The following is a 72089-nucleotide window of genomic DNA, read 5'->3' as shown; positions in this document are numbered from 1 at the left end:
ATTTTGTTATCTTGTACATTTTGTTTAGTATATATTGTATATTTTTTAGTGTTGTACATTGGTTGGCATTCATTGTACAGGGAAACATGTTTTCTACTGTGCATATGATAATAAACACTTTGAATCTTGAATCTTGAATCTTGAATGTTGTCATACTTTGTCGTGTGGCAACACAATTATCTTGTCTCTTATATTGTGTCTTAGAAGATAGAGAATGATCTTCATGCATGGTCAAGTCATTTAGGGGTTAAAGCAGGAAATACTGCATATGTACCACTTTACATTCATTCACTTTTGCTTTTTCCAGGGTCAAAGCACAGAACATTCTTTAATTCCCGAGAGTCGGTGATGATGTCAATATGCCATGTAATAATTTCTCAAATCCAAGTTGTGGAGGACTGCTCCTCGACTACTTGGCAGATTTATAAATAGTGCTACTATTGGAGAAGTTAGAAGGGGGGAGAGGGTTAAAAACAGAGCCAAGAGAACGACAACCTGACAATGGAACTGTTGACAATGTGACAATGGAACTGTTGATGCTACCTCCTATCTGTTTCTTTTCACCAGAAAGAATGTCAAGCATCAAATGTGGCCCTACACACATATTCAACATTTTAATTCATGCAATTTGAAAACTATTACATTAAGTCACTTTGAGAGACACAAACATGAATTTCTCCTCTGTCTTTCACAGTCACCTCGTCAATCCCAGAGACAGAACTACAGGCTGATAGAACCATGACTTTAAGATACTCTCTGGTCACTGATGAGGGACCTGGACTGTGTAACATTGTAGAGTCACGCTAAGCCGTGTGGATGAGACAGGAGCTGAGCTGCAGGAAGACTGCAGATACCAAGTCACACAGTTGTCTTGCTGTGACAACACTCTGACTGTGACCCTGCAGAAGGAAGACATCAACAGGAAGTAGACATGCCAGCTGACCAATGAGGGAGAAGTAAAGACCTCTGTTGACTTCCGCTCCACATTCTCAACTAGGAAATGTAAGTGTATCTTCCAGTTCACTGATAAGTAGAAACATTTACCATCTCAATATATAAACTGTAGCGGTATACTGACCCTGAATGAATTGTACATTTGATAATGTTGACAGGACAACTGTGATGCCATATACGACTCCTCCAGGTGTAGTGTTTGTTTTGGTATTTAGCACACTCTAGTGGTTGTTTGGTGAAACAAACCTGGATTTTGAAGAGATCAATTCTAGAACATGGTAACCATTACTCTGTGAGAGTCGATTGTGTTTAATCACTGTTTGTCTCATTGCTCAGGTCTCCATGTTGTTAAGTTGCCCATACGCAAAGTGCTCTTTGTGGCACTGACCTTTCTGGTTGTCATAGTAGCTGTTTACACAACAAGGAAGAACCGCCAAAAACCAGGTGAGTGTCATTGGCCCAATTCCATTGAGGTCCCTTCCACCTGTCTCAATAATATAGTATAATTAGGGTATCGTAGTCCTGTGACATATTTCCATCATTCTTTTCTCCACACAGAGGAGACTTTTCTCAGGCACGGAGCTCCAGGTGTTGGAATGACACGTCACCTCTTGTTCCTCATCACTTCCTTTCCTGGTCTAAGACTTTCACAGCTTCTGTAGTCAAACTGATGTTGTGAAATATTGTATGTGTTAAAAGATGCAGCATTTTTTAGTTTCCTTTCCTTTAGGTTTTCCTTTCCTTCATGATTTTAAAACATTTGCAAAAACAAATGTAATACAATGATCTGTAAGAATGAAAAATGCAGTATGAAAATAAAATCACATACTTAATGACAAGAAGAGAATGAAATCTGAGTCGGCCGTCTTTATTTTCCAATATCTATAGGATGTTATTAACCGATGCAGAGAAATACACTGACTAGCTTAATTAGTTTGTTATAAAAAAAAATATATCATATCACATCTCAATGTTTTGGGCTTTAGGCTCATCTTTATAACAAAATAGACGTTTTAAGTTCTGTTAAAACCCCAACATTCCGGACACCACCACTAATGAGTCTTTATATATTTACATTTTCCACCCACTTTCAGGTGATCTATCATACATGACATATTTGGATCACATACTGTACATATTGCATCTTTTCTCAAAGCTAGAGTCCACATGATTTTCGTTAGATTGAACATGTAGAGAGCTGTCAGACCCCACAAAGTTTGGAACTTTCCCCCATTTTACTACTGACATAGAAGTACCACCTCCAGGTCTGTTATAGAGCCAGTCAGTCAAGTCAAGGAGCCACACAACAGAGGTTGGTTGAATTATATTTTAGTACAGCACAGTGGGGAGCTCAACATTCACCAACATTATAGAACAATGAAGACAAGACAGATAATACCTACAGTACAATACAACAGTATGTACTATGTGATGCAGTTAGATGTGCAAGGGTGACTATTCACAGGTGTTCATAATTAACCTGAAAGACAGTGTTGGTTGTCTCCTGCTTCATGACGAGCTGCTCTCTTATCCTGTCATAGTCAGTCTTACCTGTGTTGATAAAGGTTAGCATCATCAGCAGTCCTAACAGAGTAGTATGATAGAGCCCAGTCTTTGTCCTGTCACTCTTGCCTGTAGCAGTTTCCTGCTTCACCTGGCGTGTTGCTTTACTAGTCCTACTGAAATCCTCTGCTCCGATTTCATACAATAAAGTGTGACGGGGTGATAACAGGAGTAGTAGCACACCAAGCCCCTTCGCTAGAAATGTACATGTTGACAGATTTCAAATGATCTGACAAAGTAATGATTTAAAAAGTAAATCTGTATTAGCTGCTGTTCAGCTCCTGGTGCATTCTGCTTGTTTAGTCAGAAAATGACCAGCTGGCGATTGATATGAGTAATATTAATTTCTACGTGTTTAAAGGACTGGCTTGTCAATTATAACAATTCATATTTAGCAATTCAACAACATTGAAACAATTCAACATGAATCCAACCAGTGTGGGGGGACCTGTTTTTCCACACAGCTAATGAGGAAGTTTCTTATATAGATTTTTATAGTTTTCCACAAAGGCTGTCAACTAGTCTAGAGGCAGAAGTGGATTCATTGTGCCCCGAGTGCTTTTCACTGATTCCTGACCTCTAACATTAGCATGAATCATGTATTGATGATGATAATGGGTTACATGCTCGAAAGGTTGGGTGACACATATCTGAAAGGTCTGGGTCTCTGTCTATAGACCAGGAATATCTGCTTGGGAGGTCTAACATTAAAAGCAAGAGGACCCTAACCCTAACCCTAACCCTAACCTTTTTTGATGATGATTTACATGTTCATGTTTCATAATGGAAATAGAGCTTTACTTATTCCCACTGTTGTTCCCATACCAACAAATCTTCACCAATTCTCTTCTGGGCAAGTTATTATAAGCTTTTCTCTGAGAAAGAAAATAGGTGATAGAAAACGCTTTACCTACAATCACCACTAGGGGGATTATAGACCAAGGAAGTCACAGATAACTTCAGAGCTCAGGTACTGTACAGCTTGAGTAACACAATCTAGGATCAGATTGCCCTATTCCCAGTCCTACCAGGAGGAGAATGGTCAGAGAATGGTTCTACCGACTCCATCAAGGTATCAGGAGGACAAATCACACATGCTACACACAAACAATTAAAGCAAAGGATTTAATGCAGGATTTAAAGGTTATAATGCAGAAACCAAACAATGTTTTTGGCATGAATGCCATTTTAGAATGGCATTTTTGATAGAACTTATATTCTAGCTTGTATCTAACAGCTGAGCTAAAATGATGTGTGAAATAGATGATGAATGTTATTTATCACATTTCATCTTTGAGTGTGTGTGTGTGTGTGTGTGTGTGTGTGTGTGAGAGAGAGAGAGAGAGAGAGAGAGAGAGAGAGCTTGCGTGTGGTAAGTATGCGTATATGTGACAGCAACAACTGTAATAAATATGACAATGTATCTGAAAATCCCTTGTACTACCTTTGCTTCTCACCATAAACCATTCCATACAGCATTTGACACAATAAGATTAGTTAACAGTAGTATAACTTATCAATCAGTGATAAAACAAAGAGTCCAAGCGTGGGGTTTTGATGGTGTTGACCAGATGACTTTGATCCAGTAGGTTTTCTGAAGTGTGAATGAGTGAAGGTGAGTTCTGTCATCCTTAGCAACGGAGGAGTGAATGGTGTCCTCATGACTAGTTCTTGGGTCTCTGGGGTTTGTTGATTGTGGCGTAGCAGTTGCTGGGGTCGGCAGGATCCTTCTCTGGCTGTCTCCCTCTAGAGGCGGGCATAAGCGTGCTATAGGTCACCGCATCATCACCCTGGGCCTGCAAACACACACAGTCGCAAGAACAAAGAAAAGGCTAAAACAGAGTCAGGTGGAAGTCAACACTTTTGCTGTATATGCAGTGGCTTCACTTACATAGCCTTGTGGAGTGGCGTTGGGGTTGGAGTGGTTGATGGAGGCATAAGTGACACGATCATCAGGTTGATCCTACACAGTAGACACCCAACAAAATTATTATAGAAGCATGTTTCATAATTGAAACTAACAGGTATCTTAATTTGATTTACACATTGATGCTCTGACCTTGTTTTCATTGGCTCGTGGGTTGGGGTGGTTTCCTGTGGCGTTGGGAACACTGACTGCTGTTAGACCCTGCACAAATGACAATATTGATGAGTAAATAAGAATTAGAGATCTTATCTTAAAACCTTTAGTTTTTATACAAAAGCAAAAATTAGCACATTACTCTATGTTGCCAATTTGTAGGTTTTAGAGCCACTTTACATCAATGAGTTATTTCTACTCACAATGTTGACATCAGTTGATGTTTGCCTCCCTGAAAAACAATCATTATTACATTCAATTGAAACTCAAATAACAAACCAAAGCAAATGGGGAAAAAAAAAGTTCTGTATTATTGTATGATCTTGTTAGGGTACCTTTGTATCACTGCAATATAACAGGGTCCTACTAATCACCCCCCAAAAAAACAGTCAACTACAAAGAGGTACCAAAGAAAAAACAAAAGTGCCCAAAATACCCAAAAGTACCCAAAAGTACCCAAAACAATCCAAAAGTACTCTAGTCATTTTAGTTCCTTACTTGCTCTCCTTTTGCATACTACAATGACAACAGCACCAAGGCACACCACTGCTCCCACAGACGCTGCTACAGCCACAGAGAGAGTGTTGACATCTGAGAGAGGCCAGGGAGGTGAAGCAGAGCTGTTCACTGACATGTGATTTACAGTTGTAGAAAGATGTCTGTATGCACTATGACTATAACAAAGTCTTTGTGAGGTATGTATGTACCAGTGGACGCTAGGTGTGGGACATCGAAGGACAGGCTCATTGAAATGCCTGGAATGGATTCCTTATTCCATTCCATTCATTACAATGAGTCTGCCCTCTGATTTACCTTCACCACCCTCCACTGGTATGTACAACAAGAACATTTTAATAATGGCTAAAGCTAACACCTTCTCATTTTAGATCAAGGTAGTACGTTAAACTTGGTGTTCAAACTGTTGCTGCATCACTCATACAACATAACTATGAATGGGAAACCATTGGCCGAATGCTGTTGAATCAGGTGGTATGATTGGCCTTGCAGGGGATGTATTCTCTGGATATGAATAGAAAGCTAATTGTTAAACATTATGAACACTTTGGATTGGTGGTTATACTGACAGACAAGGGCAGTATGTACTACATTGCTCACACAACCTACAACAGGCAATGGAAATAGAGTAGTGTGAAATACTTGAAGTATAGTTGAAGTATTTCAAGGTGAAGTACCTGCTGGTGAATTAGGTGTGATTGGCCTTGCAGTGGTAGTGGATCTACTCCCTGGATATCAATAAAAAGCAAATCATTAAATACCACCTATAAATATCGGATGAACACATTGGAATGGTGGTGATACTGACCCCAAGTGAACATATACGTGTAGCCAGTAACACTCTGACAGTGCAGCACTCAATACAGTAGCTGCCCTATACTGGGTGAAGAGTTAAAGACCTTCACTGAGAGCCTAAAACAAAGAACATCCACTATCACTTGGTGGGAAATGTCCCTTCATTAGGTTTCTCATGGGTTATGCCTGTGTATGGTGTGTGGATTTCGACCTAATTTTGAGATATCATATATGGTTGTTGACAACCATCACACACACCACAACACATATTTTCTTGAAAATAAATAGTCTGTTATGTTGACCAACAAGGCAGCACATACTGCATCGCTCATACTGTACAATTTACAACAAGAAACTGAAATAATGCGATATTGTGAAAACTTCTGTGATACCTGAAGTTGTGGTTAAGTCAACTGAAATTTTAGATGATGTACCCCCTGGACCTAACACAAAGAGTACATAGAATATTAACTATTTAAATATTTCATTTGGGTATACGATATGGAGTTCACTAGGAGGGACACCAATCACTCTCCTCTCACTCTTCCCAGGATGATCACCATATACTAGATCAGCAGCTCATAATTTAAATCACCACTGACACCCCATTTCTCACCGATTACATTAAAGGTTAGATGACCAGTAGTCTGTTTGTAGTTGGTTTCTAGACTCACAACTCATGTGTCATGAGCCCTGACTGCACCTCGGAAGATCTTGCCTTCTGACCTATGTGTAGTTCACTAGAGGGACAACAATCACCCGCCTCTCACTCATCTCAAGATGATCACCATATACTAAATCAGCAGCTCACCGTTTTAATCACCATTGACACCACATATATTTCTTATCAATGACATTAAAGGCAGGATGGTCAGCAGTCTGTCAATGCAGGGAGATTAACAAAGGTTTCGTACTGTACCTGAGAATGTGGAGGTGAAGTGAAGGACGGTCTTCACTGTTCCGTCCTTAGTCAGCTGGCATTTCCACTTCCTGTCTTTGTCCTTCATCTGGAGTGTCACAGTCAGAGTGATGTGGCAGGCAGATATCTGTTCTAACGTGTATCTGAGGTCTTTCTTCAGCTTAGCGGCTTTCTCATCCAGCCAACTCAGACTGACTCCACTATGTGTGGTTGTAGTACACTTCTGAGGTCCCTCATCAGTGAACAGAAAGCAACTTAATGTCATGATGCCATTAACCTTTAAATCTGTCACTGGTGTGGATGAGGAGACTGTGAAAGAGGAGATTTATCATTGAGAATCTATGCAGTGAATAGTTAGGTGTATTCTTTTTACTGAGCTCACTGAGTTGAAATAGTTGGTTAGAACATTAATCACTGGTTAGAACAGACAGATAAACAGCAGCATCTTTTCTATGTTCTGATTTATGTATATCCTGTATTGTCGAGAGGTGTAGAGTCAAGCATCCTGAATAGCGAGGTGAATTCTTTTTACTGGTTTCACAGAGTTGAAAATGAAATACTTACTTTTTAAAAGAGACAAGTAAACTCTAGCATCGTTTCCCTGTTTGGGTCCTCCCTTAATAGGGTATTGTTGACAGGTGTATATTCCAGCATCCTCAGCTGAGACATTACAGACACTCAGAGAGCAGTTAGACTCCAATCTCAGTCTCCCTGCTCTCTCTGACGTGTCTTTAATGATCCCATGACCGACCTCTTCAACAGTCTTCCTAGATCCAGGACTGTTGTAGGTCCATGTAGTTGAGGAGCAGTCTCCTGGATTAAGCACATTGTTACACGGCAGACTGACACTATCTCCCACTCTGGAGTATATAACGAGACGATCTTCACTGACACCTGGGAAGAATACGATATCAGATGGTTGTTCAGTGTTAATACATTTGATATTGTGTTTATATTGAGACAATAAATGAACAAGCTGTGTGGTTCTGAAGGAGGTGTGTGCTGCAAAGCCTGAGGAACGAGGGATAATCCACACTGAAGCTGGTCTCTCTCATGATCACTTTGTGGACCGGACCTACTGTACTTGCTGCTACTGTGTGGTAGTGTAGTTCCCAATGAAGTAACTCAAACACACATTCTGTATGTATACTTTCACCATTAATCATGGCCAACTTGGATAACAGAGGCACAACAAAAATGGCATCTTGCCTTAATTGGGCTACATCCCAATGTTTCTCAAACTGATGGTTTTGTGAAATAGATGTGATAATCAAACAGGTATATCTTTGTATAATGCTAGTACATTAAGTGTGTCTATATTGTCTTACCTGTTGATGTTAGGTGGAAAATAATGGTAAAAAATAATCGCAAATCAACCTGATTGACCTCAGCCATTGTTTTCTCTCTCCTCTGCCAGAGTTTCTCTGCAATACAAGTCTCTCACCACAGAGAGTGCCTATATATCCACTTCTGTAGCAGAATTTCCTTGTAGTGGCAATGTTTTCTCAAACTCATAATAGACATGTTCACAAAGCAGAAGTGACTTGGTGAGAATGCTTTATCTCAGCACTTCTTGTGTCATAGAGAAATGTATTGTAGACCCCAAACCACATGGCCTCTCCGTCAGTGTGAACCTTAACCCTAACCCTAACTCACAGGGAGGTTGAGGTGTTGTGGGCGAGAACTTGAGAGAGGCAGAGCTGTTGACTAACATGTGTTCTACAGTTGTAGAAAAGATGTCAGTAAACTCTACGGCTCTAGTAAAGTTCTTGTCATGTACAGTTAGTCTGCACCTCGTATAAACATGTTCAGTTAGTCTGCACCTCGTATAAACATGTTCAGTTAGTTTGCACCTCTTATAAACATGTTCAGTTAGTCTGCACCTCGTATAAACATGTTCAGTTAGTCTGCACCTCGTATAAACATGTTCAGTTAGTCTGCACCTCTTATAAACATGTTCAGTTAGTCTAAACCTCGTATAAACATGTTCAGTTAGTCTGCACCTCGTATAAACATGTTCAGTTAGTCTGCACGTCGTATAAACATGTTCAGTTAGTCTGCACCTCGTATAAACATGTTCAGTTAGTCTGCACCTTGTATAAACATGTTCAGTTAGTCTGCACCTCGTATAAACATGTTCAGTTAGTCTGCACCTCGTATAAACATGTTCAGTTAGTCTGCATGTCGTATAAACATGTTCAGTTAGTCTGCACCTCGTATAAACATGTTCAGTGTGCGTCTTCACTCCTACCAAGTTACAGATATGTGCAAAGAGTTATAAAAAAGAACGTGTTGAACAAATATGTGACTGAAGCTCGTCATCTTTTTACATCAAGGTAAAATGATTTTTTGGGGGAGTATTTTATCTCGTATTGAAAAATAAATGATAAATTGCACCATTGTGCAAAACGCTTAGTGGATCAGGCCCTTGGTGTTCAAGCTTGTTGCTGCACCAATCATACAACATAACTAAAAGGAAGGCCTGTATAGTTGATGCTAAAATAGTTTGTGGTGAATCAGGTGGTATGATTGGCCTTGCAGTGGTAGAGGATGTACTCTATAGATGTATTGTTAAGGTTTGGTTAATAGATAACTTTCAGTTTTGTGGCTATAAGCCCTCAAAATGATTATATTATATACAATTGTAAAACAGCCTATTTATCAAAGTATTTCCTAAATTAGCTGTAATTTAAGTTTAACTGCAACTTTTTGCAGTTAAACTTTTGTCCCAAAGTTGTTCTGCAGCTCAAACTACTTCCCTTATGAGGGTGTGAGACATGGGGCAAAAAGTCATGAGTTCTCATTTAAACAGACCAGTTTAACTCACCATGTCTAATGAGAGCACAAGTCATTTCACACCTTCCAAAAAAGAACGTTAGCTTTTGTTAAGGTGTGAGTGTGACTGACTGTTGTGACATGTACAGTAGTACACCCAACTCAACATCTCAGAGACATGGTGCAGGACCACTGATAATGTGGCAACAGAGACAACTTTTGACTGCTAGATGTTGGTTCATGTGCTCCCTGCATTTCACACTTATAACTTGTTGAGTTCTTTTTTTTATGCTTTACATATTCTTTCCAGGGCATGTTTTTGATCTGGACATGCAGCAAAGTCCAATGATCACAACAGAACAAAAAAGATCTAAATGAAAATTGTAGGTATTACATTCTCTGAAAGCTACTTACCACTTTAGGCCTTAATGAACAATATGAATAAATTACCTCTGAATTATTTAGAAAAATAAACATTAAAAATGATGGCAGTTCATAAGTCAAGAGTGTCCAAGAAAATGTCACAAAAAATGTTTAATGTCAAGCTAAGTCAAAGTGTATTGGTCATATGCACAGGATACAGTTGTAAATTGTACAATGAAATGCTTGCCTTGCCAGCTTCCTCTCAACAGTGCAAATATTAAGATGTCATCTAACCGTAACCCTAACCCTAATAAAAATAAAAATAAATACAACAATAAGTTGTGTATTTTCTGTTAGCGTCGTAGCACTTGTCAGAGGTTAGTTCATTAGTGGTCCTCCAAGTCTTGTCTTTGTAAGATTCTCTAGCATCCTGTTTTCTTTGGTTGACTAGTGTTTATTTTTTTTCTAAAGTGATGTCCTGTCTACCTTGTGGATTATTCAAGTAAAGTGACCTTTGCCTTTCAACTACATTTTCTCGTCTGGTCTCCTCTCTGCTCCTGGGTCCTATATCACACAACCTCACATACAGTATATCTGCTATCTTAACACATACGCTGTAGAGGTGGTTACTGTCCCTGAAAGTAATGTGAATTATTTTTAGATAACGTTGAGGGACAACTGTGATGCCATATACTCCTCCAGGTGCAGTTGCCAAGCTTTTGTTGAACATTTTTCTCAGCTCATGCTTCAAGTGTTTGACAGAAACATGTTGATCTTCAGCACTCTCAACTACAGCCAAGATAAATGGATAAATAATGCTGTGTTGTATTATCAGTGAAACATCCCTTTAAGCCTTAAACATTAAAACCTGTTTAAGGTGAGACTGAAGCTTTCTGTTGTAAAGCAATGTTGAATTTTAGAGAGGTGAATATAACTGTAACTCATTTCCGTGGGTTATTCTGCATCTCAGACCACTTCCCCTTTGTGGGTGTGTGTACAGGGACATGTTGTTGGAGGTCATGACATATTTATATTCAGAGCATACAACTTCTCAATTTCTCTTAAGGCATTTCACACCTAAAAGATAAAGACCTTAAAAAGTATTCTGTTACTATATGGTCACAGTTACCTGGTGGGACACCATGTTTTGGGCAGCAGGTCACTCTGTAATGTGTGTGGGTCATGATCTGAAGTTAACAAAAAAAAAAAAGATTGGTATATTGTGGCTTTGGGCCAGTCTTGAATTAGAAACTTTAGAAAACGACAATGATAACCAATGGGATTATTATAGTACTGCTTCAGGGTTTTGAATCTCAAAACACAACAAAACTCATCAGTGGACGGTGTGGAAAGGGAATGCTAGGAGATTTGTTGTCAACTTTGACCTTTTTAAACATGTCGGCTAGAATGTTACTGTTATCTATTGCCAGGGAGAGAGAGAGTTGTGACAAAGGTTGAGTGGACTGGCCAATGGTCTTCTGAGAAAAAGCATGTGTTGAAAAAGCTCTTATTAACCAGAACTTACAAACCACTAAATGGGCCTTGAAGGAGAGGATATCAGAAAGATGCTGCAGAAACTCTACTGCAGTCACAGAACGCAGAGAGAGAGAGAGAGAGAGAGAGAGAGACAGAGAGAGAGAGTGAGAGAGAGAGAGAGAGAGAGAGAGAGAGAGAGAGAGAGAGAGAGAGAGAGAGAGAGGTCATAACAGAAAGAGATAAGTCTTCTGATGGAGATGAACCTGGTCTATAAACTGAGACCCAGACCCTTCAGATATGTGATGTCACCCAAACTTTAATACATGTAACCCATTGTCATCATCAATACATGATTTAAACTACTATTAATTACTATTAGAGGTCAGGAAACAACCTTACAGTGAAAAGCACTCAGGACACAATGAATCCATTTACTGTTCCGAACTTCTGCCTCTAGACTTAGTTGATGGCCTTTGTGGAAAACGACCAAAAAAACGTTCTCATTACCTGTGTGGGAAAACAGGTCTATGTTTCTGGTCATCTTAGAGCATGCAATGTGAGAAGCTTTTTTTGTCTTCTATTCTGAATAAATTCCACCCATTGACCACCACCACTACCACACTGTCAGTGTGAAATGAGTCATGCACAGTTGCATCAACAACAAGAACTGCTGGTTATTATGTGGTTAGTGGACCTAGACGTTTCACACACATGTCACACAAAACACTCACGATTCTCAGCAACTGGAAAAAATTAGCTGGTTGTGTCTCTTTCTTTTGCACATAAGACCATGCTTGAATAGTCATTGGTTGGAGTTTTGGTTTGAATAACCAAATACAAGTTGTGATAATTGGGCTGTGAAGATACTAGTCTTGCACTTGTAGAAATTAGCAACACTCACATCAATGAGAAACCAAAACACTCGCTGGTCATCTTTTATCTAGGGGCGGCAGGTAGCCTGGAGGTTAAAGAGGCCGGCCAGCAAGTTCGATCCCCGCTCCAGTAGGGATCTGGATGTGAGCTGGTGACTGGAGGGTTGCTGGCATCATATCCAGGTCCCTACCACTGCCGTTTAACTTAACCCCGAATTGCTCCAGGGGCGCTGACTTGGCTGACCCTGTGCCCAGAGCCCAGCGCTCTGTTCTCCCTGGGGGGGTGTGCACGTGTGTTGTCTCGGAGGGGGGGTGTGCAGTGCGTGTGTGTTGTCTCGGGGGGGGGGGGGGTGTGTGCAAAAAGACCCATTCCAACAATTGATGTGAATTGATTGCATGGCAAATAAACAGTCTTTCTTTCTTTTCTTTATCTAAACAAACAGAATCCACAATGAGCTGCACATAAGACCATGCTTGAATGGTCATTGGTTGGAGTTTTGGTTTGAATAACCAAATACAAGTTGTGATAATTGGGCTGTGAAGATACTAGTCTCGCACTTGTAGAAATTAGCAACACTCACATCAATGAAAAACCAAAACACTAGCTGGTCATCTTTTATCTAAACAAACAGAATCCACAATGAGCTGTAGCTGATAATGACATTTCCAAGTTCCTAAAAAAATGTTCACTACTTTCTCAGCCTATTCTAAATCTATCAACATGTGCAGAGGTAGTAAAGGGGCTTGATGTGCTACTGCTACTGTTACCACCCACTTACACTTAATTAATTAACGAGAGGTGACATTTCAATATTACTAGTACACACTAAACAACACACTAGGTGCAGGAGGAACTTGCGAGAGGTGACAGTGACAGGACAATGACTGGGGTCCATCATACTGTTGGTATGTTGTCATACTTTGTTGTGTGGCAACACAATTATCTTGTCTCTTATATTGTGTCTTAAAAGCTAGAGAATGATCTTCATGCATGGTCAAGTCATTTAGGGGTTAAAGCACGAGGGACCTGGACTGTGTAACATTGTAGAGTCACGCTAAGCCGTGTGGATGAGACAGGAGCTGAGCTGCAGGAAGACTGCAGATACCAAGTCACACAGTTGTCTTGCTGTGACAACACTCTGACTGTGACCCTGCAGAAGGAAGACATCAACAGGAAGTAGACATGCCAGCTGACCAATGAGGGAGAAGTAAAGACCTCCGTTGACTTCCGCTCCACATTCTCAGGTAGGAAATGTAAGTGTATCTTCCAGTTCACTGATAAGTAGAAACATTTGCCATCTCAATATATAAACTGTAGCGGTATACTGACCCTGAATGAATTGTACATTTGATAATGTTGACAGGACAACTGTGATGCCATATACGACTCCTCCAGGTGTAGTGTTTGTTTTGGTATTTAGCACACTCTAGTGGTTGTTTGGTGAAACAAACCTGGATTTTGAAGAGATCAATTCTAGAACATGGTAACCATTACTCTGTGAGAGTCGATTGTGTTTAATCACTGTTTGTCTCATTGCCCAGGTCTCCATGTTGTTAAGTTGCCCATACGCAAAGTGCTCTTTGTGCCACTGACCTTTCTGGTTGTCATAGTAGCTGTTTACACAACAAGGAAGAACCGCCAAAAACCAGGTGAGTGTCATTGGCCCAATTCCATTGAGGTCCCTTCCACCCGTCTCAATAATATAGTATAATTAGGGTATCGTAGTCCTGTGACATATTTCCATCATTCTTTTGTCCACACAGAGGAGACTTTTCTCAGGCACGGAGCTTCAGGTGTTGGAATGACACGTCACCTCTTGTTCCTCATCACTTCCTTTCCTGGTCTAAAACTTTCACAGCTTCTGTAGTCAAACTGATGTTGTGAAATATTGTATGTGTTAAAAGATGCAGCATTTTTTAGTTTCCTTTCCTTTAGGTTTTCCTTTCCTTCATGATTTTAAAACATTTGCAAAAACAAATGTAATACAATGATCTGTAAGAATGAAAAAGGCAGTATGAAAATAAAATCACATACTTAATGACAAGAAGAGAATGAAATCTGAGTCAGCCATCTTTATTTTCCAATATCTATAGGATGTTATTAACCGATGCAGAGAAATACACTGACTAGCTTAATTAGTTTGTTATAAAAAAATATATATCATATCACATCTCAATGTTTTGGGCTTTCCTTTTCCAATCTCATCTTTATAACAAAATAGACGTTTTAAGTTCTGTTAAAACCCCAACATTCCGGACACCACCACTAATGAGTCTTTTATATTTACATTTTCCACCCACTTTCAGGTGATCTATCATACATGACATATTTGGATCACATACTGTACATATTGCATCTTTTCTCAAAGCTAGAGTCCACATGATTTTCAAATCAACCAACTTTAGCCTCCGACAGAGAAGGGAGAAGTCAAGCTTTGGGTTCAACCTCCGTCACTGCTACATTCCATTTTCTTTCTTTGTCTAATCTTCCAGTCCTTGGCTTCTCCATATCAGTAAAAATGTTAATATCATAAGGCAGGAAAAAAAGGTTGCTTTTAAACATCGTACAAAATAAACCCCCAGAATAAATGATATTTACAACTGCAGTTTCACACTGCATATTTATAGATATACATATGTAGATTGAATGATCAGTCAGCCTATGTGAAACCTTCACCACCACCACAATAATGTGGCTCAGTAACATGTCTAGAGCAGTGGTTCCCAAACGTTTTAGAGTTATGACCCATCTGGCTGTCTTGAGACTGATCACACACAATACAAAATTATGGTGACATACAGTTTGGGGGAGGGGGGGGCATTCTTTAGCCACAAGTGTGGTGGCCGGGCGGCACTGATTCACAGTCCTTGGGCCCCTCCTCCAACCCCCGTGCGTACAAGAGCACCAGTGTGACGGTGGCGAAGGTGGCAGCATTCACAGGGAAGGCCCTGAGCAGGGTGGAAGTGAGGCCCCGTGTGAACACCCTCAGACCCTCCTTCCTCACACTCTGCCGCACGCAGTCAGCAATGCTGCTATACTGGTACACACCACCCACACCGTCCGCTTGGAGGCGGGACTTGATCACGTCCACGGGATAGGTGGACAGCCAGCATGCAATGCCTGACATCTAGATAATACCTACAGTACAATACAACAGTATATACAATGTGATGCAGTTAGATGTGAAAGAGTGACTATTCACAGGTGTTCATAATTAACCTGAAAGACAGTGTTGGTTGTCTCCTGCTTCATGACTAGCTGCTCTCTTATCCTGTCATAGTCAGTCTTACCTGTGTTGATAAAGGTTAGCATCATCAGCAGTCCTAACAGAGTAGTATGATAGAGCCCAGTCTTTGTCCTGTCACTCTTGCCTGTAGCAGTTTCCTGCTTCACCTGGCGTGTTGCTTTACTAGTCCTACTGAAATCCTCTGCTCCGATTTCATACAATAAAGTGTGACAGGGTGATAACAGGAGTAGTAGCACAATAAGCCCCTTCACTAGAAATGTGCATGTTGACAGATTTCAAATGGTCTGACAAAGTAGTGATTTTATGTTTTCCCACACAGCTAATGAGGAAGTTTCTTATATATATTTTTATAGTTTTCCACAAAGGCTGTCAACTAGTCTAGAGGCAGAAGTTCAGAATGAATCAATGGATTCATTGTGCCCCGAGTGCATTTCACTGATTCCTGACCTCTAACATTAGCATGAATCATGTATTGATGATGAAAGGTTGGGTGACACATATCTGAAAGGTCTGGGTCTCTGTCTATAGACCAGGAATATCTGCTTGGGAGGTCTAACATTAAAAGCAGGAGGACCCTCAACCTTTTTTGATGATGATTTACATCATATTTCATAATGGAAATAGAGCTTTACTTATTCCCACTGTTGTTCCTATACCAACAAATCTTCATCAATTCTGTTCTGGGCAAGTTATTATCAGCTTTTCTCTGAGAAAGAAGGTAGGTGATAGAAAACGCTTTACCTACAATCACCACCAGGGGGATTATAGTCCAAGGAAGTCACAGATAACTTCAGAGCTCAGGTACTGTACAGCTTGAGTAACACAATCTAGGATCAGATTGCCCTATTCCCAGTCCTACCAGGAGGAGAATGGTCAGAGAATGGTTCTACCGACTCCATCAAGGTATCAGGAAGACAAATCACACATGCTACACACAAACAATTAAAGCAAAGGATTTAATGCAGGATTTAAAGGTTATAATGCAGAAACCAAACAATGTTTTTTGCATAAATGCCATTTTAGAATGGCATTTCTGATAGAACTTATATTCTAGCTTGTATCTAACAGCTGAGCTAAAATGATGTGTGAAATAGATGATGAATGTTATTTATCACATTTCATCTTTGAGTGTGTGTGTGTGTGTGTGTGTGTGTGTGTGTGTGTGTGTGTGTGTGTGTGTGTGTGTGTGAGAGAGAGAGAGAGAGCTTGCGTGTGGTAAGTATGCGTATATGCGACAGCAACAACTGTAATAAATATGACAATGTATCTGAAAATCCCTTGTACTACCTTTGCTTCTCACCATAAACCACTCCATACAGCATTTGACACAATAAGATTAGTTAACAGTAGTATAACTTATCAATCAGTGATAAAACAAAGAGTCCAAGCGTGGGGTTTTGATGGTGTTGACCAGATGACTTTGATCCAGTAGGTTTTCTGAAGTGTGAATGAGTGAAGGTGAGTTCTGTCATCCTTAGCAATGGAGGAGTGAATGGTGTCCTCATGACTAGTTCTTGGGTCTCTGGGGTTTGTTGATTGTGGCGTAGCAGTTGCTGGGGTCGGCAGGGTCCTTCTCTGGCTGTCTCCCTCTAGAGGCGGGCATAAGCGTGGTATAGGTCACCGCATCATCACCCTGGACCTGCAAACACACACAGTCGCAAGAACAAAGAAAAGGCTAAAACAGAGTCAGGTGGAAGTCAACAGTTTTGCTGTATATGCAGTGGCGTCACTTACATAGCCTTGTGGAGTGGCCTTGGGGTTGGAGTGGTTGATGGAGGCATAAGTGACACCATCATCAGGTTGATCCTGCACAGTAGACACACAACAAAATTATTATAGAAGCATGTTTCATACTGGAAACTAACAGGTATCTTAATTTGATTTACACATTGATGCTCTGACCTTGTTTTCATTGGCTCGTGGGTTGGGGTGGTTTCCTGAGGCATTGGGAACACTGACTGCTGTTAGACCCTGCACAAATGACAATATTGATGAGTAAACAAGAATTAGAGATCTTATCTTAAAACCTTTAGTTTTTATACAAAAGCAAAAATTAGCACATTACTCTATGTTGCCAATTTGTAGGTTTTAGAGCCACTTTACATCAATGAGTTATTTCTACTCACAATGTTGACATCAGTTGATGTTTGCCTCTCTGAAAAACAATCATTGTTACATTCAATTGAAACTCAAATAACAAACCAAAGCAAATGGAAAAAAAAAAGGTTCTGTATTACTGTATGATCTTGTTAGGGTACCTTTGTATCACTGCAATATAACAGGGTCCTACTAATCACCCCCCAAAAAAACAGTCAACTACAAAGAGGTACCAAAGAAAAAACAAAAGTGCCCAAAATACCCAAAAGTACCCAAAAGTACCCAAAACAATCCAAAAGTACTCTAGTCATTTTAGTTCCTTACTTGCTCTCCTTTTGCATACTACAATGACAACAGCACCAAGGCACACCACTGCTCCCACAGACGCTGCTACAGCCACAGAGAGAGTGTTGACATCTGAGAGAGGCCAGGGAGGTGAAGCAGAGCTGTTCACTGACATGTGATTTACAGTTGTAGAAAGATGTCTGTATGCACTATGACTATAACAAAGTCTTTGTGAGGTATGTATGTACCAGTGGACGCTAGGTGTGGGACATCGAAGGACAGGCTCATTGAAATGCCTGGAATGGATTCCTTATTCCATTCCATTCATTACAATGAGTCTGCCCTCTGATTTACCTTCACCACCCTCCACTGGTATGTACAACAAGAACATTTTAATAATGGCTAAAGCTAACACCTTCTCATTTTAGATCAAGGTAGTATGTTAAACTTGGTGTTCAAACTGTTGCTGCATCAGTCATACAACATAACTATGAATGGGAAACCATTGGCCGACATGCTGTTGAATCAGGTGGTATGATTGGCCTTGCAGGGGATGTATTCTCTGGATATGAATAGAAAGCTAATTGTTAAACATTATGAACACTTTGGATTGGTGGTTATACTGACAGACAAGGGCAGTATGTACTACTTTGCTCACACAACCTACAACAGGCAATGGAAATAGAGTAGTGTGAAATACTTGAAGTATAGTTGAAGTATTTCAAGGTGAAGTACTTGCTGGTGAATTAGGTGTGATTGGCCTTGCAGTGGTAGTGGATCTACTCCCTGGATATCAATAAAAAGCAAATCATTAAATACCACATATAAATATCGGATGAACACATTGGAATGGTGGTGATACTGACCCCAAGTGAACATATACGTGTAGCCAGTAACACTCTGACAGTGCAGCACTCAATACAGTAGCTCCCCTATACTGGGTGAAGAGTGGTGAGTGGATTTCTTCCTAATTTTGAGATACCATATATGGCTGTTGACAACCATCACACACACCACAACACATATTTACTTGAAAATAAATAGTCTGTTATGTTGACCAACAAGGCAGCACATACTGCATCGCTCATACTGTACAATTTACAACAAGAAACGGAAATAATGCGGTATTGTGAAAACTTCTATGATATCTGAAGTTGTGGTTAAGTCAACTGAACTTGTAGATGATGTACCCTCTGGACCTAAATATTAATTATTTAAATATTTCATTTGGGTATACTATATGGAGTTCACTAGGAGGGCACCAATCACCCTCCTCTCACTCTTCCCAGGATGATCATCATATATTAGATCAGCAGCTCACAATTTAAATCACCACTGACACCCCATTTCTCACCGATTACATTAAAGGTTAGATGACCAGTAGTCTGTTTGTAGTTGGTTTCCAGACTCACAACTCATGTGTCATGAGCCCAGACTGCACCTCGGAAGATCTTGCCTTCTGACCTATGTGTAGTTCACTAGAGGGACAACAATCACCCGCCTCTCACTCTTCCCAGGATGATCACCATACACTAAATCAGCAACTCACCGTTTTAATCACCATTGACACCACATATATTTCTTATCAATGACATTAAAGGCAGGATGGTCAGCAGTCTGTCAATGCAGGGAGATTAACAAAGGTTTCGTACTGTACCTGAGAATGTGGAGGTGAAGTGAAGGACGGTCTTCACTTTTCCGTCCTTAGTCAGCTGGCATTTCCACTTCCTGTCTTTGTCCTTCTTCTGGAGTGTCACAGTCAGAGTGATGTGGCAGGCAGATATCTGTTCTAACGTGTATCCGGGGTCTTCCTGCAGCTTAGCGGCTTTCTCATCCAGCCAACTCAGACTGACTCCACTATGTGTGGTTGTAGTACACTTCTGAGGTCCCTCATCAGTGAACAGAAAGCAACTTAATGTCATGATGCCATTAACCTTTAAATCTGTCACTGGTGTGGATGAGGAGACTGTGAAAGAGGAGATTTATCATTGAGAATCTATGCAGTGAATAGCTAGGTGTATTCTTTTTACTGAGCTCACTGAGTTGAAATAGTGGGTTAGAACATTAATCACTGGTTAGAACAGACAGATAAACAGCAGCATCTTTTCTATGTTCTGATTTATGTATATCCTGTATTGTCGAGAGATGTAGAGTCAAGCATCCTGAATAGCGAGGTGAATTCTTTTTTACTGGTTTCACAGAGTTGAAAATGAAATACTTACTTTTTAAAAGAGACAAGTAAACTGTAGCATCGTTTCCCTGTTGGGGTCCTCCCTTAGTAGGGTATTGTTGACAGGTGTATGTTCCAGCATCCTCAGCTGAGACATTACAGACACTCAGAGAGCAGTTAGACTCCAATCTCAGTCTCCCTGCTCTCTCTGACATGTCTTTAATGATCCCATGACCGACCTCTTCAACAAACTCCCTAGATCCAGGACTGTAGTAGAGCCATGTAGTTGAGGAGCAGTCTCCTGGATTAAGCACATTGTTACACAGCAGACTGACACTATCTCCCACTCTGGAGTATAAAATACCGAGAGGATCTTCACTGACACCTGGGAAGAATACGATATCAGATGGTTGTTCAGTGTTAATACATTTGATATTGTGTTTATATTGAGACAATAAATGAACAAGCTGTGTGGTTCTGAAGGAGGTGTGTGCTGCAAAGCCTGAGGAACGAGGGATAATCCACACTGAAGCTGGTCTCTCTCATGATCACTTTGTGGACCGGACCTACTGTACTTGCAGCTACTGTGTGGTAGTGTAGTTCCCAATGAAGTAACTCAAACACACATTCTGTATGTATACTTTCACCATTAATCAAGGTCAACTCGGATAACAGAGGCACAACAAAAATGGCATCTTGCCTCAATTGGGCTACATCCCAATGTTTCTCAAACTGATGGTTTTGTGAAATAGATGTGATAATCAAACAGGTATATCTTTGTATAATGATAGTACATTAAGTGTGTCTATATTGTCTTACCTGTTGATGTTAGGTGGAAAATAATGGTAAAAAAGAATCGCAAATCAACCTGATTGACCTCAGCCATTGTTCTCTCTCTCCTCTGCCAGAGTTTCTCTGCAATACAAGTCTCTCACCACAGAGAGTGCCTATATATCCACTTCTGTAGCATCATTTCCTTGTAGTGGCAATGTTTTCTCAAACACATAATGGACATGTTCACAAAGCAGAAGTGCCTTTTTTGGTACGGTTTGTTTGATAGATTAAGCAGATTCTGGCCACTCAGTTCATCCAATTGTATAAAACCTGTTATGTTAGCCATACATTTCAGGGATGACGCTCTTCATACATTTTCATGTTAGAAGACAAGGCATCACCCACTGCAAATAGACCCATGAAAGACTTTGAAATGTATTGTAGACCCCAAACCACATGGCCTCTCAGTCAGTGTGAACCTTAACCTTAACCCTAACTCACAGGGAGGTTGAGGTGTTGTGGGCGAGAACTTGAGAGAGGCAGAGCTGTTGACTAACATGTGTTCTACAGTTGTAGAAAAGATGTCAGTAAACTCTACGGCTCTAGTAAAGTTCTTGTCATGTTCAGTTAGTCTGCACCTTGTATAAACATGTTCAGTTAGTCTGCACCTCGTATAAACATGTTCAGTTAGTCTGCACCTCGTATAAACATGTTCAGTTAGTCTGCACCTCGTATAAACATGTTCAGTGTGCGTCTTCACTCCTACCAAGTTACAGATATGTGCAAAGAGTTATAAAAAAGAACGAGTTGAACAAATATGTGACTGAAGCTCGTCATCTTTTTACATCACGGTAAAATGATTTTTTGGGGGGGTATTTTATCTCGTATTGAAAAATAAATGATAAATTGCACCATTGTGCAAAACGCTTAGTGGATCAGGCCCTTGGTGTTCAAGCTTGTTGCTGCACCAATCATACCACATAACTAAAAGGAAGGCCTGTATAGTTGATGCTAAAATAGTTTGTGGTGAATCAGGTGGTATGATTGGCCTTGCAGTGGTAGAGGATGTACTCTATAGATGTATTGTTAAGGTTTGGTTAATAGATAACTTTCAGTTTTGTGGCTATAAGCCCTCAAAATGATTATTTTATATACAATTGTAAAACAGCCTATTTATCAAAGTATTTCCTAAATTAGCTGTAATTTAAGTTTAACTGCAACTCTTTCTTTTTTCAGAAGTTGTTCTGCAGCTCAAACTACTTCCCTTATGAGGGTGTGATAGAGACATGGGGCAAAAAGGTCATGAGTTCTCATTTAAACAGACCAGTTTAACTCCCCATGTCTAAGGAGAGCACAAGTCATTTCACACCTTCCAAAAAAGAACGTTAGCTTTTGTTAAGGTGTGAGTGTGACTGACTGTTGTGACATGTACAGTAGTACACCCAACTCAACATCTCAGAGACATGGTGCAGGACCACTGATAATATGGCAACAGAGACAACTTTTGACTGCTAGATGTTGGTTCATGTGCTCCCTGCATATCACACTTATAACTTGTTGAGTTCTTTTTTTTATGCTTTACATATTCTTTCCGGGGCATGTTTTTGATCTGGACATGCAGCAAAGTCCAATGATCACAACAGAACAAAAATGATCGAAATGAAAATTGGAGGTATTACATTCTCTGAAAGCCACTTACCACTTTAGGCCTTAATGAACAATATGAATTATTACCTCTGAATTATTTAGAAAAATAAACATTAAAAATGATGGCAGTTCATAAGTCAAGAGTGTCCAAGAAAATGTCACAAAAATGTTTCATGTCAAGCTAAGTCAAAGTGTATTGGTCATATGCACAGGATACAGTTGTAAATTGTACAATGAAATGCTTGCCTTTGCCAGCTTCCTCTCAACAGTGCAAATATTAAGATGTATGAATAAAAATAAAAATAAATACAACAATAAGTTGTGTATTTTCTGTTAGCGTCGTAGCACTTGTCAGAGGTTAGTTCATTAGTGGTCCTCCAAGTCTTGTCTTTGTAAGATTCTCTAGCATCCTGGTTTCTTTGGTTGACTAGTGTTTATTTTTTCTGTTCTGTCCTGTCTACCTTGTGGATTATTCAAGTAAAGTGACCTTTGCCTTTCAACTACATTTTCTCGTCTGGTCTCCTCTCTGCTCCTGGGTCCTATATCACACAACCTCACATACAGTATATCTGCTATCTTAACACATACGCTGTAGAGGTGGTTACTGTCCCTGAAAGTAATGTGAATTATTTTTTAGATAACGTTGAGGGACAACTGTGATGCCTATATACTCCTCCAGGTGCAGTTGCCAAGCTTCTGCTTCAGAACATTTTTCTCAGCTCATGCTTCAAGTGTTTGACAGAAACATGTTGATATTCAGCACTCTCAACTACAGCCAAGATAAATAATGCTGTGTTGTATTATCAGTGAAACATCCCTTTAGGCCTTAAACATTAAAAACCTGTTTAAGGTGAGACTGAAGCTTTCTGTTGTAAAGCAATGTTGAATTTTAGAGAGGTGAATATAACTGTAACTCATTTCCGTGGGTTATTCTGCATCTCAGACCACTTCCCCTTTGTGGGTGTGTGTATAGGGACATGTTGTTGGAGGTCATGACATATTTATATTCAGAGCATACAACTTCTCAATTTCTCTTAAGGCATTTCACACCTAAAAGATAAAGACCTTAAAAAGTATTCTGTTACTATATGGTCACAGTTACTTGGTGGGACACCATGTTTTGGGCAGCAGGTCACTCTGTAATGTGTGTCGGTCATGATCTGAAGTTAACAAAAAAAAAAGAAAAAGATTGGTATATTGTGGCTTTGGGCCAGTCTTGAATTAGAAACTTTAGAAAACGACAATGATAACCAATGGGATTATTATAGTACTGCTTCAGGGTTTAGAATCTCAAAACATAACAAAACTCATCAGTGGAGGTGTGGAAGGGGAATGCTAGGAGATTTGGTGTCACCGTTGACCTTTTTAAACATGTCGGCTAGAATTTTACTGTTATCTTTTGCCAGGGAGAGAGAGTTGTGACAAAGGTTAAGTGGACTGGCCAATGGTCTTCTGAGAAAAAGCATGTGTTGAAAAAGCTCTTATTAACCAGAACTTACAAACCACTAAATGGGCCTTGAAGGAGAGGATATCAGAAAGATGCTGCAGAAACTCTACTGCAGTCACAGAACACACACAGAGAGAGAGAGAGAGAGAGAGAGAGAGAGAGAGAGAGAGACACAGAGAGAGAGAGAGAGAGAGTCTTCTGATGGAGATGAACCTGGTCTATAAACTGAGACCCAGACCCTTCAGATATGTGATGTCACCCAAACTTTAGATACATGTAACCCATTGTCATCATCAATACATGATTTAAACTACTATTAATTACTATTAGAGGTCAGGAAACAACCTTACAGTGAAAAGCACACAGGGCACATTCTTTCTATTCTGAATAAGTTCCACCCATTGACCACCACCACTACCACACTGTCAGTGTGAAATGAGTCATGCACAGTTGCATCGACAACAAGAACTGCTGGTTATTATGTGGTTAGTGGGCCTAAACCTTTCACACACGTCACAAAAAACACTCACAATTCTCAGCAACTGGAAAAAATTAGCTCGTTGTGTCTCTTTCTTTTGCACATAAGACCATGCTTGAATAGTCATTGGTTGGAGTTTTGGTTTGAATAACCAAATACAAGTTGTGATAATTGGGCTGTGAAGATACTAGTCTCGCACTTGTAGAAATTAGCAACACTTACATCAATGAGAAACCAAAACACTCGCTGGTCATCTTTTATCTAAACAAACAGAATCCACAATGAGCTGTAGCTGATAATGACATTTCCAAGTTCCTAAAAAATGTTTCACTACTTTCTCAGCCTATTCTAAATCTATCAACATGTGCAGAGGTAGTAAAGGGGCTTGATGTGCTACTGCTACTGTTACCACCCACTTACACTTAATTAATTAACGAGAGGTGACATTTCAATATTACTAGTACACACTAAACAACACACAAGGTGCAGGAGGAACCTGCGAGAGGTGACAGTGACAGGACAATGACTGGGGTCCATCATACTGTTGGTATGTTGTCATACTTTGTTGTGTGGCAACACAATTATCTTGTCTCTTATATTGTGTCTTAAAAGCTAGAGAATGATCTTCATGCATGGTCAAGTCATTTAGGGGTTAAAGCACGAGGGACCTGGACTGTGTAACATTGTAGAGTCACGCTTAGCCGTGTGGATGAGACAGGAGCTGAGCTGCAGGAAGACTGCAGATACCAAGTCACACAGTTGTCTTGCTGTGACAACACTGACTGTGACCCTGCAGAAGGAAGACATCAACAGGAAGTAGACATGCCAGCTGACCAATGAGGGAGAAGTGAAGACCTCGGTTAACTTCCGCTCCACATTCTCAGGTAGGTAATGTAAGTGTATCTTCCAGTTCACTGATAAGTAGAAACATTTGCCATCTCAATATATAAACTGTAGAGGTATACTGACCCTGAATGAATTGTACATTTGATAATGTTGACAGGACAACTGTGATGCCATATACGACTCCTCCAGGTGTAGTGTTTGTTTTGGTATTTAGCACACTCTAGTGGTTGTTTGGTGAAACAAACCTGGATTTTGAAGAGATCAATTGTAGAACATGGTAACCATTACTCTGTGAGAGTCGATTGTGTTTAATCACTGTTTGTCTCATTGCTCAGGTCTCCATGTTGTTAAGTTGCCCATACGCAAAGTGCTCTTTGTGGCACTGACCTTTCTGGTTGTCATAGTAGCTGTTTACACAGCAAGGAAGAACCGCCAAAAACCAGGTGAGTGTCATTGGCCCAATTCCATTGAGGTCCCTTCCACCTGTCTCAATAATATAGTATAATTAGGGTATCGTAGTCCTGTGACATATTTCCATCATTCTTTTCTCCACACAGAGGAGACTTTTCTCAGGCACGGAGCTTCAGGTGTTGGAATGACACGTCACCTCTTGTTCCTCATCACTTCCTTTCCTGGTCTAAAACTTTCACAGCTTCTGTAGTCAAACTGATGTTGTGAAATATTGTATGTGTTAAAAGATGCAGCATTTTTTAGTTTCCTTTCCTTTAGGTTTTCCTTTCCTTCATGATTTTAAAACATTTGCAAAAACAAATGTAATACAATGATCTGTAAGAATGAAAAATGCAGTATGAAAATAAAATCACATACTTAATGACAAGAAGAGAATGAAATCTCAGTCGGCCATCTTTATTTTCCAATATCTATAGGATGTTATTAACCGATGCAGAGAAATACACTGACTAGCTTAATTAGTTTGTTATAAAAATATATATATCATATCACATCTCAATGTTTTGGGCTTTCCTTTTCCAATCTCATCTTTATAACGAAATAGACGTTTTAAGTTCTGTTAAAACCCCAACATTCCGGACACCACCACTAATGAGTCTTTTATATTTACATTTTCCACCCACTTTCAGGTGATCTATCATACATGACATATTTGGATCACATACTGTACATATTGCATCTTTTCTCAAAGCTAGAGTCCACATGATTTTCAAATCAACCAACTTTATCCTCCGACAGAGAAGGGAAAAGTCGAGCTTTGGGTTCAACCTCCGTCACTGCTACATTCCATTTTCTTTCTTTGTCTAATCTTCCAGTCCTTGGTTTCTCCATATCAGTAAAAGTGTTAATATCATAAGGCAGGAAAAAAAGGTTGCTTTTAAACATCATACAAAATAAACCCCCATTATAAATCATATTTACAACTGCAGTTTCACACTGCATATTTATAGATATACATATGTAGCTTGAATGATCAGTCAGCCTATGTGAAACCTTCGCCACCACCACGACAATGTGGCTCAGTAACATGTCTAGAGCAGTGGTTCCCAAATGTTTTGGAGTTAGAACCCACCTGGCTTTCTTGTGACCAATCACACACCTGAAAATCATGGTGACATACAGTTTGGGGGAGGGGGGGGCATTCTTCAGCCACAAGTGTGGTGGCCGGGCGGCACTGATTCACAGTCCTTGGGCCCCTCCTCCAACCCCCGTGCGTACAAGAGCACCAGCGTGACGGTGGCGAAGGTGGCAGCATTCACAGGGAAGGCCCTGAGCAGGGTGGAAGTGAGGCCCCGTGTGAACACCCTCAGACCCTCCTTCCTCACACTCTGCCGCACGCAGTCAGCAATGCTGCTATACTGGTACACACCACCCACACCATCCGCTTGGAGGCGGGACTTGATCACATCCACAGGATAGGTGGACAGCCAGCATGCAATGCCCGACATCCCGCCAGCGAATAGCAGCTTGGGGATCATGTAGGGGTCATCAGGCTCGAAGCCCAGGGAGCGTATCATGATGTCATAGGCCAGGAAGTAGACTCCAAAGCCGGGCGTCTCACGGATCAGCGTGGTGACCATGCCGCGGTTGACCCCCAGCAGGCCCTCACGCTTGTAGATCCTGACGAGGCAGTCCAGGGAGTTCTTGTACAGCTTCCTCTTGGACTTCTTCTCCCCCGTCCCCTGCATCTGCATGCGTGTCTTGGCCAGCTCCATGGGGCAGCAGATGACACACTGGATGGCCCCCGCCGCAGCCCCAGCCAGGAACTGGTTCATGGGGGTGTCGTGGCCCAGCCAGCGCATGGTGTTGCCCTGCACACCAAACACTATGGCGTTGATGAAGGTTAGGCCCATCATGGGGGAGCCAATGCCTTTATACAGGCCAAACATCTGGGAGAGATAGGGGGATGGGAAGAGAGAAGAATATTTAATTTCAGGCTACTCATGGTATTCAAGGCATTGGGCTAGCACTGTGTATATTAAAAATAATGGAGGGATCTATATGATAGGCCTATTAGCTTCCTCCAGTAAATGTATAAAGTAAACCCATACCCATAGTGCAGTGGAGGCTGGTGGATGTACAAATTGGAGGCTGTAACACCGCTTGAAATTCTACCTCCAACAGCCTCCACTGCAGTAACTACAGGATTGGTGTCTTTCTCCCTCTAGCTAGATGCTATACATATGGAAAACATTAACTTGTGTTCCAACCATGTCATAAGCTATACTGTAAGCTACTATTTATATAAGATACAATTAGTACAGAAATCAAAACAACCACTATTAGCAGAGTGACAGACTTGAATGACAACATTGGAGGGAGTATGATAAACCGAAAAAAAAACATTACATCCAATACTACAGCAGGGTGTCTATATTGATCATTGTTTTCTCTGTGTTTTGTTTCAAATGTTCAGTTTGTTCATGTCTTCAGTAATGGAAACTGTTTGCAAGTTGATACTCTGGAAACTTGAGTGCGACAAATCGAGTCCACTAATGATCCAGCTTGGAATTCTAAGATGCCCGCTTTCAAGCACTTACACCTAAAAAAGTACAGTAGTCACACATTTCTAACAACTCCTCCAAGCGTAAAAGCTCAAATCATTACATAACAGCACTACAGACACCACAAAACCAGAGAGCTCTGAACCATTACATCAATACATAACCCAGACCGAGAGGCAGAGCAGACCACAATACGGTTGTGTTCTGTTGATGTCAACTGGGCAGATGCAGAGTTAATGAATGGAGGATGGACTTACTGATTCTTGCCGGACGATGGACTGGAAACAGTGAAAGGTACCACGATACAGAGGCTTGTCCACATTCTGAACCTGAAGTCTCACCTGCGAGACAAAGACAGGACAAAGGTCAAAGGTGACATGACTGGATTGGCAAATTTTAACTTTTTGGTTCAACAAACCACAGAGACAGGTACTGAACTATACTTACTACTGTGTGTATTGTTCTGGAGTTAATCCCTTGTCTACGAACACAGTAAGTTTGTTTTACAAGTAAGTCCCTGTTACAGTCCCTGTTACAAACTTCAATATCTATGATTTGTGTAGGTTACGTGTAAAATCTGAATTTGATATGAACATGATATTGAACCCTAAATAAATAATAAATCGTATTCCCCTCAGAACATAACATATCATTGTTTGTGTTTGGTCTGTCACAAGCCTACTAAACCTGGCAACAGAATCTAAATTCAGAGACAAGTCACTGGACAATAAAGGTATACACCTACCTTGACTGTGTCAAAGGGGTGTCCAACTAAGACTCCGGTAGCACCTAGAAGGAGTAGGAAAGAGTGAGAGAGGTATTTAGGAAAATATTTGGAACTGAGAGCAGATTTCTGAGACATGAGTTTCAATGGTCTCCAAAAGCTTATTGGTCTTATTTGAAGAGATCTCAAAGATAAAACTATCTCACTATGTAAACTTCTTCCACTACCATTATACGTTTAGCCAGCTGAGCAAGCACACCGTTTCTTCTGAACATCCTATTGCAGTTCTAAGACTGCCCACAATCTAGCCTATACCTCTAGCCTATACCTCTGGGATAAAACCTGACAATTACCTAACCTCTGTTTACTTCTATGGCCTAAATCGTACACTTGTAAGTGTCTCTCTACACTGAAGCCATCAGGCTGAAATAAAAACTGTGATTCATCTGAGAAGAAGGACATTAAAGGAGCAATCTGTAATTGGTACATCAATTTTTGGACTTTTAAATTAATGATATATGGCCATTGATTCTTGAAGAATATGACTTTACAAAAGCCTCATGAGCTTAGTTCAACTGTCTTACCGCATCAGAAGTATAAGCTTGCTTTACTCCATTGTTTGTAAACAATGCAATTCTAAACAAACACTGTATAGCTTCAAAACATGGTTAAAACTAAAACTATATTTCGATCTCATGGATGGTCAGTCCTTGCATCCATAGCTCTGTCTGTTAAATTGAGAGGGGTTACATTTCTCCAGCCCCATCCCTCAACTGTTTCCCAAAAAAGTGGTGGGGAGCCTGCTTTGTTGTTGTTTGAATTACAGATTGCACCTACAAAGCCCTGTACCCAATATCAACCTGTAACTGTAGACAGAATGTAACCGGCTGCCATCTGCATCTAGAACTGCAGCCTCATCTGGGAAACTCATTGGGGAGAGTCTACTTCAGGGTTAGGGTTAGGCTTGTAACCTAATAAGAGGCCCTGGCTGCACAGTGAAACCCCATCCCTGGAACCCTGACTGTGGTTGTCTCAGAGCCATTGACCCCTACAGAGTCAGACAAATCACCCTCCATGTTGGCACCAAATGGTCCATAACAATAACAATTCTAATTGACATTCTCACAGGAATGTGATAGTCTTTTGGAATGTCAAACCAGGATATCTAACCACTCTGGGCTGTCTCTGCCTCTCTGGGTAGGACTATAACACTGCTAGCTAATCCTATCTAAGCGCCTGCAGTGTGTCACAGGGGGACTGGCCCAAGCCAGCCATTCAGGAGAGAGCCCCAGCCATAAGCCAGGAAAAGAACACCAGTGAGTGGGCATATGTATGAGAGGGTGATGATCTCCAGGGACCTCACTCGGGACAACACCATTTGTGTCCTTGGTAACAGGCAGGCAAGGAGCCATAGATAGGTGTTATACAGTAACACATTAACTACAGCAGGGGAACCCATTAACCTGCATGACAGTAGGCCTATGCAGTTTACCATTTTGCCCCTTTAGTGTTTGAGGCAGGTACCTTTCTATACTATCTATCTATCTAGATCTATGTATCTATCTACAGTATATGGTACTAGATAAGGTACAGTATTTACAAACATTACTGCAACCCTGGAAAATTCCTGTGAAATGTAGGCCCAAAAACGTCTAAGCTTTGTGGCAGTCAGGACTCATATCAGAAATACTGTTTACCTTATGCTAGTGAGCAGTGTTAGTCATGATCACTTTGTAGGCTCAATAGCTAGCTTAGTTAAATCTCTCCGGGTATAGGCTACACTGTCCACCAAACTACAATTTTGGTGTTTGATGGGAGAAATGTTAGCTCCAAACATAGTTAAGCTAGTTAAGCTCGATTGCTATGGAAAGTTTGGTGTCAACACTGATGATAGGTCTCATAGTTCTCATAGGTCTTATACTGCATGGCTCTGCTCCAGTGGCTAACTCCCACTATGCCACTATCCCATGCTATGTTTGCCCTCTGAGTCAGGTCAGGTTTTTCCCACCAGTCCATTCACATTGAGCAGGTGGGCCACCACATGGGTTTACATGTACAACAATGACCTCCCCCCCCTCCCTGTGCATGATTGGCCTATGAAGGGGAGTTTGTGTGCAGATGTCACTCATATTTACGGGAGCGCTATCTTAGGTTGTATGTCCTGGTATGTAACATTACAGGTCAGGACATATTCATGCAAGCTTTCCATTTCCATTTTCCAACAGGGTGCACAGAGGACATCAAGGTTCATATTTTAGGTGGTAGAAAAACACCTGTAGATTGCTGTGCGTGCTAGTAGGAAGGGACCAATCTTATCTTTCTCTTCTCATAGCCAAGTCATTAAATATGAATAACTAACCTTCCATGGCTGTTAATTGATCTATAAATCATAGATAACACGTAATGAAACTACAGCCATAAAACATCCAATATTGCCTGAAATAAAGAGACCTCTAGCTTTCAACAGAACTTGCACTGATGAACAATTTTTCAAACCATTGTGACCTGATACAGGTAAATGAATTTAAACGTGCATGATACTACAGGTATTGTAGAATACTGGCATTTTACAGGCAGATTTCCACAGTGAGCAGTCAATAGCAGGGTTCCCAGAGAGATAGCCAATAGTTCACCCTTCAGGTGAGCAACTACCATACACCAATTACACTACAAGAAATATGTATATTGCAACAAAAATCATGCCTCCCAATAATGGTTAAGCCTAACTGTGAAATTGGTAGGCCTATCCTATTCACAAAGACCTCTGATGATAAAGATGAAGAGCTGATGATCTGACTTACCTCCAATGCAGCCAGCAAGGAAGTCCATCACCGCTCTTTAGTGTTGAAAATGATTTTACCCTCAGCTCTATGCTGTAAGACCCCTAACTATTTCTGTACCAGTGTTGGACAGTTGACAGGGAGGCATGTACCACCTGCTTCGGGGAAAACATTGTATCAAATCAAATTACCATTAGCTGACATCCCCCTTTTATGACCTTACCCCATCTCTCATTCATTGGTTGTGTATCAAAATACCCCTGCTTTCAAGGTTGCGTCAGCAGTACCATGTGATGTTTTGCTTTTGAAGGGGGTCATTGATGAAAACATCAACTCTGTTTTTGATTGATCATATTCGGGAGGTTTTTTGATAATGTCAAATTATGTGTTTGTCGTTTACACTAAGGACTGCAAAGGTTGATCAGGTCTAATGTAAGATTTGCAAAAACAAACGTATTTCGATGATCTGTAAGAATGAAAAATGCAGTATGAAAATTAAAGCACAAACTTAATGACAAGCAGAGAATGAAGTCTGAGTCAGTCATTTTTATTTTCCAATTTCTACAGGATGTTATTAACCGATGCAGAGAAATACACTGACTAGCTAAATTAGTTTGTTATAAAAAATATCATATCACATCTCAATGTTTTCTGCTTTTCTTTTCCAATCTCATCTTCAAACAGCAAAACCTAAATGACAAAAGAGCCCTTTAAAACCCTGAGCCTTGTTCAAACCTAAACATTTGGGACACCACAACTAATGAGATAAAAAATATAGGTCTTTATATATTTACATTTTCCACCCACTTCCAGATCATATATATGACATATTTGGATCACATACTGTACATATTGCATCTTTTCTCAAAGCTAGAGTCCACATGATTTGAAAATGCCCATCGGTCTGTTGCTCTGTTGTATCTTGTACTGAAGAAATACAATAACATGAATAGAATATTCATTGTTTTGACCTCATAACAATCAAGGTAGAGCTTATCCTCAGTTGATAACAAAACATCCTATTATGACAAACTCATGGCATAGCTGATACATGCAGTACAAGATACAAGAGGTTAAAATTAGTGATTTGAATTAGCAAAACCTTCTGAGATTACTGAATGTCACATTACAATCGTTTTTTTGTTTTATAACTGACACCTTTCAACCACCATCAGGGCAGCAGCATACAAGGGAAATAGATCTTGTATCTCAGCAACAAAATACTTTCTTCACAACCAAACAAATGCATAAAATAGCAGCTATGATGGTTCCAGGTCTCCATTCCATTGGTTCTATACTGAGTATCAGTCTGATTGCAGTTGTGGGAGAGGTGAAAGTATGTTTGCAATACATTCAACATATCCAGTGCATTTGTGACTTCCCTGTTTCCCATGTGTTTCTCCCTTTGAAGTGGAGGAATGCAAGAGCACTGAATCAGTAATAGATAGATTTTGTGTTGATAGTACTGGTGTACTGTTAGGTCCACAGACACCATATGAATCTTCTCATACTGAAACAATAGACAAATCTTCCCATGCATATAGGAGAGAGAGATCGGCTGCTCTGTGCAAATACAGTTTCAGCTGCTTGTAAACCAGCAAAATGATGCCAAACTGCCCCGTTGACTACCAGGGCAATCCTGTAGAATACCTGGGAAGAACAGGCTGATACACTAAAGGCTGCATATTGAGAGGAGCCAAAGGGTTGTCAGTTCAAGAGACACATTAGTTGACACCAACAACCATAACATTCTGGCCCAAACATGGATGAAGCTACACAAACAATTTTCATTCTAGCATTTGCGATATTTACAGTGCTATTTAGCGAATCAAATCGACAGATATAAAATTCTCTGAATCTATTCACCAGTAAAACATGAAGGGCAAAACATTGCATTAGTCAGTAAAACATGAATGCCATCCAGAAAACACAACACAATAACTCAACACAACCTAGCCAACTAGAACTAGAGATTTAAACAAAAAATGTCACATTCTGGACTTCATTCAGCCATCAAATGTCACTCAGATACAGTATAAGGTTGTGTCTTAGTTTACAATGGATAACAACATTTGCTGAATACAATCTAACATGAAATGCTTTAGTCAATATTCTCTTCCAATAAATCTGCTTAGAAGCTAAAATAGTATGAAAGAAAATGGAAAGAAAAACAGTGTTGATGCGTCAGTTAGATGAGCAGGCTCAAAATAGTAGACTTACAGAGAACAACAACAGGAAGTGATTTTTGTTAGTAACCGAAGCCTCACTGTAACCTAACTATAACAATAACATAACATTAACCTCAGCTTTTTTGGTTTGGGAAATATAAGAGGAGGGTCCGACAGAGGAGGGAGAAGTCAAGCTATGGGTTCAACCGCTGTCACTGCTACATTCCATTTTCTTTCTTTGTCTAATCTTCCAGTGCTTGGCTTCTCCATATCAGTAGAAGTGTTAATATCATAAGGCAGGAAAAAAAGGTTGCTTTTAAACATCATACAAAATAAACCCCCATAATAAGTGATATTTACAACTGCAGTTTCACACTGCATATTTATAGATATACATATGTAGCTTGAATGATCAGTCAGCGTATGTGATACCTTCGCCACCACCACGACAATGTGGCTCAGTAACATGTCTAGAGCAGTGGTTCCCAAACGTTTTAGAGTTATGACCCATCTGGCTGTCTTGAGACTGATCACACACAATACAAAATCATGGTGACATACAGGTTGGAGTTGAGACGGGCGGGGGTATCTGAGCTCCAAAACCTCAAGCAATTCTACTCTTAACATTCATATTCCAACAAGAACAAAACCATGTCTTTAGCAACAACTCTCCCAGTTTGGGAACCACTGGACTTGAGTCCTACACATAGATTCAGAGAGTATTAGCAGCCTATGGGTTTTCCTACCCCACCCAACAGCAGAGTGCTTCCGATGGGGTTAAAGACCTCCAGACACGAGTCACAGGCTGGAGGGCTGGCCCTGCTGCTGTAGCTGTGTGTGGTGGCCCGGTGGCACTGATTCACAGTCCTTGGGCCCCTCCTCCACCCCCCTCGCGTATAACAGCACCAGTGTGACGGTGGCGAAGGTGGCAGCATTCACAGGGAAGGCCCTGAGCAGGGTGGAAGTGAGGCCCCGTGTGAACACCCTCAGACCCTCCTTCCTCACACTCTGCCGCACGCAGTCAGCAATGCTGCTATACTGGTACACACCACCCACACCGTCCGCTTGGAGGCGGGACTTGATCACATCCACAGGATAGGTGGACAGCCAGGAGGCAATGCCCGACATCCCACCAGCGAATAGCAGCTTGGGGATCATGTAGGGGTCATCAGGCTCGAAGCCCAGGGAGCGTGTCATGATGTCATAGGCCAGGAAGTAGACTCCGAAGCCGGGCGTCTCACGGATCAGCGTGGTGACCATGCCGCGGTTGACCCCCAGCAGGCCCTCACGCTTGTAGATCCTGACGAGGCAGTCCAGGGAGTTCTTGTACAGCTTCCTCTTGGACTTCTTCTCCCCCGTCCCCTGCATCTGCATGCGTGTCTTGGCCAGCTCCATGGGGCAGCAGATGACACACTGGATGGCCCCCGCCGCAGCCCCAGCCAGGAACTGGTTCATGGGGGTGTCGTGGCCCAGCCAGCGCATGGTGTTGCCCTGCACACCAAACACTATGGCGTTGATGAAGGTTAGGCCCATCATGGGGGAGCCAATGCCTTTATACAGGCCAAACATCTGGGAGAAAGAGGAGGAGAAAGAAAGAAGTTCAATTTCACATAGAAATATAGACTACCCAGAGTACTCCATTTAAGGTATTAGGATAAGACTGTATTGAAAAGAATCGAGAGAGCCACATAATAGGCCTACTTGCTACATAAACCCATGCATGTGGATTGATACAAGTTACAGTATGCATAGAAGAAAATCCATAAGAAGTACATACATGAAAACAAATAGTCTATGCCCCCCCATTTCCATTGCTTCTCCAACCCCTATTGGTAGAGTGAGTATTCCAGCACGACTCGCAACAATGGCATCCCACTGCGTCACAAGACCAGGAACATCTTCTGACAGGGGTCCAGTTTCAGGACACAGTGACCTTATTAACAGGTCACTGAAGGCCAAATCAACTGAACACTACCATGTAGCTCATGCCTGAATATCAAACAGAATCGGTAGAATGACAACATTGGAGGGTGTATGAGAAGATGTTGGCAGAATTACGAAAAAAAAACTAAAACCAAAATGTCAAAATAAATGTTTTCTTGTGTTTTGTTTAAAATGTTCAGTTGAGATATTGTTAATATCTCAAGTAATGCAACGTGTTTGCAAAATGATACTCCACAAAACCAGAGAGGTCTGAAACATTATTTCCGTAAATAACCCAGACCAAGAGGCAGAGCACACCACAATACGGTTGTGTTCTGTTGATGTCAATGGGACAGATGCAGAGTTAACGACGGAGAATGGACTTACTGATTCTTGCCGTACGATGGACTGGAAACAGTGATAAGTACCACGATACAAAGGCTTGTCCACATTCTGGACCTGGAGTCTCACCTGGGAGAGAAAGACAGGACAAAGGTCAAAGGTCAAAGCAAAATCTGGATGTCCAATCAGCTTCCCTTCTGATCAGCACATCACCTCACATCCTGACATAAGCATAGCAACACAGGAACAATAGGGAGGGGCCACTGTGTACATTAACATTACACACACATATATCAATGAAGTGTACAGACATGATTTTTGTGACATGACTGGATGAGCAAATTTTAACTAAAAGTGTTATCCATTGGTGGGGGGCTGGGGAGGGTTCCAATTAATTTTCTGGTTTAACAAAACCAAAAAACAACTGACACACAGAGACAGGTGGATTGACCTGAACTGTACTTACTACTGTGTGTATTGCTGTGAAGAGGGAGTTTATCCCTCATCTACAAACACAGTAAGACTTTTTCTGTAAAATGAAGAAAGTCCCTGTTACAGGTAACAAGGACAACTCCAATATCCATGTTTTGAGTAGGCTACACAATCTGAACAATTTATAGTAAATACATGCAAGCAGGGCTACATGATATTTAATCCTAAAATTAGTCATATCGCTTATCAGAATGTTACATGTCATTGTTTGTGTTTGATCTGACACAAGCCTACTAAGCCTGGCAACTGAATCTATATTCAGTGACAAATGACAGGATAATAAACATTTTAAAAACCCAAAACCTACCTTGACTGTGTCAAAGGGGTGTCCAACTAAGACTCCGGCAGCACCTAGAAGGAGAAGGAAAGAGGGAAAGAAGTATTTACAGTAGGAAAATATTTGGAACTGAGAGCAGATTTCTGAAACTTTTCATTTTCAACCTTAAAGTTACTGTTGTGATATAGCCTACTGGTTCCTCTTAGAAATGACATGGTATCTTTGTTCTAAGTTCCTAAGTCACACAAATTTGACTTTGCAATGATCAGTATGATTTACTTCAAAATGTATTGCAACTAAATTATCAGTAAACGCGACAAATGGCTTCCTATTATCTACACTAAACCTTTGTTTACTAATGTAGCCTAGTCCTAAATCATACGTCTCAAAAGTCTCCCCACACAGAAGCCATCACCATACGATAAAAAACACTGTGATTTATCTGAGAAGGATATTTAAGCCCTGTACCCAGCATCAACCTCTAACTTTAGACACAGCTGCCTCATCTGGGAAACCCATTGAGGATAGGCTCCTTCAGGGATAGGCTAGTCCTACATGACAACTTCTCTGAATGTTATGTAACTTAGGCTCACAGGGTACCCATGCACGGATGCCAGTCTGAGCCTTCTGACTAGGGTTGCAAAGGATGGAAATGTTCCTGGTAAATTTCAAAACTTTCCTGGAAACATTCAGAACATTGGTAGTTTACCGGAATTTTGGGAATTATCAATGCATCGTCTGAAATTGTATCTGGATTTTCCTCTAATGATCTCCACAGCCTACTGAATACTCAATGCAAAATAACAATTATAAAAGCATTTCTGAGATTGTGCATGAGGATGTACACCTTATGTATCAAAACTGATGACAACCTCCATATCTGTCTCTCGGGTGATTTGCCCACGTTAGCTAGTTAGCGAGCAATCTGACTTAAACTGCATGTTTCTCCATAACAAAATGTTCCACCATCTTGTAACTCACAGACAAGATGGGCACAAAGAAAAGCAATATATAAAATACATTTTACATTTGCAGAGTGGTTTTCTAAGAACAATTTCTGATGATTTCCCAAAATGACTAGTAAGTTACCATGCCATGGTTTATAGGAATTTTGCAACCCTTGCCTTTCCGAGTCTTGCCTTTCCGTGTCACCTAATATGAGGCCCTGGCTGCACAGTGAAACCCCATCCCTGGAACCCTGACTGTGGTTGTCTCAGAGCCATTGACCCCTACAGAGTCAGACAAATTATCCTCCATGTTGGCACCAAATGGTCCATAACAATAACATTCTAATTGGCATTCTCACAGGAATGTGATAGTCTTTTGGGATGTTTGGTGCCAACATGGCACCCTTTATAATTATACAACTCAACCAGGATATCCAAGTACTCTGGGCTGTCACTGCCTCTCTGGGTAGGCCTATAACACTGCTAACTAATCCTTTCTAAGCGCCTGCAGTGTGTCACGGGGGGGGGACTGGCCCAAGCCAGCCAATCAGGACTCAGGACACAGTCCCAGTCATAAGCCAGGAAAAGAACACCAGTGAGTGGGCATATGTATGAGAGGATGATGATCTCCAGTGACCTCACTCGGGACACCACCATGATTTGTGTCCTTGGTAACAGGCAGGCAATAAATAACCCACATTTGACGTTAGATAACTGTTATATACCACGGTAACTACAGCAGGGGGACATGTGATTGCCCTGTACAGACCAATACAACAGTAAGCCTATGCAGTTTTTACTATTTTGACTTATTGTTTGTGGCAGGCACTGTTCTATATGGTACATGGTACAGAATTACAAATGTTGGGTGACTGGTTAGCCTGTGTAATGTATATTCCTGACTTCTAACCTTCATGGCAGTCGGGACTAATATCTGATTACCGTCTGCTTATGAGCAGCATTTGTTATCATCACATTGTAGGCTAAACTCCATAGCATTGAGTCAAATGTATTTGTCAAAGTCCTAGATATATATGTAGTCCACAAAAAAAAACTCGGTTTAAGGTTTACAATTTTGATGGGGTAAAAGTTGGCTCCAAATGCTCAAACACAATTAGTTTAGTGCAATTGCTATTGAATGTTTGGTGCCAACACTGATGATAGTTTGCCAGCTCTCGTACAGTATGTAAGGCTCTGCTTCTTAGAGACTCACTCCCACTATGCCACTATGCCACTATGCCATGCTATGGTTGCCCTCTGAGTCAGGTCAGGTTTCTCCCGCCAGTCAACTCACGTTGAGCAGGTGGGCCACCACATGGGTTGTGCGACAACGACACCCCCATAGCAGAACAGTGACAGTGACAAGAAAGAGAGTGATTGGCCTGTGAGGGGGAGTGTGTGTGCAGATGCCTCTCCTTTTTACAGCAGAGCTATCTTAGGTTGTATGTCCTGGTATGTAACATTACAGGTCAGGACATATACATGCAAGCTTTCCATTTCCATTTTCCAACAGGGTGCACAGAGGACATTGAGGTTCATATTGTAAGTGGTAGGAAAACACCTGTAGATTGCTGTGCGTGCTAGTAGGAAGGGACCAATCTTATCTTTCTCTTCTCATAGCCAAGTCATTAAATATGAATAACTAACCTTCCATGGCTGTTAATTGATCTATAAATCATAGATAGCTTGTAATAAAACCACATCATAATACATACAATACCACCTGAAATAAAGACACTTCTTGCTTTCAACAGAACAGAACTGATCCACAGTTATACCATTATGGCCTGATTACTGGTAAATAAATCTAATCAGCAGAATACTAACAAGGTAATATTGGAGCATTTTATAGTGAGCAGTAAATGGCAGGGTACCCAGATAGATCGTTCAGATAGATAGCCAATAGTTTACCCTTCAGGTGAACCCAATACACAACACAAAATCTGTAGGCTTGCAACAAAAGTCATGCCTCCCAATAATGTTTCAGCCTATTGTTAGTGTGAAATTGGGAGGCCTCTCTTCCATCTTAGTTCTTTTAGCCAATGCATTTCAATCATTTTACTACTAAGGTTTTAACATCACCTAACCCAACTACGCCACATTACGTTGTCTAATGTTCACAGTATTATGTCACGTGTTGTTAATTTCCATTGAAAGAATTTTGAGAATGCGCCTAGCGTGAAGCGCCAACCTGCGGTAAGTAGAAAAATGCAGTTGAAATCACGCAATGGAATTGCATCATAGAAATGCTATGATGGTGACAGACTACAATGCTAGATAGCTAGTGGCATGTCTATTTTGCAAGCTACGAAAGCTTTCATGCGCATATATAGCACTCAAAGGGAATGAATCCCACATACCCTTTTTGCAGTATCGCATGTGCAAGTGGCAACGAGCATGACACGCTTACTAACTCAGTCATGATCAAGGTGAGAGTCAGAGTGGTTGGCTAGCTGATCTCTGACTTACCTCCAATGCAGCCAGCAAGAAAGTCCATCACCGCTCTTCAGAGTTTAGAGGTCTACAATCTCACCGAACAGCTATCTTATTTTGCGTTTTGATGCCGAATCTTTATTCCTTATTTCCTTATTCCGTATTAGCTAGCGAGCTAGGCCAGTCTCGTGTCTCGCAGATAATGTCCTAGCTAACTAGCTAGCTGCTACCACTGCAGTCAACTTGTCAATGTCTTCTATCTTCGTCTCACCGTTTGTGTTAGCTATCAAGGAGTAAGCTTTCACTCTCTCGTTAAATACATTTATTCGACCTCCATGAGTAGTACCTACCCCCTGATCTCACTATTTCTGTAACAGCGTTTGACAGTTGACAGAGAGGCGTGGAAAACATCGTATCCAATCAAAATACATTTTCGAAGCCGACACCCCTATTTTAAGATCTTACCCCATTGCTCATTGGTTGTGCATCAAAATGACCACGCTTTCAAGGTTGCGTCAGCAGTGCCGTGTGATGTTTCGCTTTTGAAGAGGGTCATTGAATAAAAACATAAACTGTTTTTGGTGATCATATTTGGGTGGGTTTTTTTTATAAGTTCAAATTGTGTGTTTGTCGTTATACCAATGATTGCAATGGTTGATCCTGTCTAAATAATAAGAAATAAGAAAATAATAATTGCTTTGGGTTTGGCTACATACAAGGTCACTGAAAAATCATTATTCTCAATGGCATGAAGTTTGCTCGGTTATAAAACATTTGAATGAAACAGTGCCTAAATCCAATCATGCATACCCCAATCCAATCATTCATGCACAAGCGTAGATACAGTATAGAAGAATACTGTTCTACCTCAACAGTATGTGCACAAGCCTCGACTTGCCAACAGCAACGTCGGATTTCTTCGGCTTCACTCGGCCCCACTATCGGAAGAAGCGATTCATATGCAGCTGCACGTGTTATTTGGTATGAAGGACGCAGAGCAGTCATAGTGTGGCACTAGCAGCTGGTCCACGCATTTACTGACAGATACGACGGTACGATTTCCGCGGAAACATGAGCAGAATGGATTTACGTTGATATTAGAAATATCAACCCTGTTCTTTTCTGGGCAAGGATGCATATTGCCGATTTCGCTGCAGGATCCATTGGAGGTAGGTAATTGCAGCTACAGCGGCAAACATACAAACTAATAATACAACTGTAGGAAGGTTTCCAGTGTCCTCTATAAGTGTACTGTACAATAGGTCGTGTTAAATCTCAAGAACGTAAGTCTTAGAGTAAAGTTAGAAATGCTGTGTAGCCTAAGCAACTAGCCCTATCCGGATGAGTTGAGTTGAGTTCAGTTGATATTCCCAATGCCATATCCTTCAAATCTTTGTCCAGATTTTGGGGTTGTGCAAAACAGATCTAACGTGCATGAATGTAGCCTTCTTTTTTTTTTACTTTTGACTTGCAAGGATTTGTCAAGATAAGGCCTCAAAGCCCTAAATCCTTCTTGACAGTGTTGACCTGTCCATGACCAATCTGTCCTGGCCTCCTCTGTGTATAAGGTCTCAAAGCCCCAAATCCTTCTTGGCAGTGTTGACCTGTCCGTCATCAATCTGTCTTGTCCGCCTCTGTGTACAGTATATGGTTTTTACAGACGCGTACCTATGACAGTATCCCAAATGACAGTCAACATTTGGTTGTAATGCCTTACCTCATGCATTCTTCAGCAGTTATTTGCCCAGAAATTATGTTGAAGCTATTTCATTTATGCTATTTTGCCTATTTGCTATATGCTATTTTGAATTCAACACAATTTATACCCTTTACATGCAATATCGGTATAACTTTGTTGAATACCAAATGCTGTTAATGTTACCATGTATTTTGTGGGTGATTACCTACATTCTGGAGGGTTCACTTGATGCCAACAAAGTGGTTTTCATTACAATGGGGTAGGCTGCTTGGCATCTTCTCTCTCTACTCCTGGTAAACTTTCAGAGGTCTTGATTTCCATTTCTCTGTCTACACAAAGGGGCATGTGGGGTTGCTGTTGGGTACCCTTTTGACACAGTTAAGGTAAGTTTATTTTTTGATTGAAATGAAAATATTTGAGGCATAGCATAGACCCTAACCTTTATGTTAACGATTGTGTGGCTTACTTATTTTTCTTAGGTCAGGATACAAACTCAAAAACAATTTACTGGAATATGGCAGTGCATCGTAGCGACAGTTAGAAAGGAAGGGGTATGTAACAGTCGTTTATGGAGTCCTTCACTAATCGTTTAGGGAGTCTCTCATTAGTCACCCTATTCAAGTCATCAGTCGAGTCCATCAACACCCCCAACACCTCTCTCTCTGGTTCCTCCAGGTACATGGCTTCTTCAAGGGGATGGCTCTGCCCCTTACCACGGTTTCCATGACTTCCTCTGTAGTGTTTGGCACCTACATGAACTGCCGGCAGTGCCTGAGCCAGCTACGAGGGGGTGCTGGAGCACCAAACACCAAACTGGACATCTTCCTCTCAGGGCTGGCTGGGGGTGTGGCTCAGGTAATGCTCAATTTCTGATTGGACGCTCATGGCGCTGATGTTCAAGGGAGGACAGTGTCATATCGGTCCCACTTTATGTTAGGTGCGCTAATATTGTATGTTGCCATGGTAGTTACATTGGAAGTTACATTTAATTACAATGTAATTACAGTGTTAACTGCCAATGTAACAGTCATGTAAATGCATTCCAATCAAACTCAATCTAAAGTGGGACCCGACATGTGTTACCCCCTCCATTTTAGGGGGTACAGCTGATAAGTCAGAACCATGTGCGTGTGAGGACAGTGGCATGGCCTAATTTATCCCCACACAGGTGACAGTGATGTCACCCGGTGACATTGTGAAAGTCAGACTGCAGTGCCAGACAGAGTCCAGTCGAGGTGGTATCGACCTGCCCAAACCCAAGTACAGTGGGCCCGTCCACTGTCTAATGACCATCGTCAGAGAGGAGGGGGTGCTGGGCCTCTACAGGGGGGCTCTCCCCCTCATCATGAGAGACGGACCATCCTTCGCTACATACTTCCTGACTTACAGCACACTCTGTGAATTGCTGACCCCTCCAGGGAAGAAGGGACCAGGTAAGTGAAGTTTTATCAGTCAGAAGCTGAGGCTCATTCAAGAGGACTCAGTGTTCCAGAATGGTGGGGATAGGAGGAATCTATTCTGTGTATTATACATAATATTGTGTAATGTTACCACTCTAGCTTCTCATGATGGCTTTGTTTGTGCCACATATTATTTTGTCTGCTTTGATCAAACCTTGTCCAAAAATAACAGCAGTGTATCAACCCCCCCCCCCCCAACTCTCTTGATTCTCAGAGTGGACTGGAGTGTTGCTGGCGGGTGGTTTGGCTGGTATGACTGGCTGGACTGTGGCCACGCCCATGGACGTGATCAAGGCCCGTCTGCAGATGGACGGAGTCAGGGAGATGAAGAGATACAAGGGCTTTGTCAACTGCATCACTGAGACTGTCCGTGTGGAGGGCAGCAGGGTGTTCATCAATAGCCTGGCCATCAACTGGCTGCGGGCCTTCCCTGTCAACATGGTGGTGTTCGCCACGTACGAGCTCCTCATCAGCTTCCTCAGAGCCAAACCTGACAGTTTGAGTAGTAGTGCTTAACTATATAATAATGTATGCCATTTAGCTGACGCTTTTATCCAAAGCGACTTACGTTGCAGTCAGTGCATACATTTTTCAGTATATATGGTCTCAGCGGGACTCAACCTCGGTCCTTGAGGGTTGTAGTGTCCGCTGATTTATACCTGAAAAAATAGGTGTACGCTGTTATACTAGCAAACATTGCAGCAGGAATTAGCGAATGAAAACCAAATATAGTTATATAAAACAAAAACAGTTATGATGCATATTTGTCTTTTTGTAGCTGTTTTCCCTGAGCAAATGAGAATTGTCAGCTTACAGGACACCTGTAATCACGCGTCCGTATTAATACACTTAGTTAGTGATACCAGGCTGGCTGTGCTGTGCACTCTCATAGCAGTTAGTGACATAATGAATAAAGTGCCATAAGCGACACAAAACACCTCGAGGTTTGTACCCCGCATCTACACTACAGTACTCTAACTACTGACTACTCCCTCTCTCTGTCATGATGTCATCATCAAAGGACAGGGAGATAGGCTTTGTACTGATGCAAGCTACTGGCTTTTGATGGCAAACAAAACACATGTCTGTTTTTAGGCACGGCTTTACTTGAAAATAGTTGTATTTGTATTTATGTTGTATTTTATGAATGAGCTGCCAAGTGCACAATTTTAAAAGGGAATAAGGCCAGAAAAACTGCAGCAGCAGTGTTGTGAAGGCTTTCATGTTGAAAATGGAGAGAGTTTAATACAGTTTTTGTGGTAGGAGGAAAACAAAAAATGATTGGAAAACAGTGGATGCCGGGTTACAACTTTAAAGTATTATTACATATTTCTCTTTCATAACTGAAGGGCACATAACTGTAAGCTGGCAATTCCCTGCATGAGAGTGGTATAGATTAATTCAGTCAGGTATTATTTCTAACATGAGATGCAGAAGATTGTCAAACCTATGAATGGCCTTGTGGTGAGGGTTAATTGAAAACATTTATAATTAGTTTCCTGCTGAAAGTGTTTTGTATGCTTACACAGTAAGCATAATTCATGCAAATGACTTCATTATACATGACAATGTATTAATGTGACAGTTGTATTTCTGTGGCCTACAGTATAAGTACGCATTTCACTCAGGTATCTTGTGAATGGCTGCTATTTGCGGACAATGCTGTGACCTCGTTATGTACTTCTCATGTATTTGTTGGGATATTGTTACAATAATGCAATGCCTCTCTTGCTGAGTACTTTTCTTAGGTGACTGCTTATATATGCTGTGTAACATTTGGAGTCATTACAAAGATGTTAAGTTTATTATTCTTTTATGCATACTTTATTTGAAATATTGTTGCTGACACTGAACTTTGTACATTTGTCAATGTATGGTTATCAGAATGTTTATGAAATGTGACATAAATGGATTGTTGGATGAAGCCGTTTAGCAGCAGATGATTGTGAAGCTGTCACCATCATCTGATGTGGATGTGGTTGACTTTACTTAAGCGAAGAAATTGGAGTAGACGTTGAACAAAACAAAGCTGATTGCGATATGAATAAAAAGTACAGGAGGGAGTGCATTGCAATTTGAAACTAAGAAGCTTCTAGTTTTCATAACTGTTCATGTTGTCTTATGTCATTGTATTATTATAGAAATTATACATGACCATGTTATTACATTATTATGACATGGAGGCTGTGAAATGTAACCAAAATAGTGACTAAATGTGACTAAATTCTAGGGACATCTAGTGGACAAAAATATCAGTGCGTCAACAGAGTTGTTCATATTCACTATCGTAACAGCTCAGTGATGATTCACTCAAGCCCTGACTCCGTAATCAACCCCGAGCCCTATTCCTCAGACATCTATCTAATCCTCTCAGATCTACACAAGTGCCTAGAGGGTAAGGGTTGATTTGGGACAGGGACTGTAATGTCTTCTTATAACACAAAGCTATGGTGAGAAACGCTTGTTCTGGACAACTACTGAGTGAGCAGACTCTTGCTCCAGCCCAGCATTCTGAAGTGCTTTGCTTTATAGGAGATAATATTAATTATGGGCTATATCAATCATTGATTTCTCATGTCGCCTCTCCTTGCCTCCTTCTCAAAAGGCTTTGTAGAAGGAGATCTGAGGTTTATCACTTCTGACCTTCCCAGAAGGAGGCAAGGAGAGAGGATGTGAGGAATGAAGGCTTTTGAGATTCACCCCATGCATGTTTTTTCCTTGTAGATGGCACAGTGCCTCCCTCTACAGGACACCGATGTAATAGCGGCACACATTATAATTACTACCATCCCTTTCGGTGCCTTAATTGCTCAATATTCAGATTTTCCCAAATCCTGTAGTCTGTTGCCAACATTCTCTCCTTTCCCCTCAATGCTGCAGGGACAAAAAGTCTATTGTCTCATAAAATAACCGAAAAAAGTCAGATTATCCAGAACTGATGTGAAATGGGATAACCCTCGACTCTAAATCAAGCTTTTGCCGGTGTGGATTCCATACACAGAGGGACTAAGCGTTAATGTGAAAACTCAAACAAACTATCTCTCTCTCATTCTCTGTCTCTATCGCACACATGCATACACCCACTCATGCGCACGTGCACACACACACACACACACACACACACACACTGTGTCCATTAATGAGTACTTTGAACTTGACAGACAGTTTCAGAATAATGGTTACATTACTTCAAGTCAAGCATGTGAGATGGATGATGGAAATAGATGAATAGAGGCCATCTCAGGCAAGACCCTGAGGGGCCTGTCAGTAGATACAGCTATACATTATAGAAGGGGGTGTTACTAAACCCGCATGTATTTGTTCCAGCATCAAACAGATGCCAGTCATCATAAATACTCCCGCTCATTGGGGTGAAGGTTGTCCTGGAGACTGGGCTTTTTTACAAAGAAATTGTTGCTGAAATTCTAGGAATTACAGAGTCTGTGTGCTCTAAAACAAGAAAAGAAAAACCCTGAATGTTTCCTTTGTTCGCCGTTCATAATTAAACCCCACATGCTTTTTCCCCTTATGCAAGAAAAACAGCCTGCAATTATGCAAGCTTCTAAAGATCTCAGTGAGCTAGGTTACAAGCTGGCTAACTATGTGGCACACTCTATTTGGAGGGCTTGGGTGAGCATTGTTTTGTTTGTTTGTTGTTTTTTTAATACATTTTAAAGCTATTGAGAGTATTTAAATGTTCCAGTCTCTACTTGCATCTCCTGCTGTGAAAGAAGAGGGCAGGAAGCCACTTCAGAGAAGAGGTATTGTGTTTTGCTAGAACTCAATCAGACACTATTGTAAACTACTCTACTTGGTTGCAAATATGTAGCACACACACCCAAGTGATGATGGAAGATGATTGAAGACCGTTTGTATGTGGCCAGTCAATTCCTCTTTATATTACAGCCTATAGGGTTCCAATTTGCATGTGCAACAATGTGTAAAATGGGCGCAAAGTCTTCCATCTTTACCGTAATATTTCTAATAGACACAATAATACATCATCCGATGGGAGTTTTTAATACTCTTAACTAGTATTTCCATGATATGCAAATGCTTTTTCAGACTGTTTACTAAAACTCTGGATGAATGATCACAGTTTTCTCAAAAACATTGTTAATATCTCAATATCAGATATTAACAATGTCATATTGAGTATTCAGAGTTGTAATGTTGCTCTGCTCAGCACTATTTGCTCCAGCAAATTGGGGCCCTCTGTTGTCAGTACATGAAACATATTCTTCTGATCATTGATCTCCATAGCTTAGTGTCGTTCAGACGTCAGAGGGTTTGGAATGAACTCATGAACACACTCATGAGTGCTCTCTCAGATCATTTTCTGCTCTATAATTCGGAGATAAATTGACACTAAGAGCTGTGATAGATACCATTACTCATAATGGTTGCATGAAGCTCACCTAGTCTAGAATACTCACCTCAGGTTCAAATCTTCCTCACTGTGTCAATGTTGTGTACCGTAAAGCTTTAGTGACAGTGACCATCTGAGACAATAGTAGACTCATTTCTTAGTCATTTCTTCTCAATCATTCAGGGTGGACTCATCTCAACTGAAACGTTTTCCAGAGTATGACATTGTTTTAATCAGCTGTTGTCAGATGGTTTTAAATGCATACTGTAACTCATATCTACAGAGCCCTTTGATGTGTCTTCTGTTTGTATTCAACAACAATATGTATGTTGTTCAGTGTTGCACAATCACGCCCTGCGAGAGCTCCTTTATCAACCCCAACCGCCATGACTTTGCCAACATTCCTAATCAAAGTTTACAACCAGAGTACACAAGCTGTGCCATTTTGCAAACTGAGAGAGGAATAAGCCCTGCTACACTATGGACGTGAAATCCACGTCCGTGGGACGGAGTTGATCGACTCCTATTGTAGTCAATGTTACCTGCTACACCAGCATGTGCGTAAAGTGTAGACATTGAGCGACTGTGTAAAATTGGTATTGGAGTCTATTTTCACTGATCCACGTGCATAAACCCCATACAAAGTGCCTGAAATGATAGGTTTCAATGCTTCAAAACATATTCACTCAGTTTCATAGTATGATAACGTAATAGAAGCATTGATATTGGCAATACATGCATACAATCGCGGTACCTGTTTGAAGAACTAGCTGATAAACTAAAATACAGTCCTTGTTTATATTTGGAGGTAAAGGACAAGCCCCAACTGTCTGATTTGACAGGACTCTCAACGTAAAACAACAAGTTCAACGTCAGGAATTGATACATTTGAAGTTCCATGCAGAAAGGGAGGGATATTTATTCTGCATTCACAAGCGCAACTGTTGACGTTTCTGGTGTAGCAGGTTAAATGACTGCACTGACAGGTACTTCACGGAATACACACGCTGCATCCCGGTGTAGCACTCCTGTGAATAACATTAAATCAAGTCAATGTAATTGTTTCCAAACACATCCCCTCTCTGTAGAACAACCACATCACATGCTCTCTAGCATTACCCATAACAATTTGATAATTGAAAGGTGATCAGACAAGAGACTAACGCTTCTTCACATCTGGTCTGAAAAGCCCCATTTTGTTGTCAGATCTGTCCTCAGTAACCGCCACTTAGGTCCCCATTCACCCGGTACTGTTTGGGCTATTTTGAGCTCTCTGCGCTCCCCTGTTGGTGACGTGTGCTGCTGGGTAAATCTGTAGCTCCGCCGGCCTGGGCCTGCTACCTCAGATGGCACTGAGCAAACGACAATCAGGAGAGAGGGACTGAGGGAGGGGGGAGGCAGAAGAGGAGGGAGGGAGAGAGGGAGGGAGGGAGGGGTGGGTGGATGATGAGGAAGAGGAGATGAAGGCTGCTGACAATCAGGTGAGAGGGATGGAGGAAGGGTGAGGAGGAAGAGAGGGTAGGAGGGGGATTGATGAGAAGGGGAGAGGAGCACAGAGGAGAGAAGGGGGAGGTGGGAAGAAGGGCGAGGGATGAGAGGAGAGAAGAGGGGAAAGAAGGACAGATGAAGAGGAGGAGGAGGGGTGGTGGTGGTGGATGAAGAGTAGGAGGAGAGGAGCTGCTGTTGTACTTCAGTTACTTTACTGAACAAATTGCAATCAGTAGAGTAGACAAGAAGAGAGGGATGAGGGATGAGAGAGAGAGGAGGATGGGGGGATAAGGAGGGAGGCATATAGAAGAGAAACAATTGTTTGTTTTGTTTTGGGCTAGGAACTGGCCACAGAGACCAAGATGCTGCTGTCTTTGGTTATGTATAGTTTTCTATATACTAAGCAGGGCTCCACATGAGAGAAATTCTAATACTTAGCAGATGCTATGTTGACAGTGTGGGGCCAACAAAAAGAAGGCAACCTCACACAACCCTATCAGAGACCAGACCCAGATTTCAGGGAAGGAAAATCAGATATGGATTTGAGGGGGATGTAAAGAGCCTTAAAGCATTTCAACGCTAGAGTGGAAATTTCCTCCTGCAGGTAGTATTTTGGCAACACTTAACAGACCCACTTAGGTAGTAATTTCAGAACATACAGCAGTTTGTTATCATAACCGGCTAGCTGAGTAGGTGAATGCAGGGTTGAACATAATGTAGCAATTTAAATCAATTTAAATAATGCCATGCCATTGAGACTGAAACGTGTGCCTCAAGTATATATTGAATATATCGAAAGAGGTGGCTTCCAGACTTGCGCTTTCTTTTTGATATTATCAAAGCAAATATTTTAATAAAATTACCAGAGAATACAAACACATTAACACTAAATATTGATGGGGCCATACCAGCAGCTCCAGTGTCTCAGTGGGAGGTACATACCTCCTCTGAGCAGCTGCTATGGTATCATCAGCCCCTGCAGGCGTCTGGATGGAAGGGCCATGGCAAGGCGCAGAGGAGGGGGAAAGAGGCGGGAGAGACAGCAGAGAGGAGGGGGAGGGAAGGGGGAGGAGAGACAGCAGAGAGGGAGAGGGAGAGCGGGGTGAAACAGCAGAGAGGGAGAGAGGGAGAGCAGGAGCTAAGCAGGAGAAGGAGAGTGGGGTGACAGCGCAGAGAGCGAGAGCGGGGTGAGAGAGCAGAGAGGGAGAGGAAGAGAGGAGGGGGAGATAGAGAGAGCAGATTGGGAGAAAGGGGGAGCACAAAGGGAGAAATAAGTGGAGGGGAGAAGTGGAAGGGAGAGCAGAGACATAGGGAGGGAGGGAGAGAGAGCAGAGGGAGAGAGGGAGAGCAGGAGCTGAGATGGGGGAGAGAATGGAGAGAGAGCGTAGAGAAAGAGATAGAGAGAGAGAGCGGGGAGAGAAAAAGAGAGGGAAAAAAGAGAGAGAATTGTGGGTGCGAGAGAGGATAACAAGAGCAGAGAGAGAGAGAGCAGCGCACAGCACCGGAGCGAGAAATTGAGCAAATACAGAGTAGAGAGAAAAAGGGCTGAGAAAAAGAGAGAGCATAGTGTGAGAGAGAGAGAGAGAGAGAGAGAGAGAGAGAGAGAGAGAGAGAGAGAGAGAGACAGAGAGAGAAAGGGAGAGAGAGAGAAAGAGAGAGAGAGACACAGAGAGAGAGAGAGAGAGAGAGAGAGGGGAGTGGAGCCGTCACGCAGTGCTGGGAGCTTGCCTTTGCAGCCTTGATGTTGGTATCTCTGATCGCCCACTCACTCTGACAGGCCAGTGCAATGGTGGAAGGAGGGTTCAGCCCAGGTCATCTCCACACAGAGAACAGAATCTGGATCTGCGCTCTCTGAGGAGGGCGCATTGAGGAAAGGGGAGTGAACAGCAGGAAGGAAGTCCACCATATGTTGAAATAGAGATTTATAATCCCACCGCTGAGTTGCATTTTTTTCTTAAACATAGTGTGCTTTTATGTGTTTCTCTGTTACACAATACCTCTTCGTTCTCTGTGCTATTTATCAAAAAAAAAATCACATCTCAGTGGGACTCCCCTGGTTGAATAAATTATGTAAGGATATGACTCATACTGTATAAGACACATGTAAGGATATGAGTCATATAAGACAAATGCAAAGATATGAGTCATATAAGACAAATGCAAAGATATGAGTCATATAAGACAAATGTAAAGATATGACTAATCTTTTAGCTTGGTGAGGTAAGTACGACGTACTTGTTTATTTATCCACTCTCACAGCAGGCGAACACCTTGCCACCACGTAAGTGCTTCATGTAAACTTGAAGATTTCACACAAAGGTCACATCTTTACATTTTCTGGGTAAATAATATTTTACAATATCTTTCTAATGATTGATGAGATCATGTTGGCCCCATCACTCTCAGTCACACTTAACGAAAAAGCCCCCCCACCCCCATCCACCTACAGACCAACCAGGGGAGGCTGGTGGAGGTAGAAATCGGAGGACGGGCTCAATGTAATGCATGGAATGGTATCCAACACATGTGTTCTACCTCCATCAGCCTCCCCTGAGACTAACCTACCCAACCATGGGCATGTGGCTATGTTAGAAAGGACAAAGGCAATTTGCTAGAAGCTTTTATCCAGTGTACCTTATGGTGCAAGTGGGAATAAAACCCACAATCTACAGTAAGTGTTACTAATGTAGCAGAGGTGATTTGGAATCAGGCTGATGAGGCAGCCCTGCCAAATACATTTAAACTTAAGTGTTGCCTTCAGACCATGAGCAGGTCCTCTTGGTCTAATGTGTCCGCTTGTGTCTTCATTATGGGAGACCTGAGTTTGAATGCTGTTTGTCACACAAGTACCATGCTCCATGCTACCAACCGAACAACACAGGGTGCAAGCTTCCTAACCATACCCTGCAACCTTAAGCCTGACCCTAATCTTACCTCTAACTTTACACCTGACGGTATAAGTAATTAACCTAATTTACTTGGTGATCAGGTGTGACCATATTTCCACTTTCATGAATTCAAGGGGAGTCCATGACATTCCTTCTTGACCACTCGCAGCCTCTGCCTCACCAATAATGACACGTGAATCATTGACATTAGGTTAACAAATAAACAAATAAGTGATGTGTTGAAGGGGAAGCTCGTTGGGGCAGGGTAGATAGCGTTGCCTGACAGGAGAAGAAAAAAAATCCCAGTAACTCACTCCCCTTGGCCCCTTCTGGGGGTGGGGAGGGTGGAAGGGGTCATGGTTGGGCTTGTGTGTGCTTGTTTCCTCTGACCTGTTAAAGCTCGCTGCCCTCTGCTCCACGTGGTCCGGTTCCCAGCAGAGTACAAACGAGGACAGCACCTCCGAGAGCAGGTCAAGGGCGCATTAACCCCACTAAACATGAAACTGCACTGCACATGCCAGCTCTGCACAACCCCTGGGGCAATGTTTACTAAGCATTTGTACAGAGGCTTAGAACAATGGAGTAATACAGTATATACTATAATAGAGGATATATATATATATATATATATATATATATATATATATATATATATATATTAAAAAAAAAGATTAAAAGATTAAAAAAAAAAAAAAAAAAGATAAAACAGTTCTCAGTTACACGTATACTTTATTGTTTTACACTTTCGCAATAAATTGTGCATATATATATATATATATATGCACAATTTATTGCGAAAGTGTAAAACAATACTTTATTGTTTTACACTTTCGCAATAAATTGTGCATATATATATATATATGCACAATTTATTGCGAAAGTGTAAAACAATACTTTATTGTTTTACACTTTCGCAATAAATTGTGCATATATATATATATATATGCACAATTATATATATATATATATATATATATATATATATATATATATATATATATATATATGCACAATTTATTGCGAAAGTGTAAAACAATAAAGTATACGTGTAACTGAGAACTGTTTTATCTTTGTTTTTGGTGGTGGGTTTTTTATCACCTACTGGGGCAAAAAGGTGCAAACTTTGTACCTGATGAAAACAGTGAAAGATCTTTATCACCTTCTCTCAAATGTTGCACCTAGGATACTGCACACCTTAGCTAACTGCTGACAGTGCAAAATGCTGTCCACGAAGAAACAAACCTATACTTGGAAGAGAAACTTATAAATCATACAAATACAGTGTCCTGCGTAAGTAAGGGGACAGTGAAACATGTTGTCCTCTTTTGGCTCTACACTTGATTTGAAATCAAACAAAGTAGAGATTCTCAGCTTTTATTTGATGGTATGTGTGTACATATTGGTTTCACCGTTTCAGGGTACCCAAAAGTGAACAATTGGCTTGACAGGTTCTTTCGATATCATTTGTGTAGTCATAAGAGATCTCTCAATGTCTAATATTGATTCTAGGCTCGAGGGCTGAATCTTCACAGAACACAAACCTTTGTGCAAATCTCCCATTGACAATCAATGAAATATTTATATGACAGTTATCACTATTATTGAATTATTTATATTACAAGTTCGGAATAAATGAGGAATAACAGAAGAATTGAAGATGACTCTTTCATGTTCCAATGCAGCGTAAGGCCGACCCTCCATTGTACAAGAAAATGACAAGATGCATTGAATATATTATAACACGACTAACAATATTCAAACCACCATGCCTGTGACCAGAGAGACCAGTTAAACCAGTGGGCAATGCATAAACCACTGGTAGAACATTGATATGAAGGTGATAGGGGGTTAACCTGAGGTTCTCTCTCCTATAGGTCATGTAGCAGTGTGTCTGTGGGGGAGGACACATAGCACATTATTGACACAGTCATTATATGTTGACATGGGGACCGTGCTGGAGACATGGGTTCAATGTATTATTTTTCGTTTGAACAGTTGCAGATCAGCACACAGACATGACCGTGTGTCCGTGTAAAGATTAAACCAGCTGCCATACTGCTTCCTATAGGGTAGGCCACATTGGGTAACTTTTACAGCTAGGGAACACTGAGACAAACAAGAGTTAATGTATCCAAGTTAATAGTATATGAGCTGGCCCATGTGGAAAGCACAGCAAAATCCTGCCAGTGACCTTCCCCGCCAAGGTGATGGGCTTTCCCTCTCTGGTGGTGTATCAAAACAGCTTTCATAACGAGATACAGTACGGGCGCCATTCCCTGCATTACAATGAGCCCGTTTTACCTCCACCAGCCTCCCCTGATCCACGCACATATAGGGTCAGAACTAAAACCACTTAGCACAGCATCAATAGAATCTATGATTTTGGTGATTTTCTGGAATTGGATTCACTGGATATGGCCCTTTTAAGAAACAGGCCCAAGAGGAAAAAACAGTGCTAAAAGGTAAACAATTGCAAATAAGGTATAGCCTTTCCCTGTGACCACAGACTTTGAGCACAGAGCACTGTGATGGCAATGGAGGAAGAGTCTGAGGATCATCTTGGAGGCAAATCTAGTTCAGCAGACAGAGAGTTGATGAGGGTGAGCCAGTGCTGGGTTTAGGGGGTTTTCTATTGCTCATGTGACCTATTACTAGCAATATGTGATTTTAAAAAGGACATAAACAAGTTAACGTCAATACAGCGAGAATGTATATGGGAGCGCTCGGCCTTGCAACCACTGTGATCTGCGTCGATAGTGTAAAATGGAACAAATGTCTTGAATTTGGTAAAGTAGGCAAGACCAAAGCGATCCGAAGATTAAGGGGGTGAACCATGTTATCTCCGATCAGCGTTTCTGAGATCACAAGACTGCCCTGGAACATTCAGACCTCAGTAGATATGAAGTGAGACTCAGAATAACTGATTTAACCTTTGTGATGGTGGAATTAGATTAAGTCTTCAACTTCATTGTGGCTGATGCTATTTGGAGTCAACAAACACAGTGGAAATCAGAGGAGTGGAGAACAAAGCAGACTTGCGACTAAAGTGATTGGGTTAGCAGCAGCAGCGGCACAGTATAGGTAAACAAGGTCCACACGTTCAATGAACTACAATTTAGGATTAAGGATTTAAAGAGGAACTCATGGCGATGTGGCATCCCGATTCACCCTGAGAAATGTTTGAGATTGGGTTTTGGCTGGTACAGAAAACCAAACCTCCACAAAACAAATCTTGCGTTTTTGAAAAAGGAGGAGGACAATCAAGGTGAAATCAGCCAGGGCAACCCCTCTTTAATTAAGTCTTCATACAACTTTTATAAGGCCTACAAAGATGCTTCACAAATCATTTGTAAGCAACTTCATAAAGTGAGTTATTACTAACTGGTCCACACTTATGGTTCTTTGCCAAATGTTCCATAACATTTTTGCTACCCTTAATAACGCATGACATTGTCTTATAAAAGATAAAAGCATTTATATATATAGGTGTATAAAGGATTTATGTAGGCCTTTGAAGTTAATCTATTTAAAGAGGGACAGAAAACAACAAAGGACAATGCAGGAGGAAGCATATTTGTGTGATAAATGGTTTTACTTGCTAAAATAGAAACATGCTACACTCCCAGAAGTCCAGGGGGGATATTGTATACAAAGCCATTCCAGTTCAGATTACACAATATTTTCATGTACTGGTCAAATATGAAATGTCTGCTCGGAGCCCCGAGGGGAGAGAAGCGGTTTGCTGCTCTTACATGGATCCTGTACTTCTGATAAGGCTCGGAAGGACACTTATTGTAGCTTTTTGACAGAGGACCTTTGTGTCCTTTTGCAACACGGCATCAGGTCGCAACCTTGCGGTGCTCCAGGCTCTGATGTCAGCTTCTGTACAGCCATATCCCACCAGTCAACTCAACATCCACACAAAGACATATTCATCATCCCAGATATACAGTACTGCTGCTTGTCTGCCTCTTGTGTAATCATTGATAATCATTAGTACGGTGTTGTTGACTTGTAGAGCAGATACTCTGGTTTTCTCTATTCTTGTGAAGAGTGCGTTCTCATGATTGATATTTCACATTCAAGTAGTTTTAATTGGAAAAAATGCAGAAAGAAATGCTCCTCTTTAGAAGAATAGAATTAGAATGTACTGTAATATAGATATATATTATAGATATATAGATATGCCCATATATGTCTCTGAGGTAAAAACATGGTACCTTCTTTATGTCATTGCAACAACATGGAAGAGAAATAGGACTGTAACAAGTAAGAATGTAATTGCGGAATGTGCTCCCAAAATAATTCTGCTCACATTTAATAATCAGCAAAAGGGCCCCCATTTTGATCACAAAGCCAAAAGCTCATAATAACCCTCTCATTCTAGTTTTGTATAGCAACAGTATAAATGGGGGGCAGGGGGTGATCGGCCAGGTCATTGGGTGAGGTGGCTGTCATTATTAGATAATGATGCCCTGATTATGGTGGTGCAGACCTCTCTAACAGTACAGCAGTGGGTCAGGGTAGGGTTCATGTGAACGCCCAGTGGCTCTGCTGACACAGGCAGGCACAGTCAACATTAAAGAGAGAAGGAGGAGAGGAGAGGAGAAGAATATAGAGAAGAGAGGAGAGGAGAGGAGAGGAGAGGAGAGGATACATAGATGAACTAAACTAAGCTAAACTAAGGTTGAGCCCATCAACTGACCTTCATATCTGCTCAAAGCAACCTGCTGCAATGTTGCTCCAGTTTAGCAACCCTTACTGATAGCCAGAGTACTGAGGCTTTATCATTATCATTGTTATCATTATCATCATAGTTATCCGTCTTTTTTAAATGTAATGTTAAAAATATGTTAAATATACTCTTTTTGATACTAAACTTTAATCTGAGCTTTGCAATAAAGGTCAATTACATTACAGCAATGCCGCTCATAACTCTCTTTGGAACTCAAGAGATTCTCTCTACACAGTGAGCTGCCAGAGAAAAGGGGGATTTATCTTTTTTGAATGAATGAATGAATATTCCTCTCCAGCTTAGGTCTAACCACCAGGATAGAATATTCACATGGACTCCTTTAATCATCTCTGGTTTTGCCCACAACTGCTCTGGGGGCTTTTTCTCAGTTAAAAAAACAATGGATAGAAGTGAGCAAGGACGTTTTTGCTGCTTTGAGAACAATGCATCACCTCACACAACACCTTCAGAAACATGAATATCTCTTTGGACAATGGTAATACATGAATGACATTTAATTTCCTGTTTCACGTGAAGGTTTTTGGAGTGTACTTTCTCGTTCTGCTCAAACAACATGCACACCTCAAGACAGTGTTAGCCTGCTGAGCTAATGAACCTAGCCATAACATTTGGGAGCTAACGCAAGTCTTAAGGTCTCAGGCAAGGATACTTATCACACAAGCATAGTTCCCAGAACTTTCATCTGATAAAAATGATGCCAGGTCACATGACACTGGGGCTGTAGCCTCAGCGGCCCTCACAGAGGCTGTTGAAGTCAATGGGACCGAGTGAAAAGAGGTCAGTGCACAAGACATGCTGTATTCACACACAATGGCTCTGTGCTGGATTAGCAGACCCCAATTTCACTGATGCGCAGGAATGTCCTGTTTTGCATGTTGAGAATGACACAGTAGATGCTTCAAAAGCCACTCTGCTCTAGTTACTTTCGACTGACCCGGACTTCCCTGAAACGAGGTCCCTTTGTTGGACGGGTCCAACGGCTGGCTCTTTTTCTGCCACTGAATGCCACTTTTAGAGGGACGTAAAAGAGAATACAGGAGCCTGATTATTTCTGATTGACGCAGCCGCTTGGCATCCAAACAGAAATAGCTCCACTGATTGACTTTGACATGAGTGTTGTGGGCTTTTTGGGGTTAGACCCAATTGAGGGGGCTCAAAGAGGGGTTGGCCCGATTCAACCCTCACAACTGAACCCTTTTCTCCTCAATTTGCCTCTTTGTGTAACGGCTGCGTCCTTCTTACATACAGGGCTGTATTTTGTAAACAGAACACCCTGCCAGCAACTTAATATTTTCATAGGGAGAACAACTATCCTGCCCTCATTAAGGAAGAAACATGCAGCACCCATGAATAGCAGAGAGGAGGAACTGGAGCTCCACACTATAACCTCACACTCACGCATACTGTATCAAGATAAGGTGCAGAGCAGAAACAGAGAGACTCATCTGCAATTAAATTCTGCAAGATGATACATTCTTTTAAATGTATGTGTGCATTGTTTTTGCAGTGATTTCCCTGCAGAGCTTCGGCTCAACAAAACAACCCCTGATAAAGCTTTTCGTCTCCGGTTTATGATTGAGCAGACAGATTCCACAGGATAAAACTTTATTTGCATTTTTACAGACCCCAAGACCTCATGACAGGGATATGTGCTTTTAATGAAACAGACATACACAGCATATTGAATCCACAGCAAGGGAAAGGGTACAGATGTATCAACGACCAAGACCACCCAACGCTTCACATCTGTCTCCACACAGACATTCAAGGGCATGTGTTAGGTTGGAACCATGTCTAACGTTTAAGACATGATTTGTTACAAATAGGCTTATACCTACAGATCTACAGTTTTATTACATTCTGGAAGGTATGCTGGCTAAGGTTCTTGACAATTACATTTCCACTTTCAATCCAGGAGTTGAATTGGATATACAAAAGAAACAATCTTTTTGTCATGTCAATCCATTAGAGATACTGTAGAATTCTACAGTATCTCTAATGGATTGACATGACAAAAAAGATTGTTTCTTTTGTATATGGATAGATCTAAACTAAAGAAGTAAACTCAAACCTAACTTCTGATGTATCGCATGTGTAGGCCTATACACAATTATCAAATGACATAATTGCTATTTGATCTCAGGGTGGAGAGGTTTTAAGTCTCTCTATGATCCTTGAGCCTCTACTTCCTTGTGAAAAGGTAAAGTCTTACAGCAGCGTGAGGGGAGCTCAAGACCCCTGTTTGCTGGGTAAAACCTTTTCTAGTTCAGACGGTTCAAACAGAATATTAGACATCAAAGACATTTTAAGTGCAAAGTCTCAGATAGGAGACAAAAAAAATGCTGGTACCCATTCAAACATCAGAGGAAGAAGCAGACCGAGAGGCTTTTGAAGTGCTGTGCAGCGTCATGAGCGGCTTTCATGACACACTCAGGAGAAACCGTCACAGCCAGGGGAGAGCAGCTCACCCACACCAGTCAGACCAGGCCAGCAGTAGAGGGTTAACAATGTTAGACTTCAAAGTGTATGCCTGGAGGCAGAAATACTAGCACTGAAGCTAATTATGAGTGAGCTAATCAGTCATGAACGGACCAATAATAGCAACTGATCAACAACATGACCTCTCTGGAGGTCAACAGCAACACAGTCCCCAACATGATCGGTCATTTGACCACTGAGACTGTCCTGATGAAACCCCTCCCAAATAACCAAATTAGGCACATCTAATGTCATTATGGGTGGAATCCTAACTCAATATTTGCGCCCATAACTCAGAGGTTTGCGTAAATCTTGCACGATGTATCAAGTTACGTACACGGATCAGAAGTTTTTTTTAGACAAACAAACTGTAGGGGCGAAGTCAACGCAAGGTTCACTCAACCAAGAGTTCAGGGGTTTCAGATTAGTTTCTTCAGAGTTTCTCGTTAATGCTAGTTTGTTTATGTTTGGTAGGAAGGAAGGAAACATCTGCTACTCAGTTGGGTAACGGAAGGGGCGTCGAATTGAAGACTTCTTTGCTTTTATCGGCCAAGCTGAACTGTGTTCATTGTGTTTCTCCACCCGCCACCCAGCTGCCATTGAAAGTGAATGGATCCCCTCGAGGCTGCTGCTACTGTGTGAAACCCGCTTTAGGATTTCACTTTATATACATTTTATATATATAATATATATATATATATGTACCATATTATATATACTTATATGTACACACCATATACTGTATATATGTATGTTCTATTATGTAAGCCAGTGGCTAAAGTGAAATGTAGTCTAAGACATCTGTACTGATATACCGACATGTGACATTTTGATGTGCTACCGTCAATTGGAATAACAAATCAATAAAACATAACAGTTGATGAATTCATGAGTCCATTACCCGGAAAGTCCCTGGAAAATATGTTCAACCCAGAAATAAAAAGAACGTTTTTATTCCCTGATATATGTGTTCAGTTTACATTTATTTTGGAATAAGAAGATTGATGAAACATTTTGCTAATGTATTGTTGTTGTTTTACTTTCTATACCCCCATTGGGACCCTTTCGTAGTGAATGGTCTTCTTGTCAATCTGATATGCTGTCTGAAATTAAATACTATCTTACATAAAACCATATCTGTGGTGAAAACGCACTGCGCATCTGAGGGAGTTTTTGCCTGCAGTCTATAAATCATCAGATATAAGTTATTGTTGACATTTTTATCAAAAGCACATGGAGCTTGTGAATCCTTTGTGGGCAAAAATATAATGTTTTTTTTAATATATATATATTGTAGTTATGATCCTGATGGAAATGATTTATGTTGAATAGAATGAAAGGGAATTGTTAATTGCTAATGAACCCAGGCGTGGAACACAGAGGACACAAATATAAAATAATAGGGTATTTAATGAGGGAATAGCAAGGAACGGGATAAGCAGGGTGGAATGGCAAACGGGGTAGGGCAGGCAGGCTGGTAGGGCAGGCAGGCTGGTAGGGCAGGCAGGCTGGTAGGGCAGGCTGGTAGGGCAGGCAGGCTGGTAGGGCAGGCAGGCAGGCAGACAGACAGGGCAGGCGGGGCACGTAGACTAGGCAAGTAGGGCAGGCGGGTAGTGCAGGTAGGCAGGCTGACAGGCGTACAGGCAGGCAGGTGGATAACCGGGTCGAGGTCCTGGAACATAAAGAGATAATGATCAGACTGAGTACTAAAACACTAGGACTTTAGAATCAATATGAGACTAAGCGGCCTAGAACGAGACTAACTTGGAAACAACAAACAACGATCTGGCGATGAGTGGATGGAAAGCCGGGGTTTAAATCCAGCGAGGTGGTGAGCAGATGACCAACAGGTGAGCAGAGCGAGCAGGTGGAGATGATGAGTGACAGGGAACCGGAGCCTGGCCACGCCCACACACAACACAAACAGACAGACAAAGACAGACAGGAGAGAGGGAGGCACTGGCACAGACTTGGTGGAAGTGGAGGGCATAACAGTACCCCCCCCCCCCTCTACAGGCGCCACCTGGCGCACAAACTGGCGCTTGAGCTCATTGAGAGTGGCTTCAGCCTCAGACGTCCATAGGAAGGGGGTAGAAGTGGAAGTGAGAGCAGTGAGCGGAACCGCAATGTGACTGCGGTAGAAGTTTGCAAATCCAAGAAATATTTTATAATTACTATAATTGCTTGAGGCTCGTTGTAGGCCAATTGGCCGGATCCATACACACTTGTCCCAGGACGATAACGTATCCCAGAAATGAAACCGTGGAGACATGAAACTCACACTTTTCTGCCTTAACAAAAAGCTTATTCTCCAGCAGGCATTGCAGGACTTGGCGAACGTGCAGTACATGTTCCGAGAGGTATTGAGAAAAAATCTGAATGTCATCCAGGTAAACAAAAACAAATTGGAGGGAGGAAGTGGAGGGCGTGACAGGAATAGTATTTTACATATGTCAAAAGCCCTCCCCTTTATACAGTGCATTAGCATAGGTTTCAAGTTGACATTGGACCAACGTTATAACAAGGTGGAACTAGTGCAAGAGAGAGAGAGGCCTGACTGACCCCTAAACATGAATATCCTGGAGAGCTAACACTTACAGGACTGTAGTAGTGGCATCCAAAATATATTTTAAAAAAAAATATATATATTAAAACAATGGTTTAATAAAAGGCTGAAGGTTTAATAATATAGACGATGGTGATCCTTATCAATTATGGTCAATTCATAAAAAGTGTTACTGGATTGATAACAAGATAATTAAATGAAGAAGATGCACTAATTCTTAACATGCATACACCTAATCAGGAACACATTATATTATTTTATTGTTTTATCAGGCACTGGTAAAAACGGTTTAGGCAATTACCGTTGTACCCTGTTTTTCAATAGATCCTTTATGTTTCAACACATTCATGGCAAAGACCAGTCTTTGGACCATTCACAGTCCACCATCCATAAGAACTAGGCTTAGGTTTCATGTTGAATAATTTATGGACGTGTGTAGAACTTGTAGCCTTGTAATACGTACCGAGATCCCTTGAGTCCTGCACCACCTGTGAGTTGTATCTGAATTCCAAAAACCTTAAAACATAAATCAGCTCTTGTAATAAAAGCAAGACAATTACAAAAACGTGTGTACATGACAAATCCCCTTTGAGGGAGTATCGGAAACTAGTATGAAACATATCCTGAGCCACAATCCAGCACAGCTCAGAGTCTCAGTCTGCTTGTCTGCATTGGCAGGCAGGGTTTTTGGGAATGAGGAGTAATGCGTATTTAATCATTTTAACCTAAATCAAAATGTTCTATACATCATTGGTAGGACTCCAAGTCACTATCATCAACTGTTGTTGTGATTCCAAACATAGAGTATAGGCTGCGTTGTTGCCACTGCACAAAGGAAGTGGATTCAGTCAACTGTAGTAGCCTACAGTACATCTTCAAATGCTGAAACAACTTATTAACAATGTTCTTGAATGGTGCTAGAACGGTTGCGACCTTAGCATCGTATGCTATTTCTTGTTTTGAATAAGCTAACCACAGAGTGAGTTGTTGACCTTAAATTCCCTCTTTGGCTGTCTCCCCCCTCTCTTCCACTGCCATCAGCCATAGATTATCACAGTTCGGAGAGTCAAGAAAACAACAAAGAGTAAAATTGTGGTTTTGCTTTCCAGGGCGGATTTTTCGAAAGAGAGAAATTGTAAAACAGTGGGAGATGGTTCTGGGAAATCTGGGAAAGCGGGACAACAGTTTGAAAGAACATCAGATTTAATGCTCTGGGAGAAGGAAACACTTTAAATCTACATGGGAGCCATAATGCACAGAGTGGTAATTAGCCCGCGTATGGGTGAAGAGAACACAGAGAGGGGATTAGCATTTGAGGGGAGCGTTTGTGAACATGTGTGTACAGCTACAGTTCATGAAGCTAATGTTCTCATAAAAATGGAAATTCCTACATGCCTCTTGAATAAGCCAACAGTAGGCTGGATCTTCTATACTGTGCCGTAAGTGAGTTGAGAAATCCATACAAATTCCTTGCAACAGTATTTAGGGTGTTATCGTATATATACACAATCATTCATGACCAAAGTAACAACGGCTGCCACTGGCTTTTTGAAATAGGATAGAAAAAAATCATCAAAGACTTTTTTGTAGCTTCACTTGCTTGTCCTTGAGTTCCCTTACCTTGAATTCATTAGATTTTTTTGGAATTCAGTATTTCACATAACCTACTTTGGTCTCTTTATTGCTGTTCTTGCTATGAGGATCAACTTTTACAAGTGAGACATGGTAGCTTCCTCAAATACAGCTACAGACCATGCAAGGGGGACACACAGGTACTCTCTCACTAAAAAACACGTGCACACACACACACACACACACACACACACACACACACACACACACACAGTGGTCAGTGGTCCACGTAAACATGCATATACTTTTGAATCAATAAAAGGGGCCACGATTGATTAATATTTGTGATTGTGATCAATCTACGGTATGTTTAGGTAAAAATACTACAGTAATATCACAATACTGCGCTGGCACTGTGGCATCTGAAAAAGCTCCCCATAATGACCGGGGCTCGCTACCTTTTTAAAGCCATAAAATCTGTCAGAATTTATACTCATGATGGATGAGGTATCCACAGGCCACTTTTTTTGCTGTTATTAAAAACTGGCACTTCTTGCTGTGAGTGCACATGTCAGGCATATGTTTTCCATACATACAATAAATTCATCCACATGTCGTCTGCTCCTTGGGCCAAGTACACACATTCCAAGAATATACAGTCAAAGTCAGGGTCGGACTGTGGGAATGGTGCTAAAGAATATTGTAGTTGTGTAGCAGCCTGACTGCATAAATCACTCTGAGTGACCAAACTATCTCACCAGCGACAGCTGACAGGGTTAGTGACTTGGACAGGCGAACTGGCATTGAGGACACAGCACAAGCAGAGGTGGGAGGAATACTGAAATATCCTACTCAAGTGAAATTGTATTGAAGTAAAAGTTCAAGTCTAGGAAACAACTTAAAAGAGAGTAAAAAAGTAGCTTCTTAAAAAGTACTCAAGTAAAAGTCATTTGCGTTACTTTCAAAATGAAAACTTAACCTTGATTATTGCATTTCACCATCATCGAAATTAAATCTTATGTGTATGTATTGTTTTAGGGGCTAAAAATGATTAACCATTAACAATATTTATTTTTATTTTTATTTATTTTTGTACTCTGTAATGGATGATTTAAAAAAAAGTAGAGAAGTAGAATACTTTATTCAAAACATATTCAAGTCAAAGTAAAATGACTTCAAAAACACTCAAAAAGTAAAAATCTACTAAATTACAGTAATGAAAGTACTTGTATTTGTTACTTTCCACCTCTGAATAAAATGATTGTGTTAAAGGGCATGAGAGGTAACGGGTAAAAGGTGACTAGATCAGTACAAAACAGATGTTTTCACCCCCCCAGTGTTTGTGCCAAAACGCTGTTTACATGGGAATAGTTCTGGCAGAGGGATGGGTGCTGGGACAGATGGGAGGAAAGGAGGGGGGAAGGAGAGGAAAGGAGAGGAGAGGAGAGGCGAGGAGAGCAGAGGAGAGGAGAGGAGAGGAGAGGTGAGGTGAGGTAAGGTGAGGTGAGGTGAGGTGAGGAGAGGAGAGGAGAGGAGAGGAGAGGAGAGGAGAGGAGAGGAGAGGAGAGCAAACACCCAGAAGAGTGGAGTGGAGGGAGGGCAGGGCAGCGGAGAGGAGAGGAGGGGAGGGCAGAAGAGGAGAGTGGAGGGGAGGGGGGGAGGGGGATTAAAGGAGTGGGGAGGAGAGTAGAGGAGAGGAAAGCAAACACCCAAAGGAGAGGAGAGGAGGTCCTGCTGCTCCTTATACCACCACAACCTCCTCCTGGACTCATTCACAACTCTCCAATCCTCGCTCCCTTTCTCCCTCGCTCCCTTCCTCCCACCACCACCGCTGTTGCTGTTGACTTATTTTCCAGCGAGTTGGACCTAACATGCTCTATCTCAAGGATCATTAGATAATATCAAAGAGTTGACATTGGCATCCAAACAGCACTGTTGGTTAGGACAGAACTACCTCAATTCACTTTTGTGCCGAGTGTGATTAGCACTAGACCTCTTTACAACACTCTTTAAAAAGTGGCTGTTTTTGTTAAATGTCATGGAATTTATTTGTGGTTGTTTGACGGAAGATGAAGGAGATACATAACACAGTGGGTGTCTGCTGAGGTCTGCTGGTGGAGACCCTGTTGAGTGTGGGTTAGGGCTGGGGCCAGGACTCTTGAAGGCCATAAAGCCGAATAGGAGAAGACTGATTTATAGCCAAGAGGCTGCTGGGGTGTGACACTCAGTTTAACACAAAACTCATGTCTCTACTGGTGACCGGGTTTCCTAGGTTCAATGACGTCTGATCTCACTGCAAGGAGAGGGTAGAGGCATGGTAAGGTCACATTATGGGGAGGGGGGGGGGAGAGGGTAGAGAGGATGGGTTACGTGGACAGTTTCCTAAATGGTCATGTGGAAAAACAACTAAACCTAAAAAAGGCTTTTGCATTTTCCTGTGATCTTTGAAGAGGAACAAAACAATCTTTCCAGTTACCTGAATTGACCGTGACCGGCCAAAAGCTTGTGACCCACCATTGACCCACCCGACCCTGAACATTAGGGTTGTGAGTCACGGACTCGCGAGTCGCGGTCCTTTTAAGTAATCGGTGGCTCCTCTTGAATAAGATTTCTTGTTGTGATGAACTGATGAGATAATGTGTTGTTTTGATGTTGTTTATTGATGATGTTGTGTAATTAATTGTATGTGTTTTAACCTGTCAAGGGGATTACAGATGCAAGTTAGCTTCATACTGTAGCTAACACTGACACATTTACATTGGTGTGTAAACTATGTCCTGTCAAAGATTTTGAATAGATAAATAAATAAAGTATGTGCTTGAATATCTTTGGAAGGCAGTTATATTTATATATATATATACACACACACACACGCACACACACACACATTTATTGGACCAGTGGCCAATGCAGTGATACTCCATTTCCCTGCTCAAGGGCCTTTTGCTCAAGAGTCCCACAAATACCTGAAGTAGTGACCTGTCAATCCTAACCCAGCTCCACAATAGCACTCCTGCCTCTGGACCCTCTCTTCTGTTCCCCCTCCAAGGCCAAACACAGAGGTGCATGCCATCTCAAGTGCTTAAGTAAGGAAGAGGAGCACTCAATGCATGGCTCTGGAGATAGTCAAAAGGCCATAAGTAAACCCATTCAGTCACATATGCACTCAATGGAAAAATAGATACAATCATGACACTAAATGTTTGTTTAAAAAATCCTCCAGAAAACATTGTACCTGAATTCCTAACAGGAGTAAAATACATGATTAGCTTGGATGGAGACAAAGAGATGCTGATACAGCAGTTTTGCTTGAACAGTCACAAGGTGGACTATATATAACATGGTCAGCCAGACACGTGTCATAATTCTATTCTTGACCTACACATGGTCGACATGGAAGGGACAAAGGTCAGAGCCAATCACCAGAGAAGACCTCAGATTATTATACTCAAGAGCAGTGGAGGCTGGTAAAGGTAGAAATTGGAGGACAGGCTTATTGTAATGCATAGAATGGAATGAGTAATGGTATCAAACACACATGTTTGATACCATTATTTATTCCATTCCATGCATTACAATGAGCCCATTCTCTGATTTCTACCTCCACCAGCCTCCACTGCTCTAGAGGTGTTACTCTATACATGAACATGTCAGTTAAGAGGATCACATGTGCAACACACAGAGATAAGTCATATCAGCAGATAGCCCATGTCCTCAAAACGGAGGAGGTGTTTTCAGGTTAAAAGACATAACAATCATTACCCAGCTCCTGAGAACCTGCACTGTGTTACATGCTCATGTTAAGGTCAGGTATGTATGGTACAGTAAAGGTTTTATCTTTATAAGGCAATAAGGTAATGCCAGATAGCATGTTTCTGGCACCTGTGGCTGGCACCTGTGGAGGGAAAGGTACTGGTAAGGTAAAGGTTAAGGCCAGATTACTGCCTGAGGTTAACCTGTAGATAATATGTTCTCTGGCTGTGGTACGCTCTGAAGATGAAGCGAGAGGCAGGCAGTGGTTCCAGGAGGCACCGACACTTGAGGGAATGATTGAGGGAAAGAAAGTTTCACAATGTGTGTGTGTGTGTGTGTGTGTGGGGGGGGGGGGTTGTTTGTGTGTGTGTTGTGGTCGTGGATAACCCCAAAAGCTTGTTCAATGCCCCAGAATGCCCCTTCTTTCCCAACTTCACCACACACTCATACTGACAGTATTTGAAAAAAACAAAAACAAATATATGCTATTAGGTTTCCCACATTTTGTACGTTTCGTTCATTTGTTTTGCCTATGACTCATTCTGACTCAAAGACATCACACTATGAATGCCTACTATGAGGGAATGATTCATTGGTACACTCAACAGGCCATTGTGATTGTACTAATGGTCTGATATCACAAATTGTTCACAGATTGAGCCAAGTGTTTTCATCATAGCACCCCCATTTCCATGCCAGAAGAAGCAACAATAAGCCATGGCTCTCGGTTGCTCAACGTTTATACACAAATACAAGATGTCCTCTCCCTGAGGTAGGGCAACTTTCAAACAGGGTAAACAAACACAAACATACACACACACTGAAAATCGAAAACACACTCAGTACAATAGTAATGAAATGAACACCCATGCTTACTCATACGTACACAAACACAAATACACACACACATACACACACACACACATACACACACACACACACAAACACACACACACACACACACACACATTACAGAGAATTGAGTGGGGTGTCAGAGAACACTATAAAGGCTGACATTTTGGCAATGCTTCAAGAGGAAACTCCGATGGCATCTTTGGGCATGCTGCCTCTACTATCCTTGAATCGATTTGTTCTAAAAACACACCTCAGATGAACCTGGTCTTACCACACATACACACACACACACACACACACACACAAACACACACACACACACACACACACAAACACACACACTGACATGCGCACACACACACACACACACACACACACACACACACACACTGACATGCGCACACACACACACACACACACACACACACACACTGACATGCGCGCACACACATACACACACACACACACACACACACACACACTGACATGCGCGCACACACACACACACACACACTTCAAGGTAGGCATTGTATTAAAAAAGTGATCAAAATCTAATTATGGCTGACGGAAATAGTGAGCTTTTGCACAAGGACATGGCAGGCGCACAATGTGGATTGTGACTGCATTTCGTGGAATGAAAGCTATCACTATTTCCTAGATATGCTTTGATGCCAGCTAATTACCCTGTGCATTGTTTTTCCCCACTTACTTTGATGTAATTGCAACCAAAGTTTCAACCAAAAGTGACCTACACAACCAAAGTGTACGGGACAACCAAAGTTTCAACACACATTTCTAAAGTCCAAATAGCCCCCGGAGGAGATTTCAGTAATAGAGTTGTCTTGCTTTGTTCTCTAATTTGTCTTTCATTTGCATTTCTTACATGATGGATAGAAACATACCGCACAGACAAACAAAACACTAACATTAGACACAGGGTCATGGTCTGTCTGTCCTATTTTAATTCCGGAGATTAATTAGGATTCTAATTTAAAAAATTGAAAGGAGCCATTTATTTTCGTCTTCATTTATTTGTTTTTAAACCACTTACTGTACAATCAGCCAAACAGCCAGAAGGCATTAGACTTACCCAGTGGCCCTTTTACTAAGTGGGTCAATCAGGCTGCTGTCAGGGTGATTTCCTAAAAAGATTATACAGGACTTACTGTAAGCATGATACTGTTTTAATGATCAATTAACGCCATGACCACTTCCCAGGAACACCTTGAAAATGGGTGCTAGAGGTCTATTTCCATACACCAGACGGCCACTAATCTCATATGGCTCTCCGATTGGCTTAACCTATTATAGGGCCCTAAGAGAGAAAAATGTAGGGGCCCCCCACCACACCCACAACCATCCAACCCCCCCCCCCCCCACACACACACACACACACACACACACACACACACACAGACACACACACACACACACACACACACAAACTATGTAGGCCTGCAATATAGACTTATAAAGGCTCTCAGAATAGTGTCTCCTCCTCTCTCCCTCTGCTTGCTCAATGCAAACTACCTCATAACTGAAACAATGAATCTGTCAATCATTTTCATGTTTTTATCCAGCGAATGTCTTCGTTGCATGTCCTTGAAACTGGCAAATAACCTATGTGGTTGAAATGTAGTTGTTATTTAGTTTGGAAATGTTCACAGAAACATGATCACAGAAATGAGCCAGCCATTGGAGACATTTACGCACAACCTGAATTTTCAAACAAATTCCCTCATTCCCCAAACAAAACTCAGACAAGGCTATAATGTCAAACAGTAATTATCATTACTAAAACCAGTGAATAGCTCAAACCCTAGCCCCGTCTCTAGCCCTAACCCCTAGCTCTAACCCTAACCCGAACTCCAACCCTAGCTCCAACCCTTACTCCAGCCCTAACCCTAGCTCCAGCCCTAACCCTAACTCCAGCCCTAATAATGCGTCAGTATTTAGCTAATTTCCTTACGATATAAAGCAATACATGTTTGCTGGAGAGCAGATTGTGTATGCAGTACCAGAGGCACTGCTACTGCTAAACTCATCATGGTTCTAATTCTCTGTTATGAAAGCACTATTCCATGGCCATTTTCTTTACTGTCACAATGACCTGGGGTCGTAAAAAACTCCCTTGTTATGAACAACAATAACCCAAATAGACTGATGCCAATAAAATAAATCAAATCAGAACATTAAATATAACTTGACCTTGACAGTTGCATTCCTTCTCAGGAGTAGGTATTAGCAAGAGTAACAACTGCTCGAAGCTCTCTTCCCCGCCCTTATTGATATAATTGATCAAATATGTCACTGCTAATTACAAAAATGTGATGGATTAAGAAGGAATTATCAGCACATAAAGGTGATTGTCTCAATGAAATGTTTCCAGGGAATGACATCACTACGCAAAGGACAACTTTCACCGCCTAAGTGATTCAAATCAACCAAAATTAAATGACTCTGATATCAAAGGCAATTAATATTAAAAGTCAATCAAAATGAATCCAAACCGGGCCTCATCCTCTCAACCCCATTCCACCCGCATCTAGCTACCTATCCACCACCCCCCCCACCCCCACCCCCCCCCCCCCCCCCCCCCACACACACACACACACACACACACACACCATCTACTCCTGCCTGTCTTCCCTGCTGCTTCCTCCTGGGTAAGAGTGCATGCTGTTAGATTAAAAGGCTTTCCCAGCCATTCCAGCTCTGTTCAACACATTTCCCTCTACTGCACAGCCCAGCGCCGGCCCAGAGAGAGAGAGAGATAGAGAGAGAGAGGGTGAGTGAGAGGGAGAGATAGAGAGAGAGAGGGTGAGTGAGAGGGAGAGATAGAGAGAGAGAGGGTGAGTGAGAGGGAGAGCTATGACGCTTTGCTGCCTGGGGTTTCAAGCTCGCCCTTATTTAATCTCTATTTCAGTTCTTTCTTTTGGAGAAGAGGAACATGAATCAATCATCCATTCATTAAAACACAGATGAGTAATTAACACAGCATTTAAGCCTTTCATTCCTGACCAAGCCTCTTCCCTCAATGGAGCTAAATTTATGATTTAGTCTCTTGGAATTACAGTATGCTCTGTAAACATCAATACACTGCACTGGAGAGAGGCATATCACTGTCAAACATTCAAATGAATATTATCACACTGGAGGAGATGGATAAAGTCTATCTCTGTTACGCTTGCTCTCCCTCTGCCCCCCCCCCCCCCCCCCCCCTTTCTCTCTCTCTCTCTCATCCTCAGAAAGATGAATTTTAAAACTTTATTACATAACACAGCGAATAGAGAGTCACATATCTCCATGGAAACAGCGATATAAACATCCTCCGACTGGGTGTCGTGGTGAGTGAAGCAGTCAGCCCTCTCCCATCCTCCTCTCTCTCTTTGTGAAGCCTCTGTGCATTACCCAGCCTGTCAAGAATAACCTGAAAGGGTTTAAAACAAAGGGAACAGAGAGGTTTTGTAAATACAAACATTGCAGGATGGCAGCTTCCCTTCGAAGGAGTAACACGTCAGAGCAAATAAACAACTGGTTGACAGTTGTAGTCCATCAGAATTGTGAATTCCCCTGCGTTGACCAAGCGGAATGACTAGAGAACATGGCAAGAACTGGAAGAACTGGAATTATTGTAATTGGTACAGGACATAAAATAATAAAATAAAATCACTTCCAGACTATACACTGAGATTTAGTAAGTACTACCATTTATCATCTTGAATATAAGTTTTCACTGAACAGAACCTCAATACAGATTGAAGCATAAACATACAGTAGCAAGAATGCTCGTAAAAAAATTGTGATTGTAGAACGAGTCCATGTTTTAATGATAGTTT

General features: G+C 41.4%; 5 protein-coding genes across 5 annotated transcripts; 1 reads left to right on the top strand and 4 right to left on the bottom strand.

The window, feature by feature from the left end:
• Window positions 1-4181: 4181 nt before the first annotated feature.
• On the bottom strand, window positions 4182-5405 carry LOC310818407 (uncharacterized protein; the record flags this gene model as incomplete). Its single annotated transcript, XM_083689351.1, has 5 exons — window positions 5096-5405; window positions 4801-4829; window positions 4577-4645; window positions 4409-4480; window positions 4182-4313 (listed from the first exon to the last, which is right to left on the bottom strand). Exons 1-5 carry the CDS (start codon window positions 5229-5231, stop codon window positions 4182-4184), a joined length of 438 nt encoding a protein of 145 aa, XP_083545477.1. The 5' UTR covers window positions 5232-5405.
• An 11124-nt stretch (window positions 5406-16529) lies between these two features.
• LOC310818475 (uncharacterized protein) lies at window positions 16530-20335 on the bottom strand. Its single transcript, XM_083689430.1, has 7 exons — window positions 20166-20335; window positions 19601-19909; window positions 17983-18075; window positions 17688-17716; window positions 17464-17532; window positions 17296-17367; window positions 16530-17200 (listed from the first exon to the last, which is right to left on the bottom strand). The coding sequence occupies exons 1-7, from the start codon at window positions 20326-20328 to the stop codon at window positions 17069-17071; spliced, it is 867 nt and encodes a 288-aa protein (XP_083545556.1). The 5' UTR covers window positions 20329-20335; the 3' UTR covers window positions 16530-17068.
• A 6586-nt stretch (window positions 20336-26921) lies between these two features.
• On the bottom strand, window positions 26922-31833 carry LOC310818406 (mitochondrial basic amino acids transporter-like; the record flags this gene model as incomplete). The annotated part of the gene is made up of 4 exons (XM_083689350.1): window positions 26922-27665; window positions 28538-28621; window positions 29026-29069; window positions 31806-31833. 4 exons carry the CDS (start codon window positions 31831-31833, stop codon window positions 26922-26924), a joined length of 900 nt encoding a protein of 299 aa, XP_083545476.1.
• Window positions 31834-33588: 1755 nt separating this feature from the next.
• LOC310818232 (mitochondrial basic amino acids transporter-like) lies at window positions 33589-40711 on the bottom strand. The gene is made up of 4 exons (XM_083689082.1): window positions 40403-40711; window positions 37017-37060; window positions 36263-36346; window positions 33589-35521 (listed from the first exon to the last, which is right to left on the bottom strand). The coding sequence occupies exons 1-4, from the start codon at window positions 40428-40430 to the stop codon at window positions 34751-34753; spliced, it is 927 nt and encodes a 308-aa protein (XP_083545208.1). The 5' UTR covers window positions 40431-40711; the 3' UTR covers window positions 33589-34750.
• Window positions 40712-41378: 667 nt separating this feature from the next.
• On the top strand, window positions 41379-45578 carry slc25a47a (solute carrier family 25 member 47a). Its single transcript, XM_083688471.1, has 6 exons — window positions 41379-41535; window positions 42405-42448; window positions 42545-42616; window positions 42741-42920; window positions 43234-43498; window positions 43740-45578. The coding sequence occupies exons 1-6, from the start codon at window positions 41499-41501 to the stop codon at window positions 44039-44041; spliced, it is 900 nt and encodes a 299-aa protein (XP_083544597.1). The 5' UTR covers window positions 41379-41498; the 3' UTR covers window positions 44042-45578.
• Window positions 45579-72089: the final 26511 nt, after the last annotated feature.

Source organism: Argentina silus (genome assembly GCF_951799395.1).
Source record: "Argentina silus genome assembly, chromosome: 17".
NCBI classification, from domain to species: domain Eukaryota; kingdom Metazoa; phylum Chordata; class Actinopteri; order Argentiniformes; family Argentinidae; genus Argentina; species Argentina silus.
The sequence above is the reverse complement of the archived record's forward strand: the minus strand, read 5'-3'. Positions and strand labels throughout refer to the sequence as shown.

Excerpts from the sequence above, each read along its gene's own strand:
- LOC310818475 (XM_083689430.1), bottom strand. The coding sequence starts at position 20,328 with ATGTCAGAGAGAGCAGGGAGACTGAGATTGGAGTCTAACTGCTCTCTG. Across the intron at positions 18,076-19,600 it reads CTTCACCTCCACATTCTCAG|ATGTCAACACTCTCTCTGTG; the intron begins GTACAGTACGAA and ends GGCCTCTCTCAG. Across the intron at positions 17,201-17,295 it reads AGGCCACTCCACAAGGCTAT|GTCCAGGGTGATGATGCGGT; the intron begins GTAAGTGACGCC and ends GTGTGTTTGCAG.
- LOC310818232 (XM_083689082.1), bottom strand. The coding sequence starts at position 40,430 with ATGGACTTTCTTGCTGGCTGCATTGGAG. Across the intron at positions 37,061-40,402 it reads TCTTGCTGGCTGCATTGGAG|GTGCTGCCGGAGTCTTAGTT; the intron begins GTAAGTCAGAGA and ends TTCTCCTTCTAG. Across the intron at positions 35,522-36,262 it reads CCATCGTACGGCAAGAATCA|ATGTTTGGCCTGTATAAAGG; the intron begins GTAAGTCCATTC and ends TCTTTCTCCCAG.
- slc25a47a (XM_083688471.1), top strand. The coding sequence starts at position 41,499 with ATGCATATTGCCGATTTCGCTGCAGGATCCATTGGAG. Across the intron at positions 42,617-42,740 it reads CGACAGTTAGAAAGGAAGGG|GTACATGGCTTCTTCAAGGG; the intron begins GTATGTAACAGT and ends TGGTTCCTCCAG. Across the intron at positions 43,499-43,739 it reads TCCAGGGAAGAAGGGACCAG|AGTGGACTGGAGTGTTGCTG; the intron begins GTAAGTGAAGTT and ends CTTGATTCTCAG.